Source organism: Sinohyriopsis cumingii, chromosome 2 (assembly GCF_028554795.1).
Source record: "Sinohyriopsis cumingii isolate HCF-2022 chromosome 2, ASM2855479v2, whole genome shotgun sequence".
Taxonomy (NCBI): domain Eukaryota; kingdom Metazoa; phylum Mollusca; class Bivalvia; order Unionida; family Unionidae; genus Sinohyriopsis; species Sinohyriopsis cumingii.
The window spans coordinates 111,736,387-111,808,475 of NC_142962.1; the positions used below are offsets into that span (position 1 = coordinate 111,736,387).

The 72,089-nt window shown below is 36.0% G+C and overlaps 1 protein-coding gene across 6 annotated transcripts; it reads right to left on the reverse strand.

Moving 5' to 3' along the window:
• Positions 1 to 14,062: 14,062 nt before the first annotated feature.
• LOC149805615 (uncharacterized) lies at positions 14,063 to 58,254 on the reverse strand. Of its 6 annotated transcripts, none has more exons than XM_089950249.1 (6): positions 57,906 to 58,254; positions 55,946 to 56,106; positions 27,667 to 27,749; positions 24,129 to 25,097; positions 23,709 to 23,741; positions 14,063 to 17,061 (listed from the first exon to the last, which is right to left on the reverse strand). In XM_089950249.1, the coding sequence occupies exons 4-6, from the start codon at positions 24,286 to 24,288 to the stop codon at positions 14,999 to 15,001; spliced, it is 2,256 nt and encodes a 751-aa protein (XP_089806375.1). In that variant the 5' UTR covers positions 24,289 to 25,097; positions 27,667 to 27,749; positions 55,946 to 56,106; positions 57,906 to 58,254; the 3' UTR covers positions 14,063 to 14,998. The 6 variants fall into 6 exon arrangements, with proteins under 6 accessions (XP_089806375.1, XP_089806377.1, XP_089806374.1 ...); XM_089950251.1 differs by having other exon boundaries at positions 24,129 to 25,279; XM_089950248.1 differs by lacking the exon at positions 55,946 to 56,106.
• Between the last annotated feature and the right edge of the window lie 13,835 nt (positions 58,255 to 72,089).

Below are 72,089 nucleotides of genomic sequence, written 5' to 3' on the forward strand. Positions count from 1 at the left end.
ATACTGAAGCAATCTTGACTTCAGAGACAACGTTCTATTTTCTGATGGAAATATTCAACTTTGCTTGTTTGTAACTTGGTAATAATTTCAATGGTTTTCCAATGAATGACAAATTTATAAGAACTACTTCACTGACAGGAAAATTAAAATATGAAAAGGTACAAATACCAAAACTCTGAAGCTGAACACCAATTTAAACTTACTTGCCCTGAAAGCAAATTACTCAAATAACCAAAATGAAATAGAAGAACACATTGTAAACATAAATGGAAAATCTGCCATATTTGTTGGCCTATAAGTCACTGTGAAGTCTAAGTCAAATTTGCACTTTTTGTACAGTTTCTATCTTGTATCATATATAAGCAGATGTTGAGTATAAGACTAGGGCAATTGTCTTTTTCAATTATGTTCGGTCGACATAGCGTCATGAATTTTCCATAAATTTGCAGATCAGCACCATGAAATGTAACTAAAAGTATCAAATTTGTTTCACACAAAATATGTAAAACAAATTATCTACTTCTGGCTACAAATGACCTGAACATTTAATGAGTTAGCAATATTGTGTGAAATGCACTTTATCAACTTTTGTTTTCAAGAATATTAATGGTATATATTTTTCATGCTATTTTTGTACATTACTGCCCTGTTTATCTGACATTTGCAAAAGAGAAAACAGTAATAAACTAAACAGTAAATGTATACAAAAATACATACAATAATCCTTCAGTTTCAAATTGAAATATTTACAATATTTATATCCATTTAAACTCCATATGGCTCAAATCCCGAAAATGACAATTGAATCATATTGTGTAATTTTCTTTGTATGCACAATGATTTCTCCTTTCCCAGCAGATAAGAATATGTTCAAGTACACTTCCTGTAGTTAGGTGGTATGTGATTTTCAACTTTGCTCATGCTAGTTGTTAGCCTGAATGACACATCTGTCAGCTAGTACAAAATGTTTCACTGGTTCAGAAACGTGCACAAGTAAACACCTGGTATTGCATGGTACTGTGTACATAATATCCTATGGGTAGTCTCTTATACAGATTTGACATGGTCTGCAGGACATTAACCTCAAACAGGTTTAAACTTGAACGACTACATTATACCTTAGTGTATTTAATTAGCATGTAAATTACAGTGCAAAGTTTTTTTTTTTATGTGACTATGAATATCATAATTAAAACTAGAAAGAATTGTTGACACAGTGGTATCAATTGATAATGGAATGTAGCATTGTCTTTGTACACGAGTATGATCATTATTGTCAACTAATTTAACAATACAGATTTCAATTGTCCACAAGCCTCTCTCTCTCTCTCTCATATCAGGGAATATTGTATTTGATCATGTGGTGCAATAAAAAAAATGCGATTGAATACCGGTCTCTGACATTTTCTAATGCACATATTTGTTATCAAATTAGAACAACATCTAGTACTAGTACATACTGTTTTAGCGCAATGTCGGCTGATATTTTTTTAGTACGCGATCTCTTCCCAAAATGATAATTATTTGACACATTATTTTCAATTATTTTGGTGAAATACACACACACATACACACACACACACACACACACACACACACACACACACATATATATATATATATATATATATATATATATATATATATATATATATATATATATATATATATATATTTACGTAACAAAAAATTACACGATGACCGATACCATGATTTAAATTACATAATCCGTATAAACGTTGATTTTAAGTATAAGAATAAGACGACACTTAAAATTGCAAAAGTACCAACTTATACGCCAGCAAATATGTATCACCCGTTTCAATTTTGCTGGCAAATGTTTTGATCTTTTTCCTTTAATATAGCTTTACATTTTGATTTTTTAACAGACTTTAATCTGGTTTTAATTGAATAACACTGCCTTCCCTGGGTACCATGTATGTTTAAATGGAACAACTCTGAGCAATGTAAAGAAACCAATACTAAAAATAGGAAACATTAACATTAGGGTCTTGAGTGCACACTGAAAAATGTATTATTTTAACATAATATTAATTTGTTTTAACAGCAACAGCTACCAGTGAATATCATATAATGTAGAATGAAATGTAAAATTTGCAACTTCAGTATCACATCCATAAGTATATTAGGTGTAGCCAGTACAAAAAAAGTAAACAAGTTTTTTGTATACATCTCTAGCAACATATCAGATCAAAAATGGAATAATGTGCCATTAAATATGATTCAGATATATTGGAACAATATTTTTAACATAGGATTGACTCAGTTTATTATTGTGAGATATATTTATCACAAGTGTTTGTTAAACAAGCTTGAAAGTAGAGATGTTAGCATTAACACTAATTTCTTTATTTTCGTGTGAAAGCTTGTAGTTTGTAGTAAATATATGATGGTGTTATAATATTCTGAAATATAATTATTTTGATACAACAAAAGTTCAAGCAATATTGTATGATACATTTAAATAGCATGTTATAATCATGTAATTTCAACTTATAGAATTTACTAAGTGGATATCCTTAATAAATGAGCCCGTCTTCCATTACATAATATCACGGGTTCTTGCAACTAGTTGTTTGTGGTAACCATCAAGAATGGAATTCACAACCTTAGTGGTTTTTCTGATCACATCTGTTTCATTTTTAAAGCATTGCATTTCAATTTATTTCAAGTGCTAAACTCCAGTGGCAAGAAGTTTATAATATAATCTTCACAAAATTAGTTTGTTATGTAAATTTAATTCGCAATGCTTATTTTTTTTTAAATGTTGTATTTCATTACATGCTATTGTAATGTAAAATTGTATGTTGGACTTGACCTTGTTCAACTTTGAGTTAATCTTCTGCTTGACCTGAACCGACATTTTTTAAAATTTTATTTTGTAAACAAATCATACATAGCGAAAATATTCTCTGTGTGTATAGGCTTAATATCAGAATCATTGTTAACATAAGAATTAAATACGTTTGTTTGGGTCTGTGTCTAGGTTTTGAAATTCCCTTACTTTAGATTAAGTCACATAGTCCAGGTTCTGCTTTCTAATCATATCTTATATTTTAATTTGTAAGCATTAGGATCATTCTAGACGGTTATTGTCAATTAGGTATTAGGTTTTGTTTTAAAAAATGCTAATAGTGACCTGAGGTCAATTAGAGTACTATGTAACCTTGTGATTGAAAGAATTGTTCAGTCATGCTTTAAGATCTAGCTCTTTCAAATTAACTTTTAAGTTGTGTTCAGTAATTTCTTTCGGGCTGGAATCTTTTTCTTCAAATTATTAAATTCAATTGATTATTTTCTCTGGAAAAACAAAAGTGCTCTGACAAAAATCTTGTATAGAGACTGTCACTGGAATATATAATGAACTCAAACCTGAAATTATACTACTGTGACTCAACAAAAGACTGTTGGAACGTAAACACTCTAAAAGCTACTACAGACAGAGCAACACCCTTAGTTTTCGATTTAACTTTCTCAGGCTTTTAAATTATTAGGATTTGTTTCTGTAATTGTAGGATTATTTGGGATTTTATTCATAATGCCACAAGATCCTTTTAATTATATTTTCGCATTGCATTCTAGGGAAATCAATTATTTGTTGAATTTTACAAAGCTTATTGCTTTTCACTCTTCCCTGTTACTTATCTTAAGAGCACAAAGCTCTTTCTTCTTCTTCTCTGAACCATCATCTTGAAGGTCTTCAATATCATCTGTAAGAATAAATCTTCAAATAGATTTTATATTAAATACAATGTAAGAAATATATATTTGCCAACTGTTTTCATTATCAAAAATGCTATAACGAAGTAAACAAACCTGGTATGTTTCTTATATCTTGCTATGATCTGACCTTTAAAATTGGGACCTATCAAATATGTGAAAATGGTAACCTATAATGTATATTTGCATATAGTTTCATCGTCAATTTTCCTGAAGCTATGAAAACTACATATCGGAGGCATAAAACACATCAGAAAATGTTTCGCTGTGCATGACCCTCTTTCTTGCTATGATACATATCTGGGTTAAATGTAAGCAAGAGGATATATGAATGGATAAAACAAAACTGCAGAATAACCTGACTAACTTTGGATAGCAATATGACAACATTATCCTTCCAGCTGTTTTTAATAATAATGATAAATATTAGATTGCAATGGGAAGTAAGAAATACCAATATATAAATTGAGATTATTAAACCGAAGTGATTATATTTAAACCAATTAACTTGAATGCCATTTATTCAAGCTGAATGTTATTTATTCCTGAACTGTGTGCTTTGCATCATTTCATTATGTTCATCATTATGCCCAATGTTGATATCTTTCAAGGGGTCAGATTGATCAGTATTTGGTTGCATCAACAACCTCCCCCATTCACACTTTTACTATGCAACAGAAGTTAGAAGCATTATACGAAGCTGCTACTAGGGTACCAGTCAGTCATACCATGTAGGGCATCACCTCTGAAACATACTGGTGGAAGGTCCCTGTACTGCCTGAACAATGACTAATCTAAAGCATAACATATCGGCAGTCAACAACAAGGACAAGTTTTCAAGAATCTCTCTCATCCAGTCCAAACTGATAAATCTGCTAAGATTTGACTATAGCTGTGTTAATCATACTATATGTCCAGAAGTTAAAATGCGTAATGGTAAGTTTAGTATGACCAAAGCAATTAGACAAGAGAACATGTATGCATCAGATATTATTTAGGAAATGTGTGTGTGATTTGAATTCGCAGTGTAGCTTTAAAATAATTTCAGTTATATCGCAGTGATTTCGGCAGTGAGAAAGTTTATAGTGATGTCTAGCAATAGGCGTCATGCTACAAACATGTAGCATCTTGTCCCACCCAGTCAAATGTGGGGCCCGATTTTGGATCATTTATGTGGGCCCTTCTGGATGTATGCACGCGACCCCTTACGGACAATTTATTTTAAAAAAAAATTAAAACTATTTTTATATGATCTTGAACTTAAATATTGTATGGTATTGAACTTAAAATCGGTCCCATCGGACTAAGACCGACTATGCAATCACATTTTCCTGACACCTGGCCAACCACTAACCATGTAACGCTGAGTGCTTGCACCATTTTTATAAGTCTTTCGCATGACTCGGCAGGGGTTCGAACCCACAATTTCCATCATCCAAGACAGACACTCTAACTACTAGGCCGCCGTCACGGTTTGTTCAGGAAGTAAGACAATTAACAGCCATAATCCCACTATACTTATCAGGGGCGAAAGCTTACGCGGTTAGACTAGGGTAACAGTTTTATGCTTCTCAGTTAGCAACCTTAATACTATAGTAGTCCATCATTCAAGCATTCATTTCTAACTTTGGAAACAGTAATGCAGCCAGTGCTTTAAATTAAATTCTTTACTGACCACTTAACGGGGCCATCAATGGGACAACTACTTAATTCACAAACATCATTTAAGATTCAAATAAAGCTAATCATAAAAACACATTAAATACTGCATATGCAATACAAACTATGCACTATTCATTTGATTCTGTAGAAGGCATTGATAAAGAATCTCAGATGAGTTACAATCATCCTACTGTTTTCACAAGGTATGCCCTCCTTACGCAAAGGGCAGGGTTCTCAACAGATTTCCAAACTAAAGAGTCATTTAACAATCAATTCCAAATTCCCAATGGAATTTTATTATATGTCTTCTCAAAGGTTGTAATTTAAAGCGTTCCTAACACTATGCTAAATAAATTTCCATATTGCAGTATATTAATGTGATTTATACACAAGAAAAAATGGTTTCAAAACAGCAGATACAATAACAGTTTTGATCATACCCCATTTTGATGATTCACTGTTTTGACTCAAAGTCATAAACTCCTAGTTCTCATGAGAATTAATCGCTAAATGACAAATAGTTACTTACCATACAAATCTGTTACCTGTTTTTAATCAGTAATGTTCTCATCAAAGACCTTAGAAATTATTTCGAAGAGGCAAACCATCCTCTGCCTAAAACAGTCAGCTAGTAAACATGTGTTGGCAATGTGACAGTATGTAGACACATACATCATTAACACTGTTCAGAATAATGTAATTAAATCTCTAGTTCCATGAAGAGCTGTTGAAAACGATTGTCTTAGGTGGCTCTTTGTTACTGTAAATATCTTTATAATACATTTCATAGCTGTATCAGTGTATTTTATATTTGTTTTAGGGGCTCCGTGTGACCAGTGTATAAAGCACTCACCTTTCCTGATCACTGCCATCCCATATCTGTCTGCGTGGGTTTGAATCTCAGGCTCTGCTAACGTGGGTACTTGAGATAGCTTGCCAACAGCTTTTGATGGGTCTATGGTTATTCCTAAGGTTTTCCAGGGTACTTCCCCCACCAGTTATACATGCCGCCATATATAGCCTATCTTGTCTTGAAACATGGCATTAAATCCTCCAAAAAACATCATTTATTATGTATGAAAGTACTAGGATCTTCAATCTGATGATAAAGGCAATTTTACTTTAAAAAAAAACTTCCAATAATCCTTTAACGTAATCTTGATATTTAACTTAAGCTGACCTATATACCTTAGTTCTTTTGAAGATAATCATGATAATGGCAAGAATGATAATACATTGAAATCAAAATCTTCTGTAACATTTTCTTCTGTCTATGATTATCTGCATTTCTCGAGGAATGAGTTATGATGTATGGATATGCACATTTCATATATTGTTTTTAAAATGGGTCACAAACTAAATCTGATTTTCTATTTCTTGACTAACAAGAAGCAATTTTATTATAATACCATCATGATTTTCCCCAAATTGTATTATTTTTTCTTTTGAGACAAAGTCTCTCCCCAATCAAATTTACAATAAAGATAAGAAAACCTTTAGGAATTTCAAAGTGAGGTTTTTTTTGTCTCATTTTTCTGGCAAATGTGATTTTTTTTATGTACTACTGTTGTTGCTTTAAAACGCTGTTTTCTACTGGAGCATTTATTACAACGGTGGCACTGGGAGTAGTAGACTTGTGCGAAGGTGCGATGTTTGAGAAATTATAATCCGAGTAGTTTGGGAGCTAAATGTTTATGCATGACGTCATCAAGATTTGTATGTGGGAATTATATATTTATGGTCAAATATCACCTAGCTCCGTGTATTGATAATACGTGTATATGTTTATAGTACAGGACGGTGACGTCTTTTGATGTCCAATCTAAGCCAAATATTAATAATGGACAAATAACAGCAGGGAGACAGCACATGCAATAGTCCATAACTGTGTATCTCTGTAACAATACATCAATGAAACAAATCTTACAACATACTTATTTGCCCAAGAAAGCTGTTATCATCAATGTACGTTGATGGAAGCAATATGGAGGTCATTAATTATAGTTGCAGTTTTACACCTGTTTCATAGCAATGGCGATTCTGCTTACTACCGTATATATTAATGGGCTATTCCTAAGTCGAATAAAGTTCATCAGGACTTAGTGTGGAAGTATAGAAATATATATAGCACTATGCAGCGTATTCCAAATTTGAGAATTAATTTTCTGCAGGAATATACGTGTTGATGTGGAATTACACCGACACATCACGTGTTGACATGGCCCTCCCTTTGAATAACAACATTAAGTTTCACTAAATCAAACTTAAACTATAGTCTAAATATACTTATCCGTTTGTTTGTAACCCCACTCCAAGTTTAAAAAGCAAAAGGCACAAATGAGGTCAGAGATGGTCAGAACTTAATCACTTCATGTATTCATCTATAATTTCAGACATGACTATGCCAATGGTGGCCCTAACATAGTTATCATCTGAGCATTTCACTTCAAAATACGTTTTTAGTTTAAAAGATGACCATGCTTGTCAGTCATTTCTGGTTCCTGGACAAGTCCATTTTCAGTGAAGTGGTATATGCAGGACTACACATTTATGTACATAGAAGGAAAATAATATGTTGTCTGCTTCCGATATTTACAATGTCAAATCAAGCACACACACAAAAATGACAAATAAAAATCTGCCTTTCGCGTGGATTTAACAAGCGGTGTAATTTTTATATTCATGAATGGAAAAAGATACAAGACTAAACTCTCAACATTATGGTAATTTACGGAATTATGCGGCAGTTACCGAATATGACGAACTACATCACAATGCTGTCTGAGGAAAAGAAACTCACACATAGTGCATGCAATATGCTGCCGTAATAGTATGGGAAGACCGTTAAGCTTGAAAGGTGCGGAGGATGCTAGTGTTATTGTCACTCGGGTCACAGTCAGGTTAGAAATTCAATGAGTGACATGACGAAGTTCAGTGCACTCTTTATCACATTACAGATTTGCTACTGACGGAGTACAATCAAACGGGTAGCTCTATCTATACATATGACGACATAGTCGCATTTGGCTTTCAAGCAACGGATGTGCTCAAAAGATAAAGTAAAGACGGAAGTGATAGGATAGTCGGAAGAGTAATGATTGGAAGGGCATGACTGAGTAAAAGAGTGTCAGTGTATGTTTACGTCCCTTAATAATCAGACCAATCCAGCTACAAAAGCAGCAATGAGATAAGGACCTCCATCCGGCATAGTCCTGAGAATCACTAGGTCTTACTTATAGCTGAGTAGTTCATTAGAAAGTTAATTCTGAACACTCCTACTTGTGAGATACCAAGTCAGGATTCAGACTACAGTAACCAAGTTTGTTTAACAACGAGTCTGTTCATGTACAGAGCCTTATTTTCTGTTGTGGTATATTTTGTTTCATCAAGAGTGAGAACTGTATTGGTTTGAAAGGGACCAACCATTTACTTTTCAAGGGTATCATGTACTGACACAGGAGTATTCCATTTTTCTTTCCTTGCCGTTCTGACTTTGTTAAAAATATATTTTTCTTGTTCGGTCATTTTTGGAATAAAAAGAAACAAGAAAAAACCCAATATTCTTCTTGTACTACAAAGTTCTTTTTGTTCTACTTCTCTCTCGACAATCAAGTTGAAAATGAAATGGTGAGAGAGAGGGAGAGGGAGAGAGAGAGAGCCGGTTCTTCGTTTATCAACTCTTATGACATCAATGCGAACTGTTTTGACATGGGCATATAATAATCAAGACCTCCACACAAGGGCGTTGCTTACAATTTCACTGTCAGTCATACTATTTTTTGTATCTAATGTGTATGACTCATAGTTAAATATAAGCAAGGATATGATGACCTGCGCATCATTAGTTGAACCACAGGGGCTCGTATCGTTGCTTAAATGTGACCTGTCATACACGTACTATATCATAACTAGTTATTATATAGTACATGCATGACAGGTCAATTTTAAGCAACGATACGAGCCCCTTTTGGTGGAACCGGATACGAGCAAGTTGTCACAGATGAAAACTAATGAAATAACGAACAGCCCTTTTGGACGAATATAATTTTAAAAAAATCAATTTGTTTCTTACCAGTTTGATCTAGTACGTATTATCGTCTTAAGAGAGTTATATGCAATAAGTCTAGAAGTAATAAAATCCATGTACACACCAAATCACGCGCCACAAATACCGCACTATATCAGCAACACCGGGCTTAAAATAATGCAATTTCTGCGGCCGTCACCAGATTGCCATTTTTCAAAATCACTAATAATACTAGTAATCATTTCGTGAGTCGTATTTATAGGTATACGAAATTTACAGTGACACTGCACAAAAGCAATGTTCGTATTGAATGACAAATAATAAGAAGTCACGCGCCTTCTGATTGGCTAAGCGTTTGCACACCAGTATACAGCCCAAGCAAGGTCGCAAATAGCATATACTATACACACGGAGTGTAAGTATCTGTCAGACATTACCGACGTTGTCAGGACTTTCACAATATCACGTAATTCATCTCTTAAGATCGGTCTCAACCATATGCCGACGAAACATTTCGAGGACTGGTGTGTTAAGTCCTCACAATGTAGTCCAGTCCTCAAGAGGTTGGTGCGAATTCAAACTCAGGTCCTCGCATGTATACCAAAACACGCACGCACACATAGACACACACATAGACACACACACACACACACACACACACACACACACACACACACACACACACACACACATATATATATATATATATATATATATATATATATATATATATATATATATATATATATATATATATATATATATATATATATATATATATATATATATATATATATATATATATATATATATATTAATATATAATTATAGTGTTATCGAGTGAAAAGGGTGCTTTGCTCTTTTGATTATATATATATATATATATATATATATATATATATATATATATATATATATAGTCATATATATATATATATATATATATATATATATATATATATATATAGTCATATATATATATATATAATCAAAAGAGCAAAGCACCCTTTTCACTCGATAACACTATAATTATGCAAAATGATGAGATACACAATAGTCCAGTCCATGCTTTATCTGAATGTCAGCTCCTAACTCTAGATCATGTCAACCGACTTTACGACTTCCAAATTTTTTCGATTCCATAATTCCACCATTTCTTTATTTTTCTTTTGCATCAAGGCATCTTGTGCACAATAGGTTCATTTAGTATTATGTTGTTTAGTTCGATAATTTATTCTTTAAATCAAGAGCCTATGGTATAGTTTAATACACATTCTATTGCACATCATATTCTTAAAAAAAAAATCAAATGAAACAGTAATCATTTCAAATGAAAAACTATTTGGGAAAACTTTCCAGAGAGATAAGCTTATAAAATAGATCTCCACTTCAAGAGTCCAATATAATTAGATAAGGAATTTAAAAACTCTTTAATCAAAGAAGTAATGAAGCTAACGAAGGCAAACTATACGTAACATTACATGATAGTAAAGGTAAAAAAGTCCACATATTTGGGTTTCGTCAAATCTAATTATGTTAATGCAACCGCCGCATTATTAATATCAGCGTATGTAGATGTCGCTATATCAAGCTTGGTGGAGGAGCCACAGAAGTCAAATCCATTGAAAAATAAATACTAGTTTTGATAAATACTGCAAGCTATGTGTAAGAGTCCGTCACGCATCATCAACAGCAGTGCTTAATATTATTTTAATATCACAGTAATATCTTTTAATGGCTGATGATACTGTATTTTATAGAAGATGTCGCGTTTCATTAAAATTTGAGAAACGACTAAACACAAAACATGAAGTTGACAGTTAGCAAAGCCATACAGCTTTCTTTCTAATCAAAAAATTTATTTTGAAAAAACAAATTATAACTGCTCATTCATACAGAAACATACATTTAAAAATGCTATCTCATTAATTATAATGATATTTTAACTTTCTATTTAGCATAATTCTGGTTCAATAAGCTTTTTCTGTTCCCGTTCAGACTTTCTCTTACATATTACAGTCTGATTATCAGTTTATGGCATGCAAAAGTCTTTACAACTTCAGCAATTACATTAGATTTCACACGTGATCTAAATGATTATTGTAAATTGCTATGACATGATACTAAAAAACTTATCTAAATCTCCATATCGTTTTTGTACAATTAATTTCATCACCGCTAACTGTCTATCGCCCTTGCCACATTACTGAAACTTCTAGAAGTAGTTAATGACATTGTCTCTACTTTACGTAGGGGAAAATATGACAGTCGTCAAGCTCCTTGATTTGTCTTGAGTATTTGCCACAACTGACCGTGATATATTACTTCACCGTCTTCAGCATGTATTTGACATTCATGATACAGCCTTTCTGTGATTCAAATCATACTTAGTCATAAGGACACAAATTGTGTTTGCAAATGGAATACCCTCCTGCCCAGTATATTTATGTCGGGGTGCTCCACAGGGGTCTGTTCTTGGACCTGTCGTAGTCATTATATACATTCAGCCACTCTGAAGTGTCATAGATCATCATACAGTGTCTCACCAATTGTACGCTGATGACACCCAAACATACATATCTAGCCACCCAACTGAAGTTGCTGCTACCATCAAAGGTGTAGAGAGGTGCATTTCTGATTTGAAATCACGGATGACATGTAACAAGCTGCAGATGAATGATGATAAAGCTAAGGCCATTCTGATCACAACACAAAAACTTTCTCATTCACATCCTTTACTTCAAACAATAAATATAAGCAACAGCTACAATAAATTCACACGATCAGTGCGAAACCTAGGTGTTACTCTGGACAGTACTCTCACATTGCACCACCATGTCATGAACATATGCAAGACTGTATATTTTTAGCTGAGACGTATCAGCCCCATTCGCAAATATCTTTCAGTTGATGCCACTAAAACACTAGTGTGTTCGTTAGTTTTTTCAAGACTAGACTATTGTAACTCAATTCTGTCTGGTTCTTCTCAATATATATTCCAGTAGCTTTAGAAAGTTCAAAACACAGCTGCTCGGATCACACTTAGAGTACCAGGATCAGAGCACACCTACCTTCTGTTCTGTACCCTACACTGGCTATCCATTCGATCCAGAACCAAACACAAAATGTGATCTCTTTGCTATGTTTCACTGACGGGCTCCGATCTCGGGCCATATGTACACACCAGCAAGATACCTACGCTCCTCTTCTGACAATCGTATACTCATTATTCCCACTATGAAGACGAATTTATATGGACAAACTTTCATTTGTATACCATTGCCCAGCAACATGGAATGAATTGCCCACTGAGCTTAGATACAAAGGCACAATTATCCCATTCAAGAGTGCTATCAAAACTCCCTTATTTCGACTGCAAGAACAAACTTAAAGACCTAATATGGTTTCCTACCTTAAATATTTTCAGCAAATTTGTTATCTTTTCTAATTTCATGGTGTCTGTTTTTTGTACTCATATCATTAGATATGTTTGTATGTTTTAGGTGTTGTCTAATGTTGTAAAGCGGTTTGAGCTTCCAAAGAGTAGGCGCTAAGCAAAGTCCTCATTATTATTCTTCTTCATTTTTTTCTTCTTCTTCTTCTTCTTCTTCTTCTTCTTCTTCTTATTATTATTATTATTATTATTATTATTATTACTATTATTGATATTATTAATATTATTATTATTATTATTATTATTATTATTATTATTATTATTATTATTATTATTATTATTATTATTATTATTATCTCGATCGCAAGTGCCAGGTACTGATCTCTAATTCACATATTAAAATTAGAAAAAGTAGTCCAAGTTTCCCTTTGTAAGACGTTGTTATACTTTTATAATATCATCTCAAAGACATCAGATTGTATATGTTATACAATAAACACGTGCTTAGGATATGCTCTTTTATTGAGGTTCTTTTTAGGTGGCACTCACATTTTGTTCATTCGCTCCACGATATGCAACTTTAATTGTTTTGAAATAGCCCACGATAAAAACGATTGGTAAATCGAATTATGCACTTTGGGTGTAGTTTGAAAAGCACTTGTCTATGTTTGCATTTTATGCGAATTGGTGCATACCATTATGAACATTCGTTGAGAAAAGACCAATGTTTCAATGTTCCTGTCATGTATCGACTATTTATAAATATATTTTGTAATAGTGTATAGGGAATGTAAATGTTCCTAGATTTAACCTTCAAAGCGACCCATTTTTCGCCATTTGATGGACTCAGTAACCTTGTATAATATTGACTGCAATTGGAAGTGTTGCGAACCTGTTATAGATCGAAAACTCGGTGTTGTCTTTTGTAATTTGCAAGCTGAATATTGTTTGCATTTTATTTTTCAAAGTTTTATTTTTACAAGGGATTAGGGGGCGAGATCGTTCTGATACTGTCCAAATCCAAGTCATATATCCAACTATATACAACGGTGAAAATCATCTGCCCTGACAATGTTTACTTTAGGACAGTTTTGCACTATTTTCTGCGCAAATATGAACGCATGCCAGACACTATATATGCAGATAGATTCACTGACTCAAATCGACTCTGTTCTTTTAAGCAATTGACAAAAAAAACTGAGGGTGTTAATTCAAATGTTAGGAAAGTAAAACATAACATTTTTTCAGAGTTATAGAAAATCTAATTTAATATGAATAGTATGTTTGTGTGTGTGCATGTTTGTCTGTGTGCATGTGTGTGTGTACAGATCTAAGTCCGGAGATATTGCAATATCACCTCATGTAGCTGACTTTGCATTTGCATAGGATTCTGATCATGCATCTGATATTAATTTTCTACGGTTCTTAGTTTTCACAAATTTCATTTTACAGCTACAACACATTAAGCATTGCATTCCCGTACGGTCATTCACTTAAAAATTCCAGATTTCTTATGTATTTCAATTTGTGATAACCTACAGACGTGGGATAGTTTTTACATCTTGATTCTCACATTTCCGTATTTTCGTTAGAGCGGATATGTATTTACAAATGCCACTCATAGTTAACATCTGTCTGTCCAAGAATTGGAATGTGTTCTGTCTTCAGTAACTCACGTGCAATGTGCAGCTGCGTTTTTCCTTGTTTGTTGTGTAACATTAACATCCCTTCCATTTACTCGTATCAAAATACTCAAAATGGCTTTTTTTGAGTTTGCAACAAAGTGCATCGCTCTATTGCCATCCTTATCTTTTAGTTTACTAATTTAATGTGAATAGTATGTTTGTGTGTGTATGTGTGTCTGTGTTTATGTGTGTGTGTGTGGATATCTAAGTCTGGAATAATTGCAATATCATGTCTTATGTAGCTGACTTTGCATTTGCATGGGATCCTGATCATGCATCTGATATTGTTTTTTGACTGTTCTTAGTTTTCACAAATTTCATTTCACAGCTAAAACACTATAAGCGTTGCATTCCCGAACGGTTATTCACTTATAAATCGCAGAGTTCTTATGTATTTCAATTTGTGTTACCCTACAGACGCGAGATAGCTTTTAAATTCTGATTCTCACATTTCCGTATTTTCGTTACAGCGGATACGTATTTAAAATGCTATTCATAGCTAACATCTGCCAGTCCAAGAATCTGAATGTGTTCTGTCTTTTGTAACTCACATGCAATATGCAGCGGCGTCTTTCCTTGTTTGTTTGTAACATTAACATCAGTTCCATTTACTCGGATCAAAATGTTCAAAATTTCCTTGTTTGAGTTTACAGCAAAGTGCAGCGCTGTATTGCCGTCCTTATCTTTTATTTCTATGACAGCTCCTGATTTTATAAGAATTCTTACGGCGCTGATATTATCTCCTTGTACAGCTGAGTGCAAAGGGGTTTGACCACAAGAGTCCCGTCGGTTTATTTCTTCTTTTCGTTGTTCTACTGCCCATTTAAGAAATCTTTCATTATCACAGATAACACATAATTGCAGCAATGACTGTTTTTTCTCGTTTATATGTGCCTTAATTTTGATATTCTGAAATAACTTAACAACTTCTTTATGTATTTCAGATCTTCGGTCTGTACTGCTTTCGGACAAGATCATTCCCTGAACCTCTATCACACTACGTATTGCCTCCTCTCTCTGTTGACTATCCGACCATTGAATGATCCTCCTGACGTTCTTAAAAACACTCTCTATCAAAGTGATGTGTGTTAAAAAACCTTCATCTGTGAAAGCCTTAGCACTTTTTATTGCAAACGAGTTTTGTTTTAGAACCAGAAGTTGTCTATCAATTTTACTACCTTCCTTTCTAGAGTACTTTTTCCACTTTTTACTTTCCAAAATAAATTCTGTCAAATTTTCTGCACTATTCGGTGTATCGTTCTCCACGACAAACACTATCAAAGACTTTTCTAGATTTTTGTCCAATTTTGAAAAGATTTCCCAATTGTAGTTTTCGTCACATTTGTTTCTAAACATGTTGATGAAGGCACTTTTAAAATCGTCATTGTTGAACAGAGGTTGTTTACAGATAATGTCCACATTGCCATGCGTAATTTCAGAGACAAATCTGTCTACGATGTGTCCCAATTTATTGTGCTTTTGCAACCGCGATAGATTCTTATCACTTTCCGTAAATTGTCGTAATAAAGTCAAGTCACACAGTGGCAAAGCTAGTCTGAAAAGGCTGTCACTATTTACAGCTGATGAGTTAAATTCTTTCAAAATTATTAACTTTACAGCTGCTATGACACAGCTGAACTTAATTCGATATTGGTTGTTTGTAATGTGCTGAATAAAAGCTTTTGGTACATTCTTAACTGCACGTTGCATTCCTTGAACACAGTTGGCATGATCTTTATTGTAATGTGCCATCAAGAGCCACTTTGATATTTCCATGACAGGTTCTTTCAACTGCATCTGAAATTGGTTGGAAATATCAAACATGCTATGGCCAAGAGAGCTACAACAGAAAAGAACATGGAATCCAAGAACATTCTCTTGTTTTAATTGTTCAAGATCTTGGACAATCTCTTTAATGGGAGTCTGAAAAAAGGAGATCACAGAGCCTTCAACCCTCTGTTCCTTATTCATGATGTAAAATTTGACGTAATAGAAAAAATATTTTGTTGGAACCAATTTAACGCAATGTCTGCTGGTTTCTTCCGCTAATTCATACCCCAAGCACTTGCAGTGTGAATTCAGGATTTTAATTTTCTCATCATCTGTGCATTTATATGCTCTGGAAATATTCAAAACGTGGGGGCCATCAACCATATTTTCTTTCTTCAATTTCCTTTGATATTTCTTGTACGACTCGTTGGAATAGGAGAATATAACCATCCAATATTTCCTTTTGATGCATGTTTGCACGTCGGCCAAATGTTTTAAAATATAATCATTCTGATCCAAAATATCATCAACAACGATTAGTATATTTTTCTCGTTATAACATGCCAGAAGATGATCTTCGCTTGTGACGAGAATTACATTCCAGTCTGTGTGTTTTTTCCTAAAGATATTCATCACACCATATAAAACAGATGTTTTACCCGAACACTTGTCCCCTCGTACTCCAGCACAGCGAGCAAATTCTAGAGTTTCTAACACTTTTTCCATGACAAAAGTGCTAACTATACGTTTTCCTTTCTTGATCATCTTGGTTTCTGTAGACTCTGAAAACGTAATCAAGTTTCAGAACCATATTGTTCGTAAATGTCTCACTCATAGGTAGGTATATATGTATATAGATGTAGATATAGATAGGTTTGAGTATATATATATATATATATATATATATATATATATATATATATATATATATATATATATATATATATATATATATATATATATATATATATCATAAATGCCTGGATATTTATTCTAAAATTGGCAAATGAAACATTTACAATAGCTCTTAGTTGGTTCATTCGTCGAAAGTTGAACACGTTATAGTGAAAGATTTTCGACCTAAATGTACGAAAATAAAATATGAGAAAGTAAATCGATTCGAACGTGACTTTCACCTACGGCCTTTACGAATCTCTCGTCAACTGTGATCACAGTCAATATTGTATTATTGATTTCTAAGAGGGACACACGTGACATATAATCTTATAATATATCAACCGGTCTAAATCAGGCATGCATCTTTATGTTTAGGTGAGAATATGAACTATGGATAAAATACATTATTATAATTTATAAATTTCCCCAGTGGGGAATACATTATTATATCCAACTTTACAATAAAGCGTTTATTTCTGAAGACCAAATTTGAAATATTTCTGAAAAAGAAGTTTAATAGATGTGTGGAGGTGATATCCAGTTAAGGCTATCGATCTAATTTCGATATTCATTCAGTCGTGATTTAACGTTGTTGCCTATTCAGCTTGTTAATTATCTAATATATTAATGTGCAAAATGAAGCTTCGCTTAAGCAACACATACCTCTATATTATATTACAAATACATAGTGGCAAGTCAACATATGTAATTATGAATTATTTATCAGGAGCACATTATTGCTTTTCAGTTGTAAAACTGTAAAAGAATGCAGTGCTTAAGTTAAGATCGCGAGACCTGTCTTTAGAAAACAAAACGTAAAACGCAACAATAACCATTTATATGGATTTTAGAACGATATGCATATATTTTAGTAAGCTGATTCGCTGTAGTAATCATGAAAAATGAAAAACTATGCAGCGTATACTTTTTCTCAAATCCTACGACCCTTGTAACAAAAATGTAATGCAAACTCTGTGTTACGAAGAGGCGAAACAGTATATTTGACGCAATGGCAATATCCGTTCATACAAAGAACAGCATTCATACTCCACCACCACCACCCTTATATTAACAGCCCACACTCCACTCACACACAAACACAAAAGCACACTTTTTCCAGAAAATCTTTTGCTGCAACCTTTGCATGATGCAGTTTATGCTAAAATTAAATTAACATGTGCACTGTACTATTTAATTATTCGGTATTACGTTCCAGTTAAGTGAAGTCATGTCTTCGAGCTTGTCCGTCCATCGGGCTCTTTGTTTAATTCTTTCGTAAGCAACATTGATGCATTACGTATCCAATTATCTACCTATCAGATATAACACATTCAAACTTGCTGATTATGTTTTGATTTACCATTATTATTATTGTAGTTGTTATTATTATTATTATTATTATTATTATTATTGTTGTTGTTGTTGTTGTTGTTCTTGTTATCGCTACGTTACTAAACAGTCTTCTGGACAGACGGTTAGGTGACAAATAATAGGCCTATGCAACAACATATGCTAAGTAAAGGCGTTTTTGTGCTAAGATGAACTAGCACATCCTATTCTGGTGGTGGAATGCGATAATAATATATCCGTTTCTCAAAACCTATCAACTTAAATAGCACCAGAAGACAGAGAGAACCTTAACAGTTGAGAATCCTTCTGGACGTATTGGATTATACTGTTTTAATTCCTAAGATTCGATGGCCAATGTAAACTATGACACTGAAGACACTGTGTTAGTATAAGAACGAATAACGTCATTACTGTATAGTATCCCTTGTCATAATGGAGCATAACTATTCAAATTGGTTATTATTTTGAAACGTTTCAAAAAGTGGTTCAAAGTCTATAATTACTAATGTAGAAATGATGAGAGATATCTTTTGAGAGGTATTTTTGATATTTTTTCAGCAGAAAGGGAGAGTTCACCTCCACCTTTGAACTTCTAATGATCTATTTTAAACAATGAACTGTATACCCAAACAATCATGACGGCTGTGGCAAATCAACTCCATTGACGTTATGTATGTTTATTCCCAAAATTGAATCATCCATCAAATATTACGGGAGAACCGCCCCTCCCACCCCGCCCCACCTCTGCAAACTTCACGGGGTAAATGGTGTAAATCAAAAGTAGATGTCGGTATAGTGTGTTATGATTTGTTTTTATAAAATAACTGTCATGTCACTGAGCCGTTGCAAATGAATTGTCTTTTATAACAAACTAGTAATCGGTAATAAGTATACATAGAAACATATAATAATATTGCTCCCGCACGTCGCTGACTTTTATCACTGACGTTTCACTGTTTCATGTAGAACATTTTTGTTCATAACCTGTGTGATACTCAACCAAAGATCATCGATATAATTGAGATATCGTGGTGATGGATCGTGTAAATTGATTGTAATCAATACAGGTGGGGTTTCCTGAGCAGGTGTTAACATGTTTTTAAACTGAGATATGTTCATTTCACCGGAACAACAAGTATGGTTAATATTTCGCAGCATGTATTGATCCTGCTAAAGGTAACCAAACTCTTACAATTATTGTATTCACTGATCACGTTTGGGATCTGAGGGCATCGGTGCATAACGGTGGTGATATTGCCGCGGACCTAGGGAAATTACTACGAACTTCATGGGCTAAGCAAGCTGGTGAAAACTATCTTCTAAAATATCATTATCGTGGCCCTTGAACCAAACTTGATGTCAGACTTGACGAGGAAAACCGAAAAAAAGTTGGCAACCATGAATGAGATTGATCAAGCGTGCTATGTTCATGACGTTGCTTATAAAAATAACGATCTGCAGCAGTGTCTCGCCAAAGTGAAGTTCATTCACATGCAGAGGTCAATATAAAATAAAAAAATTATGGAGTCAATGGCTTACTGGTTGATACAAACGGCAATAAGATTTACACTAGCGGTTGAGTGACCAACTATATGTCCGATACTTAATAATGGAACCTATGTATTATAGTTCAAGAGGATACTAGAAAGGCACATCGGCGATTAGCAAACTCGCCGATACAGCAGGTGTCAAGCGTGATGTTGCCGTTGACTTGTTAGCCTGACAGCCAATATGACAAACATCACCTAGAACAATTCATTATGGATCGTTTGATTTCAGCACTCCCAACGACGTTCATCAGGCAGATATTTTGCTTTTGCACATAGACACTGTTTTGACTGGTAACGCATGAAATCTACCGAGTCACACATGCAAATATGCGCTGAGTTTGGCCGTCGTTGCAAGAAGAACTTAAGAAAACAACTGAAGTTGCAGCCGCGTTTGAACGAATGTTATCAACGTGGCGGTCTCTTTTAGTCATGATTACTACAGGCTGAACCCGGAAAGGAATTGTTTGGTGAAGTATCATTGCTGAAGCAAAAACACTATGCTAGAATCAAACGTGAACACACTGCAATATATCGTGATCAAGCTTCATTCAACGATTTAATCGAACACTTCCTGTTTCGACTTCAGTATGCACAGGAACTGCGGATGAAGAAATGTCCCAGTCCTGTCACTCGAACTCGTGAATGGCTTGAATGACTACCAAGCCTAATATCCACGTTAAACAACGAAGTCATGCGTGGAATTTATACGAAATCCATTGATGCAACGAAACAGATACAGTCTTAGCGGCGACTTCCAGCTAGTCACTTATATAAACCTGTGTTGGGTAGCAAAGTATCTGGCAGGTACTTATATGAAAATGGTAAACTTGAAGGCGGCAGAAGAAAAGCGACCGATCCTGTCTTGAATGTAACCACACATAAAATATCTAGCTGCTACGGATAAGCTTGCAATATGTAGACTAGATTCGTTGGCTTCTCATCGTGTATTTGTCTGTGAACCATTACAGGAAATTGCTGAAAACAAACAATTACATCCATCATGGTTACTTTGTTAATTTAGCAGCACCGGGAACTATTGCGTCGACGTCAATTACACTCACATTTGTGCGTGCATGACAACGATCATTATCAGTTCGGTCAGCGGTAAACAGTCGTGGGTCATTAGGAAAATATTGTAATAACATTATTGTGGTATACTAAGCGCATCCATTATTGTAATGTTGTCTCAGAGTCATGCATCATGATACATTTATGATCAAGATCAATTTTTTTATTTAACGTGTCATGGCCTGTAGACCTGTGAATTGGCACAACAAAGCCATTAGTGAGGATCAGTTGGAGCCTGATGTTGCTTAAAAGTGTCAACTCCCTTGTAACTTTTGATACTGCTAAATATAATACATTTCACCATTCAGTGTAGTCGTACGAATCCACATATTGGTATCTGAGATAGTTACTTCCAGCGATGAATGAACTGCTATTGCGTAACGTAAATTCCAGCATGATGATGATTGCGTATGGTCTTGTAATGACCCGATGGTTGCTTCAACGGCATATATAGGAATATGAACGTTGTCAAATCGATGTTTAAATAAACTTTTCAACTACTTCGGTAATTTGTATATGGTTCTATGATCTACCAACAAATCGCAGCTCCTTAATTGATGATTTTTGGAGAATTATTGCCGGCTTGCCTTCCACCAATCATAATATCTCGCATATCAATATCATCGAGGTTTTATTTGGACAATATTCAGGGATTACATCGCCACCTTGTTTTGTTTAAAGACAACACGTTTACCCGAGAGTGGAAAGACCATTTCCGGTTGCATTTTCTTCATCAATGAGAGGTATTTCGAATGGTGCATTTTGAACGAAAATGCGCATCCATGTAATTTCGTGCTAGCAGCTGAGTTTTATCTCAAAAAGTTTAATCTTATGTTTTCAATCTTTGGTTTGTTACATGCTATGGAATTTTCAAAACATAAAAGGTACCAAGTTTTTCCTGAACTATCAGCGGTCTATGGATCTAACAACATTACAAACACGATATCCTGTTGAAGCAGCCACTATGGGGCTATCCTGAGGAAATGTATGACTTTCTTGACAAAATTGGGCAGTTGGATATGTGTCAGTTGTGGTTGTAACGATATCGTCTACATCATCGATACAAGGAAGATGTGGTCAATAGCGTCCAATACTTATTATATTTATTGCTGTAATTGTGGTTGAGTAGCAGCTATTTTAGAATAAAGTTCTCGTAGAATCATATTGGTCTTTTTTAGATCATTCTCCTATTTCTTCCAGTTGCTGTAGCAGTTTTTTTTGCAGAGATGGAAGAAGAACGTTAATTGACTCTTTGAATTATTCTGCTGTAAATTCTGTAAATTACACTTTTGCCTCCTGATGGTGTTTGTAGTTGCTGTTTAACAGAATCCAGACGAGGAGATATTTCTTAATTGCCTCTAGTCGTTGTCGAAATAATTTAGCTGTGCGAGATTCTATGTAACTCGTTACGGTATTGGCATGTTAGCGAAAAGAAACAGTGGTTTCTTTAATGTGCAGAACTGTGATGGCCTTGCTATATCAAATGTGTCATATCAATATTCGACTATATTTATAATTGGAGGCATACATTATTCTGGTTTTCTAATAACAAATACTCGGAAATGTTTCTATAACGCATCATATAATCATTTTCTGTTCGAATTTGATCAGTTGTGAAAAGGTTGGTCCGTATATCTCATTATTTCCGAAATCTACTAAATAAGCAATCAAGAAATAAAACGGCGCTGGAGAATTTAGTGTTTTTTTTCCGAAGAACCTTATTGACTAGACAAGAATTTGTTCTTTCGAAACAAATGGGTGTTACAAAATGTTACCGTGCCTGAATTAAATCGAATTTAGAAAAAATAAGCACAAAAATAAACAGTTTATGTAGACCAGATGAAAATATTAATACACTACACGACTTAAATATAATTCGGAAGCACATAAATGGCGCAGTGGTCAATGAGCTAGGGATCCGTGATTGCTGATTTATTTTTTTGTTGCTTTCAGTAAAATATCCTTCGTCCAGAAATGTTCCCGTGTATGAATACGAAAATTAGAATCTAATTGTTAAATATGGGATTTTGACTGGGACTGACTTTACACAAAGTTGTTTATTTTATAGTATTATTGATAATACAGCAACTGCAATGTAATGTTATCACAATGACATATGTATTGTGCATTATAAATGCACTTAGTATAGAAGACAAACCAAATACCAAACCGTAAAGGTACTACTACACTGCATTGTTTCTTCAAGTGTTGCTATAATATAATTATATTAACCAGAAAGCTCCTCATTGCCCAACTGCAAAATACCACAACTTAATAGATAGTTCTCGATTTTCGTCAATACCTACATTTTAAGGGAACATTCATTAAATTTAGCTTGAATCATCGCAATCGCTTACCATGTATTACCAATGACAGGGAACATGTTACAATGTAGACATTGGGATTTTGAATATATATATATATATATATATATATATATATATATATATATATATATATATATATATATATATATATATATATATATATATATATATATATATATATATATATATATGGATGGCATGATATAATTTATTGAAACAGTGCCAACTTGTACATACCAAGGCGTATTCGGAACAAATTCGGTATGCAATCTGAAAATAAATATAATTATTTGTTCCTCAGTAAACATAATGAAAAACTCTATAGAATAATTAAATCATACAAGGGTTTTATACCATTTAGCTGTTAAACAGTTAAGTTAAATGTTTCCGCTCAGTAGCGATAAGGATAATATTAAAATCAATGCAAATATGTAAACCTTAATATGAAAAAGCAATCGAAATCGATTCGTTATATGTAGTAGATACAAGGTATTAAAATAATGAATCTATATCGTAATACATGTTTGCCCTGAGTATAAGACTAAAATGTGAGGGATTGGATTGAAAGAAAACGTAAATGCATCCGTACATGCAAACAAACATGCACGCACAAATGCATACAGAAATTAAAAAATATGAAAAGTCGTTGAATATTACCTTGATCCCGTATGTCATTAGTTGGTATCTGCTGGTTGAAGTTTTCTACCTTAACTATGGACATGTTTCCAATGGTAACATGTGATGGGGACTGACTCTGACATGCCGTCTCAATGGTTAGATAATCAACTGCAACTAGAATTTTATTATGTGCAGACATATCTTGCAAAATTAAATATACATCTTGATTATTGCGGGTAGTTAATAAGAATAATTTTTCTGTTTATCACTATTTGTTTTTATGTATTTAATTATTTATTTACACTAATAATTCAAATGATTTTCTTTATTTCTATAGTATGACATGGTTTCAGCAGACATCAATAAAAGCATTAGGTTTATTTTGATGAGCCTAATAATGTGAATGCAAAAGAGTATTATTTAATTAAAGGTATTGACTAAACAAAATAAACTTGCCTTGTTCTAGCTCTAAGCCAGAATAAGTGACTTCAGATCGATTATTGCTTCTGCTAGATTCCGACACGTCCAGATGGTGCAGGGAATTCTCAGCACTTTCCGCTTGCTTAGTAACCTGTATGGATGCCTTTAATGAAGTATGTTCGACTTGAGTTACCTCTGTTACTTGAAGACCTGCATGATAAGGGATTTCAGATTGATGGCTACTTTTACCAGACTCTGTTAGAGTCAATTCCGGTTGCACAACTTCATCAAGACGTTCGTCGTGGGCAGCAGTACATTTGTATTCTCTAGAGGTATTGATTTTACTGCTGTTCACGTCATTAACCTCATGACACAATGTGCGTATTTTTTCTTTGACAAAAGAACCAATCTTCTTTTCCTGGGGTATCCATCTTCGTCTAGGTTGATTCTGTACTGAGGATGGGTCTCCTTTTGCAGACCATACTAACTGTTGTGGATTCTTCAAGTCCTCAAAGAATTTAATTTTGGATTGGATTGAAGACGGAATGCGATTTGCCATTGGTTAACAGATGCAGTTTTCAACTGTTACTGAAACATCATAAAGGTAATACATCTTAATGTTAAATTTTCATTTGATGTATTCGGTTTGATCTTTAGCCCTTAATACAACAATGTGAGTCCATTAATATCAATCATCGTAAACTCAGGAAGTTGATCCGCTTCACTCATGAATCACCATTGGGTGCCTTTGTGAAGATTTCCTTCTCTTTCTTCATATGTTCACAAAAAGAAAAATACATCAACAAAGGAATGTAACCATGGTCAAACTGTACATGAAATGAATCGCTGATTCAAACAAGCTTGAAAGAGACACTTCGATTAGCTCATTCAAAAAGAGTGAAAGGTCATGTCGGGTAAAAATGGCAAGTATAATGTGCTTGCGCTTGAAGACATTGGTTAAGCACGTCTATGAATATTCATCAAGAAAGATGAAAGATCAGCAGAGGCAGCAACGGGTGATACAGGATTTTATTGTATAGTCTTTTGTGTTTTGTCTAGTCGCCGCTGTCTTATCGCGTTATATATTGACATATATGCATACATACAGTTGTATTTTACACACACAAAAAAAAAAAAAAACATCCAGGAGTCAGTCAACAGTTAAACGAAATTATGAATCTACCCTTTTAAAACAGTCAAGTTTGCCTCCTTCAGTGTCATCATAGCGAAATTTCCTATCATCATTATATTCAATATATAGCAAGAGGGAGTTTGCTTAAGTAACCTAACAAGTACCTTCAATGAGTATAATGAAAACATGCATTTTGTAAAACAGATGTACGTAACCAATAAGGTCGGAGTAAATTTTTTAATACGTTTGGGTTTAATGCTAATAATACTCATTGCTTTATTCTTGTACTCACGATACCTCATTGCTGCTGTATCGCATATCATTTTCTAAAACATATACTGTTGATTAGTGATGCAGATGCCACAGTTTAAAAATTGCCACAAGTAATTTGTTTAATTGATTGCCATTCGATATCGTCATTACTGCTAGAATATTCGGTCTTGTCCTAGGAAGATTCATTAGTGTAACTCTTCTCACTCGTTTCAGATAATATGTAAGTTACTTACCGTAAGAATCTACATTTTCTTCTTCACAATATCACACATATTTTATTTTCTGCTCAAATATGTACACAGTTGATTTTCAAGTTACTACTTAGGTTAATGCATTTACCAGTATCCCCGGATGTGTCTAAAAAGGCGTAAAACTTTTATGAAGCCTCTTTCAGAAATATGTATAATGCCTTAAAATAAAACAAAGATTTAAGATTTTAAGGTATTTTGTACCTGCTAGTCATCTGGTAGATTAACGCAATTATTGAAGATGTCCATAAATCACTCAAGATTATGATTTTCAATCTCTGTCTGTCTGTCTGTCTGTCCATCTAATGAATTCATGTCCCATCGAAGGTCTAGAATAATAGGAGGGGGGCGAATTTCATTTCACTCTCTACCACATTCGTTGACAACTACGCAATTTCTCCGCCATGGATATATATATATATTCTTGTACTCACGATACCTCATTGCTGCTGTATCGCATATCATTTTCTAAAACATATACTGTTGATTAGTGATGCAGATGCCACAGTTTAAAAATTGCCACAAGTAATTTGTTTAATTGATTGCCATTCGATATCGTCATTACTGCTAGAATATTCGGTCTTGTCCTAGGAAGATTCATTAGTGTAACTCTTCTCACTCGTTTCAGATAATATGTAAGTTACTTACCGTAAGAATCTACATTTTCTTCTTCACAATATCACACATATTTTATTTTCTGCTCAAATATGTACACAGTTGATTTTCAAGTTACTACTTAGGTTAATGCATTTACCAGTATCCCCGGATGTGTCTAAAAAGGCGTAAAACTTTTATGAAGCCTCTTTCAGAAATATGTATAATGCCTTAAAATAAAACAAAGATTTAAGATTTTAAGGTATTTTGTACCTGCTAGTCATCTGGTAGATTAACGCAATTATTGAAGATGTCCATAAATCACTCAAGATTATGATTTTCAATCTCTGTCTGTCTGTCTGTCTGTCCATCTAATGAATTCATGTCCCATCGAAGGTCTAGAATAATAGGAGGGGGGCGAATTTCATTTCACTCTCTACCACATTCGTTGACAACTACGCAATTTCTCCGCCATGGATATATATATATATATATATATATATATATATATATATATATATATATATATATATATATATATATATATATATATATATATATATATATATATATATACATATATATATATACATATATATATATATATATATACATATATATATATATATATATATATATATATATATATATATATATATATATATATATATATACATATATATATATATATATATATATATATATATATATATATATATATATATATATATGATCTTTTCACGCGAGGCTAATATTTTCATTGCATTTTAATAACCTTCCACAGAATAGGCATATTTGAGATAGTGTTGATAGTGTTGATTATTTGGGTTATTACAAGCTCGCTAATCGCGAAAATGTCACACGTGTTAACTTTAAAGTACAAATTAGAGTAATGAAAATAAAACCTAACCTAGTATGATTCTCCATTAGAGATCTGTTCAGAACCCATTATGAACGGCTTATATATCCGACTATCAGTCATAAAATACGTACCTGGAAAAGATAAAGTTCAAATAATGTGAGTACATATGATATACTAAAATTGATTAATAATAGTATGTACATACATTGCTAGCCAGGTATACCAGGACTTGAACTTTTTTCTACAACTGCAACCTTTAATAAATTATAGTTATGCATTTATGTCATGGTCAATAGACATTTGAACGATCCACTACAATCAGACACAAAACTTATTAATCAGATACAAGTCGTGCCGAATATGACTGGTGAGCTTGTTCAGCTCGATCTGCCCTGTGTGTGTGTGTAAATAACATATATATATATATATATATATATATATATATATATATATATATATATATATATATATATATATATATATATATATATATACATGCATAGAGAGAGAAAAAATATTTGAACTATTACAGGTCAATATAACTCTATATTACTTATCTATGTTTCAATAAAGACGATGTGTTTACCATTTCAGCGCGTTAACATGCTACGGTTACACGACACTAGGCGGTACAATTGTATAATTCCAAGCAGTATTGGTTGAAGGTCAAAACAGCCGTTTTTAACTTTCCTTATGGTGTCCTGCTTACAGGTTGAATTGTTGATGTGTGCTTAAACCCGCTTTTGATCTCATGTTTTTCTATACACTTCGGACAGATTAACCAAGGCAAGAGACTGGCAAGCTTTGTCAAATACCCACATTTTGCTTTCCAGAAAATCCCTCCAGGATCAAGGAATACAAGTATTAATCGAGTCTATAGTCTTGAAATAAATAAACGAAAAGTTCAACCAAAAAAATCGCTAGTAAGGAAAGTGCAAATATAAAAAAGACCTCTTCATAATGCAAATTCAATCAAAATAATCCTAGACATATACATAAGTCCTAATAGTTAAAGCTTTGAAAACGTTTTAGTGAAAATCCAAATCAAATGCAACGATACAGATGTTGATGTGACTGTTGTAGCCTGTATCGTTGTGTTGTACCAATAGTCGTTTTTTGAATGACAGTAATATAATTCCAGATTTGAATTTACTATAAGTCCCAGAGAATATCTCTTTCAGATAATACTATTTTATGAGTATTCTTTATTTCGAGGGAAAATTAACTTGAAATAAATAATGTGATAAATAAATTCTATCCCGAATGAATTTCTTGACACAACCATAATACAATTATTTCGGCTAGATCTTAAAATGCAATAATGGATAATTTTTGGGTCACTAAATCATATATTCCACTAAATCAGCCCAGGTCACAAAAGCCATTGGGAAGAATATATTACCTAAGGAAAAATAACCTTCTAGAAACTTCTTGATTTGTACAAAATATAATGGAAATTATAATTAGGATAATATTAATAAATTTGCAATACAGATGTTGAATATGTCAGGTTGGCCATGTACATTTATAGTGAAAGTCCAAAAACCTAGACCAAGACCCAAATCAATATGTTTTATTCCATCAATAATGATTCTGATATCAAACCCATACACATCAAAGATAGATTTGCTATGCAGTAGTTATTTATAACGTTTTTAATTAAAATCAGGTTTCAGATCAAGCAGAAAATAAACTTGATTTTGGACAGGGATATGTCCAACGTACACTGTTTTATTATGAATATCATATATTGGGATTTAAAAACCAACAAACAATACAAATTAAATATACATCACAGAATGTACATGCACCATTATAGCAACAAATGATACTTATACAGACGCATGTAGGTTACATCGTGGGGCAAAGGTAATTAAGTTCAGGCTGCAATGTTTAGGAGTTATAGATGTAAAGAGAAATGTAATGTTAACATTTTAGAAACAATCCAACACATAGTGTGTAAGTGACTAAAACCCAGTGATTTATTCTTGAACAATGCATTCTGTACTACTATCCAAGACGCTCTATGTAGTGTGTTAAACATTTATGTAGACCATCCAGTGAAACGAGTAATAGCACTAACACGGATTGTACATGGAAACACAGAAGTATATTATCGATAAATGGATGTTAGGATTTAAAAGAAAGTGAAGGAAACTCACACGAAATAAGATAAAGACAGGAGTGTTTGCAAATACACTAAACAAACATACAACATAAAGGCTTGTTTTTATTGTTTCATTAGTTTGGAAACAGACATAGACAGGCATATAAACATTGACATACACAGCACAAGACACAAAGCGTTCCAATAATTTTAAGTAGTATTTCTTCTTTAAAGAGATATGGATGGCCATGATAAGTGGCGTCAGATTTTGTCCTGAATCGCTAATCTGTTTTGATATCTAGCAAAACTACACCTCTTGGGTCACACTCAACAATGATGGTACATCTATTCCGCTTATTCGCTGCATCTACAGATAACAAAACTGAGCCAAAAGTCATGCCTATTTGGTTCTTTCTCCTAATCCTCTTCACCGTTTCACGTATCTAGCCTCTGTCTCTCTTCAACAGCATTACCTCTTGGACCCAATCCAGTAGTAATTGACGTATGTTAATTCCCTCTACCTTCTCAATCTCACCTTCACCGTCTTCTATTTTTCACACCCTGATTTATATTAGCCACCTCCCCATAATAACCTCCATCCTTAGTGTATGTAAGGATATCATCTCCCTCTCCTAGTATCGGCGGTTGTGATAGATCTCTATATATTTCACCTGGACCAGGATGTGCTGCACTCTACCGTTACATAGCTGCGGTAAGGTTATAACTTTTGCAGTGCTAGGTAGCCACTGTTCTTTTTGGATTAGTGGCAAAGACGTGAACGAAAACACCAGTATTTATAACACACAACGCAAGGGAAGAGAAATCGCGTGGTCGTAAACGAAACTATTCTTGTAAGTGTTCACATAGGTTTAACATGATACAAATAGTTTGGTAAAGTTACACATATTATATGCCCACATCCGCGCTTGAATTTAAAGAGTTTTATCATTTAGTGTTCAATGTCGTACAATGTAGATACAGATGATCCCGAAATGGGCCATGTGTTATTATTCTAGATCGTCGAGATGTTAACGATGATGTTCTGGACGTCGGTTACACTAAACAAAACGGACGCGTCTTTTAACATAGAAACTGTAATTATCCGTTTCCATCTGCCAGTTCTCCACCTCTTCTCCACGTTCGTTCTTCTTTATCCATTTGTTCTCTTCCTTTTTTATATATCTTTCGTTGATTGCTTCACAATATCTTGAGCCACGTTTAGACCAATGGCGGTTCACTTTTCGATTTGCCACTAAAGGATGGAGTGCCTTACCTGTTCATATACACTATGGAATCGGTTATTCTAGCAACATGGTGCAGCAAAACTGATTGAGGGACTGAATATTGTTTTAAGGTTGCATGCGCCTATAAAGCATATGCGACTATTTAATACCCTAATAAAAAGGCGATTAGTTATTCGGGGGGGGGGGGGGCGGTGTGGTGCCTCTCCCCCTCAACGCTTTATAGATCATTGAGCATTATGTTGAATAGGGTGGGAGGTAAGACAATTTCTTGTGGGATGCCATTCTCTAGTGCATAAGTGTCTGAGTATTGGTCCCCTATTATTGTCCAAATTTGATATTCATTTAGTTAACTGGATATCCACCGATGCATGTGGTCATTGATACCTAATCGTTCAATTTCGTAATTAAGCCATTGGTGCACACTAGATACAAGGGTTTTTCGTGGTAAAAAATCGCTACGAAGTTGATATCGCGTTTTCTCTTAGCGTTAAATGATTCTAGACTAAATAATTGGTCTTGGGTGGATCTTTTATTGCGAAAGCCGCTTTGATTTCTTGGGAATTAAGATATTGCTCTCTAGATGATGCTTGAACCTGTTATTAATCATTGTTTCCATCACTTTGCATATGTTGTCTGTGAAGGATATTCGCCTGCATGTTGTTATTTCTGTTTGGGTATTTGCCGTTTTAAGAATAGGAATTACGATATTTTTTTTTTTTTATCGGGGATTGTTTCGGTTTTACATCATGTGTTGATAAGGTCGACAATTGCGACTTCCATATTTTCCGCTATCATCTGGTAAATTCCATATCCCGAATTGTCTTCTCCGGGTGAAGTAGATTTCTTTTCCATTCTTGAATGCTAAGGTCAATATTTATATGGCTATTTTTCATTTCCAAATCACAAACAGTGATATTTGTTTTCCACTATGTATTGGTCGTTATGGAATGGGTTTGTATGGTTATGTTAATGCAGCAGCAGAGAGACTGGGCCCACCAACTTTTTCGTCCAACAGGACCATCTATCAAAAACTCTTCTGATAGAAGTTCTTATTTCACAAAATAAACCCTTCTAGCCAGAAACTATGATGACTAAATCCTCTTTTCTGGCTAACGGGGTTATTTCGACAGCGATAACTCGCTATAAAAAAGTTTCTTCACGGGTGAGCGTCGACGACGACGTTGGTGGCGTAGTCTCTCTGCTGATAATCATTTTAGGATTTTTAGTTAAAAAATGTATCTAACCCAACTCGGTATCGTGTCCGAGGATCATGGAAATTTATCGCCACAAACCCGTGTGGTTTTCGTTGAGCATGACTAAAGAAATTTTTAAATTTATTGAGGTCCATGTCACCACTGCACCAAGTCTGATGAATATTTCTCAGCGTGTGTGCGTCAACTCCGTTAAACACTGCAAGAACGTTACAATTATCTCTGATCACTTTTGGAATTTGTGTATACCGTTGAGTCACATAAATGACATCAGTGTTTTTATGACGCCCACGGGAAAATATTCTCTCAGGGTTTGTTTGTTTATCCAGCATGACATCATCGTACACTACTAGATTATTAATTGATCCATCGATGTCATCAATGCCGGGTGCATCATTTATGTCAGTTATGAATTCAACTACGTTTTCGTCGGTCTCAGAAATGCTTGCATTTCCAATGATTGTTTTTGCACTTTCGTTAAAATCTTTTAGCACTTGATAACACCGCTGATCGTCCACAGACGGGGCTATCAAATATAATTTATCCCACTTCATCCACTTTATTATCAAATTAAACAACAGCTGTGTTTTACCCGACCCAGATGGGCCTATGATAATCATTCGAACAAAATTTGGTAGCACTGAGTTATGCTTGATTGGCTCTCGTCGCTTTGTCGCGGAAAAAATTAGTGATTTCCATTAGATATATCATAAAATAATATGGATTTATATTGTGTGAAATGCCAAGCACGTACCCCAACTACGGATACGACAACAATTACAACAAAAAATAATCGACAAGCGCTCACGGGCAAGTGTGAACGATGTGGCACAAAACAATTTAGATTTTTTTAAAAAAAGCGGAGGTGATATCGCAGCCAAGTTAACAGCGCTGCCAGGAGCTCCGTGGGCTAAATATCCAGGAGAAAAACATCTTCCAGGATATAATTACTGTGGTCCAGGAACCCGACTTGATATCAGACTTGATGCTCAGGATCAACCAAAACCCGGTGAATATCCGATAAACGCTATCGATGCAGCGTGCCATGCTCATGATGTAGCTTACCGAAGCAAGGATTTGCAACAGCGCCATCTCGCGGACGTGAAATTAATTCACGCGTTAAATGCCATCCCTGATAAATCTTTCAAAGAAAGGTTAGCATCCTGGTTGATAAAAACTGCAATGAAGGGTAAATTAGCGTTAGGTACTGGTATATAATGGAGTCGATTTATTATTCCCCAAGCGGATACTGGAGAGGTAACGCGGCAATTGATAAACTTGCCAGCGCGGCATCAGTAACACGCGCGGTTGCCAAAAATTGGTTATCCCGACAGGCAATATGGCAAATTTATCTACCGCGCCCCAAACAAATTCACTTCGCGCATTTCGATGTTAGTGTGCCAAATGAGGTTCATCAAGCTGATATATTATTTCTGCCACATGATACTATCCGAAGACGCACATACAAGTACGCGTTAACCATAGTTGATGTTGCCAGTAGATACAAAGATGCGGAACCGTTAACAACTAAAACAGCATCTGAGGTTGCTTCTGCGTTTGAAAGAATTTATCGGCGAGGACCTCTGCGATGGCCACATCTGCTACAAGTTGATCCTGGCAAAGAATTTCAAGGTGCGGTATCATCGTTGATGAAACAACATAACGTCACCATACGACGAGACACACTGAAATTCACCGTGATCAGGCAATTGTTGAGCGATTCAATAGAACACTTGCTGAGCGGTTATTTGGATATCAATACGCGAAGGAATTCATTCAGGATACGAGATCGCGCGAATGGGTTGCAAGATTACCAAGCGTGATAGCTGCGCTAAATAATGAAATAACTCGAACAACCAACATGAAACCTTCCATCGCGATCACAAAAAAATATATACAAATACAACGAAATAATATTTCAACACAGCCAGTGTTGGGTAATGTCACAGTTAGATATTTATACGAACCAGGCGAACTTGAAGGTGGTAAACGAAGTGCGACTGATCCCATCTGGAGTGTTTCCACACATAGCATATCCACCGTGACAAGATCCACTGGCAGACCAGCAATCTACAGGTTGGAATCAACTGCTCCTCAACGCGGATTCACTCGTGAGCAACTTCAGGTAATTCCCGAGGACACACAATTGCTGCCAAAATCACTGAAGTGACTTAACTAGCGCTGGCACCCCGACGTCGATTACACTCAAGACAGGTCAACTTGACATTATCACGTGTATGACCGCGACTGTTATCTTTTCTATCTACGGTAAATTGTCTTGAACTTTTATTCGAATACTGCCATAGCATTATACAATTACAGCTCGCACAGTGATTATTCTGCTGTTGTTTCAGCGCAACAACGAAGTCAACATCAAGATCAAAATCGCGATTATTTTTTTTGCCACTCTGTTTGTAACCGGCGAGTTTTTTTCTTATTACATCACCATCGGTGATGCTGTTGTTTTCATTGTTTGATTTATAATCCGAAGGATTTTCCAAGACAATTCTTCGCAGTTGAGATATTCTTCTGGCTCTGGACACAGCTAAGTAGACTAAGTTTGACCATTCGATTCGATCATCAACGATCCAGACAGTTGTATCAGAGATAGTCAGTCCTTGAGAACAATGAATGGTCATTGCGTATCCTAGCGTCCACGGGGATTTATTCGTCGCTAGTGCATCCTCAACAACATCGATGTCAACTAACACAATATCATTCAATACTAAATTATGTTTCTCTGTCTTTCCTGGAATATCAACATCTATATTTTGTAACCGCGTATCAGTTGGTCTATAACATAACGGCGTTGGCAGCATTGGAAACTTTATTTTTTGTAACCGAAATAGCTGTTGTTGAAGTGTGTCTCTGACTATCTTTCTACTCGCCACTATCAAATCGTTTGGTTTCCACACGCGTAAAAAGTCACTCATCGAAGTTTCAGGAATCATCTCGCGCATGATTTCACATTGAATTTTATTCGGTTGTAGCCTGATTAGTGTTTTAAATTCTTTCAGCGATGCATCAAGTGCTCGGTAATCATCAGACACTTCTTCGTGATAATCAACAAAATTCCTCAGCCAATCATGCGGAGATGCGCCGACAAACGGAGGTGGTTGACCGTGATCGCCGCACATAACGACTGCGGTATTTTTCGTTAGCAGCCAATCAAGAAATGTTTTTAACGTTTCCAGCGGCACCGTACATATCTCATCCCAAATTATTATATCATTGATATATTTTGTACCCATTCGATCTGGCGTCCACGTACCGCCGCTGTATTTGAAAAAGCTGTGATAAGTACAAGAATTGACTCCTCGCTGTTTCATCTCTCTGGCAAGTCTGTGTGTAGGTGTTAGCACAATCATATCTGAATTCCGAAATAATTCAATCGCTCGAGTTGTTTTACCAGACCGGCCGGGCCCGTTCAAATAAACAGTTTTATGTCTGGTGATTGGATCATCCACAGACGGTGCGGAAGATATTTCTGGCATCGTTGATTTATAATAATCGTCCTCGATTGCAACATCAGCGGATTCACAATACTCGTGTAACATCTCGGCTTTTATTCTCCACGAACCCCATCCATCTCCGCCGCAGAATTTCATTATATCAGTCAGTGATTCTGAATATTTATTGTTGATGTAAAATGAATCCGTGGCAACTCTGACTGCGGTGTCAGGAAATCGATTTACCATCGATAACAAATTTATAGAAACATAAGCCAGCATTGAAGATCTCAAATGTGTGTATTGAGGCGATTCTCCGTCGATATAACTTACAATTGTGCCCAACTTTTTCCCTGTTACAAAATATGTCTCTGGCAACCGCGTCGGCGATTATAAAATCCAATTCAGCTTCATCGATAATCAACCGCGAGTGATGCATTTTATGATCAAATGCTGCACGCTGAGTAAATTTACCGATTATTCTTCGTCCAAGATCTTTCGCTGTACTTTCACTGTTTTTGAGTCTAATCTTGAGAATTTCAGGAGCTCCTTCGCGGATAGCACCAATAGGAGTTTCTGGACGTGCTTGTGTCCATTCTTCGATAACTTCTTCGAGAGTTACACGCTCCGGTGTTGGCAACCAAACTGATGTCTGCGGTCGATAACATATGATTGCTTCACTGACAGTCAACGATACCAGTATGCCGCTGTCAAGCATATATCGCAATAACACTATTGGTACCCAGCGCTTTTCGATGAAGTGTCTGCCAAACCAAACATAACAGCACGGATGAAGTCCCGCAGCAAATTCAAACGAAGTCACACGAGCAAATCCTGTCAGGTCAGCGTCGGGTAAACTGCCGTTTACGGCGACTCGTGTCATCGAGTTCGTGGGGTGTCCAAACCGCGCAAAGTATTCGCGGCACTCGCCGTTCCCGAGAAAGCTTCCTGGATAGCAGGCAATCATATCCACGGAAATCATATCCCGGTAGTCATATCGGGTGTTCCACAACCCGCCATGACCATACTCGACACAACTTAATTGTATATCCGAAAGAAACTGACTTCAGGTTGGTCTCCACGAATTTCTTTCTCTGTCGGCTTGAGCGGCAACACTTGGAACTGTAAAACAATTAACCAATAACTGCTCATCGCTAGCATCTCTCATATACGTTTTTGCGAGTTTTTTCATTTGTTGGTGCAACGATTCTGTTCTGTATAATTCTCCGTTGGGTCTCACAAATTGATCATACTCGGAATCTTCGGAGCTCCTAAATAACCACACCGACACAGGGTCGGTTTTACTCAGCGCGTAAATAACCTCGTATATGTTTCCACGATAAAACTTGACAACACGGTCTCGTGGAAATATTGTAACCGCATCAGTCCACGCGTGCGAATTATGATCAATAATTTCAATCGGTGTTCCTGACTTTTTATAATGCTTCGAACTGTATAATATTTCCCGGGTTAGTGTTTTTACTGTTATTGAGTATTTTAATTTACTTGATAGCGCAGCAACATCATTTATTGTTGCCCCGGTATTCTTAACCGAATCGCCCCAGGCTGTTATTTTTTCACGTCGCAGGTCGGTTAAACCGTTTCCTCGTTTTGTGTTTTTAAAATGTTCCATTACTCGCTCGGCTACACAATTCAACACCGTCGAAGTTTTCATCGGAGCGAGTTTATCAATTTTTGTTTTTTTTACCGGGTATATTCCATAAATGACTGCGGTTACAGGATACGCTCGAGCGTAATATGGTATATCAATCCCGGTCAGCATTCCTGGTTTACAATTGCTGCTTAACAGAGCGGTCTTTCCGTTAGCAAGAACAGGGTCGAGTTTGTCACGGATAATCCACGTATCGTCTTCAACGTTGACAATAAATTTTATTCTGAAAAAATATTTCTTTTCACGCTGATTAATATAATCAATAATTGTTTTTGCTCGGGCATCAGTCATTGTAGCATCGATGATGTCGTTTACTTCGTCAGCGTCGCGGATAATGTTAAATGTCGACCATACATGAGATGCGCCGTCGTCGCGGAATTCTTTTTTACCCTCGCTGATAATATCGAACAGATCAGTTAGATGCCGTCGTCGTGGATCCGCGTTTAGCCTGTCAAGATCGAATCTCCCGCCGCCAACTGCGGTTAGCCTAGAAAACTCCTCCATTGTTATATTTAAGACAAATATTTAAATAAGAAAATATTATACATACAATGAACACCTGCAGATGGTTAAAAATTGGATCTGTAACAGTCTGTGGTAAGCCCTGTAGGAAGGAATTCTGCGGTGAACATATACAGAGCATCAAACGAGGAAGCACAGGACCTATTCGTTGCCTGCGATGTGGCATTGGTGTCAGGGGTAAAACACAATTATGTGCGGGGTGCGGGGGGAAACGATACCGGGAACTCAAGCGATATTACAATAAAAAAAATAACGGAGACGCGCTAAAATCGGAGAGTGATTATATAACTAGGTTTTCAGACAAATTATAAATTAGACAAATATATTATTATATAAATGAGCCAAGAATTTGTCTCACATCCAACCATTAAAAATTACGAAGCATCTCGCGAGGGAATAGTCAGACACTGTAGATTGAAAAAACCAGTTGGTGCTGTTACTAATTCTGGTTATCTCCAATTTTCTGTTGGGAGAAAGAGGTATCTTAATCACAAGTTTGTGTTTGAGGTATTTAACGGTGAGATCAAAAGAGGTCTTGTAATTGATCACATTGATAATAATAAACTTAATAACTCTCTTCAGAATTTGCAAGCCATTACTCAGAGCGAGAATTCTGCACGAGGTGGCACTGGCAAATTTGCAAAAATCCCAAGAGCTGTAAGATCTCTCAACAAAAATACTAACAAAGAAAATATATTTCGCTCAATGAGCTTAGCTGCGAAGTATTTTGGTATTGAACCGCGTTCGGTTCAACGTGTCGCAGAAAATGTTATCAAATCAACTTTTTCAAATAGGTTTGATAGCTGGATTATATTTTTTTATGTAGATAGCTCTGCAGTGACTGCGTGAAAATCCGAAAGATTTTTCAAGTCAATGATACAATTATTTCCCCCTTGACGCTGTCAAGGATGTTACCTTGACAGCGCGTTAACACTTCCGCATTCACAGGTAACGAGCAGACGATTTTCTGCACAAGGAAGTAAATAACTTCCCTTGTTTCCCCTTGACAAGTCAAGGTGACAACGCAAGAATGATTTTATCTTCCGGATTTTATCAGGTAAACGTGTATTTATCTTTTTTTTTTCACAGACAATATTGCTATTTTATTACACTTGTTCTCGTTTATGGTTCATCTGTGGTTTCCACACGATAATATTTAAGAATATACGTTTTAAACAAATCACGCTGAGCTATTTCTGGACTTTCAAGTATCAGTTGGTTTATATACAATATCGTCCTAATACCATATTGAGGTTTCGAAACCCAACGAAGTTGCACACGTACTCTGTTATCGCCCCGTTTCGGGGTAACCTTTTACCCGGAAACAGGGTTGATTTCAGGGGGTAGTGTGCAACTTGTTGGATGTAGAATTATAACCCCGCATTGTGTTTGTAGCGTCTTAGGATAAGTTATGTGTTTGTGCCGTCTTAGGATAAGTTATATGTTTGTACCGTCCTAAGATAAGTTATATATACAATTGTAAAATACAACTGCTGTAAATATGCTTCTACTGCTGTAAATAGCTTCTACTTTAAATACTATATGTTTGTGCCGTCCCTAGGATAAGTTAGAATTAAGTTATGTGTTATGTGTTATCCCCATATGAGCCTTGCTAGCATATCAGATGGTAAGCTAGGAGGTTCACAAATGGGGAATGTCTCGTCGTTTCGCAAATACACCCTCTGGGCCTTCTAGACTGTTATTTGGCAGTTTAGGGGCTCAATCGGGGGTAAGTGTTTCCGCCCCCTCCTGAGTTTGGTAGGATGTCATAAGACACCCTATAGACTCAGCGAGATGTGATTTTTTTTATTTTAAAGATTTAAAAATATATATAAATATGAATCAAGAAAATATCAATAATGTGATTGATGCTATTCAAAAATTAGAAAAACAAGGATTTAAAATATTACTAAATGTTGAAACTATTCTGTCTGATTTTGAATCATTATACGAAGCTAAATGTGCAGGGCGTTATATTCTTCCTGCTCAATATCGATTCATAAAGATGATTCAACATAATTTGTATAAATCGCTAGCCATCGTAGCGGAGGAACAAATAAATGAATTTGTTCCACTGTCTCGTGCAATCGAAAAGATCAGGCTGGCACTGGCAGCCGAGTATGAAACTAAAAAAATAATCAACAATCGGGTCCGGAAATTAAAGCATTGTATGTCCGTTGACGAGGTCAAGGATGAAAATCCAGAGAATTTATCAAGCAATGATAGCTTTGTCACCGATGACGAAGTCATTCACGAAGTCAGCGGGAAGTAAAAATACCTCACCTTGATTGCATTTTACTTGGAATTGAAATCGAAAGTAAAAAAAAAGTAATATTTTTTTTTTACTGTGTAAATTATGCAACTGTCCAATTTCGCTGATTTTCATAGCAAAATACCAGCGAAAATTGTCAGTGAGAAAATTAATATTATAGTAAAATTCTGCAACTGTCCGATTTTGTTAACTTTTACTAGCAAATACCCCATCAAATCCACGACGCTGGTCTGTTTTGTTAAATTTTGCTAGCAAATACCCTATGAAAATCGGGAAAATGGTCAGTGGTAAAAAAATATATATAAAGTAAGGAATTTTCACTGAAGTATCTTATCAAGATGATCCCGTGAAATGCACGAGTGAGCAACATTGAGGATTTGGTCTGCATCACAAGTAATCATCGTGATATTGTTTTCGCGGAGTTGCTTCAGCTGAAAATCTGTCAGTAAAAAGTCATCATTGTCGTGTTTATCGATGATTATTTTAACAACACCCGGGGAATGATTTCCGGTAAATATTTTTCGGATGAATTCTTCAAGCGCGCGCTTGTCAACGATGGAACATTTCATGTGTTAATACATTTGCTATGTTATTCGCGTTCATTTAATATAATTTATTGTGACAGTGCTGTCGCTGATGGTGATGCCGTTGGAAACGTTAGCGTTTCCCACAGTGCTATCATCGTCATCGTCGTCGTTGTCAGCGAAATCACTGTCAGTGGAAACACTTTGTGTTTCATCATCTTCATCACTGACAACAAAATCACTGTCAGAGACATCTTCATCACTGACAACAAAATCACTGTCAGAGACATCCTCGTCATCATCATACTGTTGGTAATTCGAAGATTTTTTGGACATTATTATGATATGATATTATTAATTGAAAAATACTTTGCATTTTTACGATGGAAATCGTTTCACGATGAAAATCCTTTAGGATGAAAGTCTTAAGACGAAAATCACTTAGGATGGAAATCGTTTCACGATGAAAGTCCTTAGGACTTTACCAGCAGATTAATACTAACAGTCTCCCCACGCAGGTCCAACAGTCGCTGTTGTTGGTCAGTGACTTTAAAATTTATTCTTGTCAGTGTCGGGTTATGACACCGAAGAAACACCGGATTGATTGGCTCTTGCACAATCAAAAATCCAGGCGGTTGTGTAGGAGTAAACGAATACAGTATAAACCCTTGCTGGGCTTGATTTGATATTGTTGTGTCTATGTTGTAACTGCCATCGATGACATCACATACAAGATTGACCGCGACGACATCAGTGATTGCTACGATGCCCGGAGAAATATGCCGGCCATCGCTCGCTGTGGAATTATCATGTGCCAAGATAACGGGTTCTGGTAGTGTTCGCGCGTGCTGTGCAAGTATGTCATCGAAGTATTCATCGACGATATCAGTGACGAATTTTCGCAAGATGACCGGGGAAACATATCCTGGTAATTTAAAATTCGGCAGTTCAGCTTCGGTCAGCGAGTACTTATCCAAAAATTGTTGTTTAATGATGCAGCTACTGTCGGTTACTACCTGAATCATTCGTTGGTTAATATATTCCATATCCGAAGCAATCTGATTTAATATTTCGATTTGCTTAATAATTTCTCCACGTGAACCTGTTACATCAGAAAGATGTTCTTGGAAGCGTTGCCGTAGATGCGCTAGTTGCGCACGGTGCTCTATATTAATAGTTTTAAAAAACTCACTAATTTCGTTTAGATAAACACGAAATCCTAATCCTCCCACTCCCGTTGAATATGTTGCACGAGTAAAAGTCAACACAATATCGTCGCCGTCACTAAGAGGCGGGATCCACCTATCCACCGTTGCACCTTTTATATCATCCAGACGCGGCCTATAACCGGGGGTAATTCCGTGATATGACTTCGCGTCAGTGATATAATCGGATTTTTCGGGTGCAACGGGTGGTGTCGGTGGTGCCGGTGGTGGATTTCGAGGCCATCCTAATACTGTTCTGATTGAACTGTTATAAATGTCTACGGCGTAACCCGGTGTTGAGATTTCGATGATCGTGGACAGCGTTGGCTCGTGTGCAGTGATTGATATTTTTGCTTCTTTTCCGGTGATACCTTTTATTTGACCCTGTATTTCTTTGTTGATTTCCTCTACCTGATAACTCCCAGTGGGTAACGCAATGACGTTCCAATCTGGGGTTCCATCAGCGTTATTCTGATACGAAAAAACAAATGAGTTATTCGGCAACTGTCCGTGAAATGATGTCGACCTGATATTGGGCCAACTGTGATATACTCGTAATTGTGCCAACGCGATTTCGGTAACTGGAATTGCAGTTGGAAAATTAATGCTGAACTCTGGTTGCGTCGAGGATATTGATATCATTGTGGTCCTTGTCGGAGTTGTATTTGCTGCTATGTCGAGCAGCGCTCGATGCTGAAGTGTCTCCATCGCTATTGTTATTGTTGGTTTTCAAATGAAAACCGTTTGCGGTTTCAGTATTCACGTTCGTAATCGTTGTAAATGCCAGACATCAGCCTGAATTCAGAATCTGATATGTTGTTGTCGTCTACGCTGGATGATATCAACGAGGACAATTTCGAGTATCCGCTGTTGGCCGCGTTGGCTAGTTGCTGATACTCGTGTAATTTTGTTATCGCACATGAGGATATTTTTTTTGCGATGATGTTGGCGACTCCCGCAATTGTCGTTGAGGCCGAAATCGCGATGGGGAACGCGATAGCAGCAGTTACTGCTGTCAGCGCAGACAATAGCACACCAGCGGATGCAACTACCGCGGATACCGAATACACTATTGTGTCTAGCACAGTTACACGCCGTTTGTATTTTTTTATTTTTGTTGCGCATCTGTCAATGGTGTTTTTCAACGTTCATTGCCATTCGCGTACCTGATCATACCGGTATTGTTGAGCATCTGGAAATGTTTCGGATTTCAACGTTGTCGTTGACATTATTCAATTACGCGGTAACCAATTGAGGTGTTTCTGCGACGAATTCCAAACACCACCAGTAAGATGTTGCGGTTAATTTCTTGTCTGCGGCTTCAAGTATAAATATTTCTTCGGTTCCGCTGTTTAGTATTATAGTTACAACCCCGGAATACTTATCGGTGGAATGTCTCCAGGGAAACGTTGTGAAGATTTCAAATTTAGCGGCTGAAAACACAGACAACCTGTACACGCCAGTGACCGTTGCTGTGTATTTGATAGTATTATTTTGTCGGGACCATGTTGCGAATCCCGATGATACCGTGAATACGATGTTGGTGATATGCCCGGGAGTAACTGTAACGGGGACTTTAATCAAACTGATTTTGTTAACGATCTCAGGAATTCCCGATACGATATCCTGCTGTGTTTGTTTGATCGTGCTGATGTCGTTCTGTACATCGGTGAGTTTCACATCGACGACTGGAGGAGTTCCAAAGAACTTATCCACGGTATCACTAGTTTTTTGAAAGTTTCTTTGGAGTCTTTTAAACCCGTTCACGTGAACATCATACTCTGACCGCAGCGTATTTAGTTTACCGTTGACGATGTCCACATATTGTTTGTTTGACGCATCCTGGTCGGATTCGGGATTCGCTAACGCGGTTATTTTGTTACCGCTCATGCGGAGTTCGCCGGTCATTACGTCGCCGGATTTTATTACTCTGTCGCTGACTAGGCCAACAACGAGTTTGTACTGCGCGTCGACGTATTGTTTATCTGCGGCATCTTCGGGGCCTATTGGATCCGCTAACACAGTTATTTTGTTGTTGTTCATGCTGAGTTCGCCTGTCATTGTATCACCGGTCTTTGCTACACGCGTCATTGCGACTTTTCGTGCATCATCTCGCAGCATCGCAATTGATATCGACGAATCTCTGATTCTGCCGCTGTCAGTGAATACAACAATGTTGTCCGTGACAGCTTCAGTAACCTTGCGAATTATGTCATTCCACTTAATGTTACTGGTTCTTAGCTTACCGTGCCTGTCCTGAAAAATAATAACCTCATCTGGGTCTATCCCGGTCAGATTTAAAAGATCATCAATTTCATCTTTGGTCGCATAATTCGATAAATCGATATCTTTTTTTTCTTCCTTGGTTCTGCTTGATCTTCCGTAAATATCAACCATTATCTGTTATGGGGTTGTTTAAATTTGGAGATGATTTTTCAACGTGTATTCGTGCACGACTTTATGAGGAGGAATCGCTGGATGTTTTGTTATCGCGTCAAGAACATTCAAAACCTCTTGACCACATATCGGAGGATCGGTTAGTGTTTGTGTTGGCAACGTTGACTGCCAAACTGGAATTAAAAATCCTCCGGATTTTAATCCTTGAACGTACCTGAGAAATTCAACTGGCGGTGCTAGCCCGTACGAATCGAAATAGATAATTCCACGCGGATCGATCGCGTAAGCAACCCAATCAGTCCCAGGGCCTTCTTTGTTGTCAAGATTAATAATTCCTGTTTCTGGATTATTCGGTCGTGCTGGTAATTCATCTTGCATAAATACACCTTTGAAGGATTTTATACGTAATTGTTTAGCAGCATCGAGTAGATCAAAATTGGACGCTGGAAGCGTCAACGCTGGAAGTGTTTTCAAAACCTTTTTGGGTACCATGACTCCGGAGTTCCCGGTAGTCTTAGACCCGCTCCGTATTGTTCCACTGGAAGTTTTAAACGATTGGGCTGAGGCATAGTTGTCTTTCGGGGGCGTCTTGTTGTTTTTTGTGTTCTTGTTTGTCTTTTATTTAGACTTTCCTTGTGTAAAATTCCCTTTCCGGTTACTTTCTTTAGTGCCATTGCAGCAGCGGTTCCAACTGCTCCTAACGCGGCTGCCTTTGCCGCGGCGGCTGCTGCTGGTGCTAATGCGGCGGCAATTATTGGGAGAAATGGAAGTATTCCACCCGTCTTTTTGACCATATCTTTGACCGCGGCCGGAGAGAGATCAATTCGAACTCCAGTCGTGCCCTGCTTCGCGCTGTTGAAATGTTTTAGCTGAGTTTTGGTCAGCGACAGCTTGTTTGGACCGCCCGCTAGCTGATCGTGCTTTAACGTTATTGATGTCTCACATGTGCTCGCGTTTTTCGATTGTAGTTTCTTCACCTGACCAGGAGTCAGTGACACATTAACGTAACTGTATGACATTTTATTTAATATGATGTTGATCTAATTGTTTACAAGTTGCTGCTAGCAATGTTACATATTTTCCACTGGAGCATCGATGACTCTCATTCGTCCACCAACACCCTCAAGCAACATTGCTTTATCGGAGAGTATGACAGCGATCGCTCTAAAACCACCAGCGGGAAACTCACCAACGTTAGCCTTGAAGTGTATATCAACGACCGATTGTTTGGTTAGATCAAGATGTTCCAGCGAAAAGTAATAAATCGGATACAACGTTGTGAAATCCAACTGTGATATCTGCAAGCCGGTATCAATATTTTGATCACGTCCCATAAATGTCATCAGACGATGATACGCACGCACAACTTGATTATTTTCAAAATTTATCGTTATATCCTCGGATGGTTCTTGATGCCCGTTTATTCGCAGCGAAACTTCAGAGACAGCAAGTTTGTCAAATATCATATGCGATTGTGTTTGACTACTTACTCTTGCGCTATCCTGAAGTGCTACGAAAATATGTCGTGGTGCTGACACCCCCTGCTGTGATGCTATGTGCCACGTGAATTGCCCAGCACCGGCACCCTGAATGGAATCTGTAGATGTTGTCAACCATGATATCAATGATTTACCACCTGTGTCCATGAACGAGAGTAACCGTTGCTCTTCAGTGATTGATGGGGACATTACTGGCATCCACAACGCAAGCTTGGATAATATTACTTTACCGGCAGCAACACCAGCAGTATCCTCTCGCCAGATAGCGTCGTTGTCGTCACCCTTTCTAACAAGTACAACTGTATGCTTGGCTCCAAAAATAACCTTTCTGACATTTCTGCAGAACCCAAAGATGTGAGACAGCGGAATTGCACATGAAAATCTTCTGTGATCACCTGATAGCATTAATTTACGCGTAGCAAAACCAAGATTGTGATTTGGACTAGGTCTTAATATTTGAAACGCAGCAGCTGGTCTAGGTCTAAGTTCAACTGGCTGTGGGTCCGAAGCAGTGTCTTGTGCTGTTTGTACCGGAATAGCAGATCTGTGTTCAGGATGATTAGAATTATCCTTGGTGAACATCATAGTCGGACCAGCCGATTTAGTGTAATCATCTGAGTATCGTGCTAATCCCACGATTGTTGTGGCAACGTCAACGTTATCCTGAATCGTTTCAATTTCCCTTCCATCGATGCTGTATGAGGCACTTCTGAATAGCGCCATGATGCCGTTGTTGACAAGACCAACTCGTATATAATTATTATCGTATGGTGTATTAGCGACAACATCTGTTACAACTTCACCCGTGACTTCAAGGAATGCTTCAGCGGGTAAGAAATATCTACTTGTATCATGTACTTGTAATTCAATTCGTCCCCGCTGATTGGGTGATCTTGCTTCATAAGAATAATACTGATAATCACGCACGGACTCATCTTTGAGTATTGGTGCATCCATGTCGAACGCTGGATCTGATACTCGTTTGAACATTTTATATAAATTATCGACGTCTAAAACGAAGACCACTTCCTGATATCAGGCTCGTATTTATTTGTTCGGGTATTTGGTTTACTAGCGCCGCAAGTTTTTGATTCGCGGATTGATTTATTACTTTACTGACATCCGCGGGCATAAGTTCAGTGCTCGGCAATTTTACTGGCGGTGGTTTAACCGCCTTTGGTTTACGTGCTAACCGTAACAGTCTGTCCTTGATTGACGTGAATGCTTTTCCGGCAAGATTACCAACAGCTCCAAGAGCTTTATCCTTGACAACATCAATCGCTTTCATCGACAGTTGTTTCGCAATCGGTAACGCCTTAGGGGCTATCCTTGAAAACAAACCCGTAACAACATCACCGAGACCATCTCCGTAGGTTGCTCTGTAGACCGGTAATCGTGAATTTACTACTCTGACTGGGCTGGGTCGAGTATCGTGTACTATCATGTTATTCAATTGCTGTTTCTCTAACTAATCGCTGTAGTAACCATCTGCGAGTTCATCAATGAGTCCCCGATAGATGCCGATATCCATGATACCACGCTGAAATAGTCGTTGACAGATATCAGCAGCTTCATTAATTATTTCCGGAGAGTTATTCCCGGCACGTTTTCCTCCGATGAGGACTTCCAACCGAGATACGTCGTTGATAACGCTTTCAGGACAGGAAATGTGACCAACCCCTAAACCTTTTCCTGATGTTTTTTTAGTTGGTGGTGTTTTTGATGTTGGTGAAGGGGGGGGGGGTGTTTTTGATGTTGGTGAAGTTTTAGGAGGTGGTTTTAATGTTGGTAAAGTTTTCAAGGGAGGATCAATAAGACCCAATTCCACGAGAATATCTTCCTCCACCTTGCTCCTCTCTTCAACAGTTTTCTTAAGATAATTCTCCATACTCACATTAAAATTATACCATCTAGGATCGTCTTGTCTAGCCAGAGGAACATCATAATATCCACGAAATATACCCTTATACCATTCTTCACGACTCATTTTCTTTACATACTCAGGTTTTAAAAATTTTTCTCTCGCAGTAAAAAGCGAATAAGCCATTGGACCTAACACATTTTCTGGCATTTTTCTTAAACCCTCAACAGCATCCGGCATAAATTTATTAACCAAATCAACTTTAGGCTTAGCAGCTGCTTCTGGAGCGGCTGCAATAGCTTCCTCCTCCTCTCCTTCGGGGGGGGGGGGAGTATTGCCGCCGCGGGCGGAGGTCTTGCCGCAGCAGCGATACCAGCTGGAAGCGCTCGTAAAATTTCCTTTGTTTCCGTTAACACTGGAAGAACAGCTCGCCTGGTAGTCAACACAGCCTTTTCAGTAGCTGTTGTAACGGGTTTAAATAATTCTTCTGCACCCTCCACAAATTCAACTCGTGATGACTGCCGTGCTTGTAATTTTTCTCTGACACTATCTCGCACAGGAAGAAATTTTTTTATTGCTTCTAGTCGCTCTCGAGCTAGTCTAGCGGAATGTGCTTCTCCGATGTTGGCCATTATTGTTAACCCGAATTTTTAATTCACAATGGAAATCCTAAAATGATTAGCAGCAGAGAGACTACGCCACCAACGTCGTCGTCGACGTCACCCCGGTGAAGAAACTATTATTTATAGCGCTGGTTATCGCTGTCGAAATAACCCCTTCCGGCCAGAAAAGAGGATTTAGTCATCATAGTTTCTGGCTAGAAGGGTTTATTTTGTGAAATAAGAACTTCTATCAGAAGAGTTTTTGATAGATGGCCTGTTGGACGAAAACGTTGGTGGGCCCAGTCTCTCTGCTGCTAATGCTCATTCCCGCAAAATGTTTGTTAAGTTTGCATTCGCTTTGTTTGTTTTTGTTCCTGTAATTTTTGGCATGGATTTTAATGTCTTTCCTTTACTTGCCTTAATTTTGCTTCACACCTGTTTAGCATTGCATTTGAAATCCAGGTTTTAGCAGTAAGTTCGCCATGAATTGTCTTCGCAGTGCGAATAATGATCTCGACTAACGAACTTTGCTGTTTTTTTTAATTGGATTTGTATATGAGAAAATCCAAGGGTTTCCCTGTATGTTTAAATCTGTTTGGGGCCCTTTTATTTTCCCTCACGTATTTTCTGCAATCGTCGTTCCAGCAAGGGATTGGCGGTTTTTCATTTGGAATATTTCCGCTTCCTGTCATAGATATATTCCTGGTTACGGTCGTTGTTAGACTATCTAGTATGTTTAAGCTATAAAAAAATTGTGTTGCTGTCCCTGAGATATTCTATGTTTGCACTAGTCAGTATGGATCTAGATGTGTCCCAATTGGCTTTATCAAACTTCCATCTTCGGAGTTTGGTGAAATTGGAGATTTGGGTGGTTAGATTGATATCAATGCGTATAGAGAAGTGGCCACTCCCAATGTACTATTATGATCTACTTCTTGATGTATTATTGTAGCTAGATTGGGGGTATGAATGGTTAGATCCATGGCCGACAGTGAGCCAGTTCCTGGATATATTCAGTAACATCATCCTTTATTGAGTATCGCTAGGTTAGAGTTGTACACCCATTCGTCATTTTCCCTCTTTTGTTTTGGCGAATTCCTCACGATATTTTGCTGTGGACTTTACAATTTCGGCATAATATGCACTCGTTGCCACTATTACTAGACAGTTGGGCGTAAATTTGTGCAGATATTGAATGATTCCCTCCATGGTCATACATATTGTAAACCTCGAGCACCGATTGTCCTGTGTGGATACGGAATGGTGCTCAATTGTGTCATGGTTGCTATTACTTATTTGTCAAATTGTTGAATTGAGCAACGAATCACTGACGTAAATGGTTAGTCACCTTCATTTTATACCATTGACGCTATTGTGAAAATAACATATATAATATCCTGAGATTTTCAGGATATGTCTGGTAGCATTTGGTACTTTTGATTCTTGCAAGAAGATAATGTCTGGTTTTCTAGTTTCTTTATTTAGTTTCTGTATTAAATCAAGGCTAAATTGTTAAGGTATGTTTGTCATTTTCATTCATCTTTTAACGCATAATTAACTTGATATTTTTGCTGTTTGGTAAGGTTATATTCAATCAAAGTTAGATACATTTCCAGGAGATCACTAAATAATTAAAACATTTGATCATTTTGGTGTCTCGTTTTGGTCTATTTGGTTTTGGATTACTATTTATTGAAGTTCTTCCTTTTCTTTTACACACAGCTGCTTCCTTAATCACTAGAGGTATTCATCTTTTATCTGCCTACAGGGGGAAATAGAATGTCTTTTTCATCTACATCTAGGAAATCTGCATCTGTAATTTGCTGCTCTATGGTCCAGTTGTTTGACTGTTGTGGATTCATGCTTGTTTAGATATCTTTGCGTTTCAATTAGGTGAGTTGTTCTTCTGTGGGATGAGAAGATTTTAGATGGCATAATTGTCTTAATAACTTTTGAGTAGGGTGCTGCTTTGGAGAGTTTACACAGTTTGGTGCTACCATCTCACTTCCATAAGTGGCTTGATTATTGTTAATATTCACTATTACAGCGTATGTTTAATTATGTTAAGTGGGAGTCTGGGTTTCCATGTATCTAATCAGTTGGTACTAAAAGGTCTTTGAGATCAGTGTTGCTGCCCACTTTGGGTTAGGTAAAGATCTTCATTGATGTTGTCTGTCATAAATGGTTGGTATAAATGAATGAAATGAATGAAAGGCTATCAACTTTTAACTTTTTCTTATATAACTGGCCATTTTCAGTAGGTGTTGATAAGGTAACCCTGATATTGGCGGTTACTAAATTATGCATTAGTGTACGAGACATAGGTATGGTCTCACAGAGGTCATGCGGTTCTTGTGAAATTGTGAGCCTCGAGAATATTACCGTAGAGTCGGCCAAAACTTGCTGTAGATAATCGCAGAGTTTATTGGAGAATTGACGGGAGGGGGGAAGGGGTCATTTTCATGCCATATTCACAGTTGTGCTGGTTTAGCTAACTGATTGCCTGATAGTGTTCTTTTCAACTTTGTTTCTGGTCAATTGTGACATTTTCTGAAAAGGCGCCACAAATTGGAATTTGTTTTTCAGGTCAGGTCAACAGGGATGGTGATTGCAATTGTTAAACTACTTAAGTTAAATCAGTACTAAGTAATCAAAGAATATCTAATATAATTTGGATATTCTTTGTTTATCGTAGTAAACGAAGTAATATAGTAATGACTATTAATTTAAATATAAGCTATAATCACTGGCAGAAATTCTCGCAGTGGGTGACACGGTCTTGCTAACTTGCAAGGATTCCGCCAAGGTATATGTCAGTATGGTTCCTGACACCTGTTGTGAATTCTAGTTCACCATATATATGATCTTAATATTTATTATATTTTAGGTCTTTTAATACTATGAATTATCTTCTAATTGATTCCCGTAAAATTAGAGTTTTTTGCAGTTGTAATTGGAATGACTGCTAGGTGGGCTGCTGGGCAGGCTGGAATTACAACAGTTGGGCGGGCTGCTAAGCTTCCTCTGCATGTCGAACTGCATGGCGGGCTGTTTTGGCTCTCCCTTGTGTGGTTGTGTGTGGTTGTTAATGGCTATATTGTCCCTTAGTTAACGCTTCATCCGACACTACAACTTTATACTTGTGTGTGGACACGTCCACTTCTTACGAGTGTCGTGTCCCGAATGGAACGGAATGTGGAAAGAGATGGTAAAACTGACGAACGCACATCTTCATATGTAAGAAGCACGGACGGAAAGGAAAACATCATCCGATTTGGTACACTGACGTGCAAGGAAACATTAGAAATGTAAAGGCTAACATGGGAAATGGGATTGAACATGTGCCAAATAATGTTTTGGGACAAAGTTTAAAAATCAAGTCAAAACCATTTCTCGTAAATCAATTTTTAAAACACTCCACTAACTGACACGTCGGTTATAAAGATGTAGTTATCTTGCTAGCCATTTAGTCTTAATTTACAAATGCTCAAGCATTAATCATGAACATATCTTTAAGGTTGGCGACATCATGGAGTCGAACTAGACCTACATTGCTATAGCACAGCGTAAATTTACCATTATTGCATCAATGTTAACATTCTCATGACAATATATAGTTATAATAATGTTCACGTAACCATATTCATATTGTATCAATCGTTTCTGGAGTACACACGGTCATAAATAGTCCTTCGTTGATCTCTGGGAAATATAACACTGCGCTAATGCAGAAAATATACTCTATTTTCCATAAATTATTGAATCCGATCCTTGCTATTTCGCACTGTTGAAACGAGTTGATACACCATGGCTTTTCATGACGTTTATAATATCATCTTTCAGACGAGACAGTCTTTCAGAATCAAATCAAATAATTTCACGTTGGGGTCTTTAAGGGCGTAGATGGTTATCCAATAGGTTGGTTACCTGGCCAAGGAATTTCGTCCGTGTTGATGACATAGGTTTGAATATCTATTGGATTCAATGAGGGAGTTCAACTTTGGCAGACACCACTGAATTATACAAAGCTGTGTGCGAACCGTGAGTCAGAAAGAAATGAAGTTCGCAGGTATTCATTATTTTCATATGCAATGATACGTCATTAGTGCTAACATGACATTTTCCGTCAACATTTGTGAGAAGTAACGGGACGTTTTGTATTTTGTTCTCAGAGAGCTCTGATGCATTTAGCATCGTTTCTAAAGACCAGATAAAGAATTGTCACTCAAGTTTGCCTACGCCGTATTCTAAATTGTCCTTTCTGATTAGAGAGTATGAACACCTTCCATATACTATTTCAACTGTTCTTATTTATTCATCATCAAAGTAGTTCGTGTTATTTCGGACTAGGATGATAGATTTGACAACTATGACAATACGTAGGCTAGTTGGTTGATTATTTTAGGCAACAGATCCGCAAAACAGGAGAATATGTAATGCTCTTTTTCCACCTTCCTGCCATCAGGACTTTAATTGTGTTTTGTTTGTTTGTGATCTGTGACTGTGGATGTCGTTCTGGATTGTAAACATACTCCGTAGCATATCTTCGGAAGCTAAAGGTATTCTCCACATCAAGTATAACCCAAATTTTCTTGAGAAATTTGTCAGATGTTGCATGGCGGAAATGACCTTCGTCGCTGCCTTGATCTGAAGCAAAAACAAAGCCCCATAAAACATGCATTATTTTATAATCATCGTACAAAGGACTTGACTAGTGTTGGTATATGTTCGTCCTGTGGTGTCAAATTGTGAGCAGTAAGATCTCAGTCCTTTTGGTGTCAAATGGTGACCTAAATCTCAAGAATGATTTCCTCTAAGCGAAAGGTCTTCTTGAAGTTTGTCAGAAAGTTCAGTAATCTTATATTTCGCCTGAATCTTGACATTCTCAAGAAAATATGGTTTTAGCTGTGGAAATAACGTGCTTTATCGCAGGGTCTTAACGAATTAAGTCTGATGGCAGGATGGAAAAGATGCACCTAATTGTTTTATCCTCTTCCATCCATATTAATTATCATGTCATGGCCTTATTTGGATTTTTGTCCTTGAACTTTTGATGGCGTGTTCGGAGTCTCTCAGAGTAAGCTCAGATTTTTTTTCTAAAGTTCTCTGCTAAAACAGTTTAAGACCATGTAAGCAGTGCCCGTACCAGTATGATATTTCTGTTATTGATAAATCGGCTCCTTGGATTGATGATTGTTCTTCTTGTTTTAAGTTTGACATCTGAGTAAGATTAAGATTATTGGTAACTCTGGTAGCTGGCGTCCGTACATTCATTTTGTATAACACTAAAGGTAATGCTTGTCCCACCAGGTCATCTAAGATAAGAGGTGCGATGTATTTCCCTCTTATGGTCTTTACTGTCTCAACACTTCTTCTAAAATATGTCTAGTAAATTGATATTAATAAGGACGCAGCTTTTCTTTACGATGCACATATCAGCATAAGAAGAATTCCTCACTAAACGAGCTAACAGGCATTTTCTTTTCCAATTTGCGGTGAATATGACTATGTCGTCCTAACCATTGTTTCTGTATCTTCGTTAAGTACACCATTCCATTCAAAAAGTTCAAATTGTATTCACACACGGTATCAATGAATTACTTTGGTGCTTTCTAGATCAACTGTTTTGGCATTGCTAATTTCAATTTGGTGAGCATTGACAAAACATTACAATTTTAAGCTAAAATAGGAGGGGTGGCCTTTTTCCTTGTTTGGAAGAAGTTGTCGTTTAACTGTGTCGATGATGATGGTGTGAAGTTTGCTACATCTATGTCACAGGAGACAGAAAATGAACTGAGCCTTTTGTAGCACTGTTGATGTTTCATCCCGGAATTCTTCGAGTTGTTTGTAGGGACGTCGTACGAGATGATGTACGGGAAACATTTGACGATCAGACATTTTCAATGGATGAAATATTCCTAATTAATTTTTGATAAATCCAGTAAACTGTGACATAAACATATTCTGTTGTACGTTTGCCTTAGGAAATATGACTATGCTGGCTGCAGTGCACAATTCAATTAAAAATATCGAAATATAAATGTACCTGCTAGGCAAAGATACTGAATAATGAACTACATTGTGTCAACATTTTCCATGTGTTTATTCACTCTTGAACTTATTTGCAGTCTTATTCTAGAGTACATGATATTAAATTTTAATATTTCTAACTCTTTTAATTTGTTTGGTCAGTTGGCTCCAGAAAGTTGTAGACTATTGCTGATTTTGGGTCTACTTGCATTCATTCAGAACACATTTGCGTTAGCTTTATGTAGATATATTAGGTCACATATCGTCTTTATAAGTATTTTCTCGAACATTATCACTTATGTATTAAATTACTTTTTAAACTGCAAATGAAAAAATCCTTCCGCGGTTCGAAAAGCAGACATTTCTCACTGTAATCTCTATGGTCGGACACAATGCAAAAAAAACAAACAAAAAAACAAAGCGACCCAATTTAGTAACTGACAGTAGGAATCAATTAAATAAACTTTACTATTATATTGGTATTTGGTAATATCTTTTGTACTGCTCATATCAGATAACCCGAGTTAGTGATTGAAAATTCAGTACACATCCTCAGAGCGATTGTTCTTAATGTTTGCGGGAAGAACCTAATTCATCAAATCTCATTCCAGGTAACTAGCAAATAGTGAGTGTTTTTTAGCATAGTCCATTCATCACAATAGTTGATAGGGGTGGTATGGTAGTGCACTATCGATTGTTCTTTTTCTGTTAGATTTTTTCTAGTATTACTTTAGTTTTCTTGTACCATATTATTTACTAACAAAATCAGGCAAAATACAAATCTTTGCATGTGGTTTAGATGCTAGCAATATTTGACTATTTGAATAAATGTGTCTTTCACTAGCATTATTCTCACATTGTTAATCAAATAACAGATATATTTGTACCTTATTGCGACATATACTTCCTGGTGCAATCATTTCACCCTTGTGAAAATGTATGTGTTTACCATACCTTTTGTTTGTGACATACACTAACACACAACATACATGCAATGAAGATTTGTTAGTACTTTACCTGTTCATCGAAAGGATCTCCGAAAGATAAATAGTTTTTAATGTAAAAGCGCAGATATAAATAGGCACTTCAACCTGAAAGCTGGTAAAAACATCAAACCATTTGATTATGTATAGTGCAATCTTTGCAAAGCAAACCTATATTACGCTCTATTGATCATATTATTCGTTTTGGAATAGCAACATTTTTTAATGTGCAATAGGTAGTCACTGCATTAAAAATTTTCATAGGGACAATGCTCTCTAGAACGAACAAAAGGTAACTCAATATGCAACTTATTTGATCGTAATGCAGATGGTTAGTAAGGACATATGCACAATGAAAGAAAAAGAGAAATACCGGGTAAACATGCCTTTACAATTCATGATTTTGAAAACAAAACATGGATGGTATCTTTAGAAAATAATCTTTTTCAAAACGTAAAATGATACATTTATCAGATAACAGAAAAACATAGCTGCTAACAGTTACGGAAAGATGATACAATGAGTTAAATTCTTCATTAGAGTGAATCATTTAATCAAATGCATCATGATACACATTAAGATTGAACATGCTTTTTAAAATATAGCAAATACAACGCTAATCACATATATTTGGATTATACGGAGTACATTCTTTCTGAAAATGTGTATAAACTACCCATTGAACGTCTCTGTTCAATACGGTACAGGTATCATAGTTAAGAGCAACAAACGAACAGCCACGATGTTACCTTTCAGAGTGACGTCTGCCACGACTGGCTACATCTACATCAGTTCCACGTATTGTTTTAGTACATAGCTTTATTAGCAAATATCTCTGCTTTGTAGACTTGTGTCATTGTCAACTGGTAACTATTACAAGGGTGTATTATGTCCAGCATTTGCTGGAGTCCTGATAAAAATACAATAATTCTAGTGTATTTTAAAATTTGTGAAAACAGTCAAGCGAATATGCAGTATTTAATAGAAAGCAAGGAATAACAGAACACCAGTAAATAAACAAATAAAAGAAAAAATAAATTAGATAGATAGATAGATAGATAGATAGATAGATAGATAGATAGATAAATAGATAGATAGATATATAGATAAATATATATATAGATAAATAGATAGATATAGATAGATAGATAGATAGATAGATAGATAGATAGATATATAGATAGATAGATAGACAGACAGATAGATAGATAGATATATAGATATATATAGATAGATAAATATGTATATATATATATTTAGATAGAGCGATACCAGCTAGATAGATAGATAGACAGACACACGTATAGATAGATATATATATAAACTGATTGACAGTCACACATACAAATATACAGACATATAAATATATATATATATATATATATATATATATATATATAGATAGATAGATAGATATATAGATAGATATAGATATAACGATAGAGAGATAGAAAGATAAATGTATAGATAGATATAGATAGATAGATACATATATATATAGATACATAGATATATATATATATATATATATATATATATCGATATATACATAGATGGATAGACAGATAGATAGATATATAGATAGATAGATATATGGATGGATAGATAAATAGATAGATATATATATATATATATATATATATATATATATATATATATATATATATATATATATATATATATATATATATATATATAGATAGATAGATGGATAGATAGAGATAAATACATAGATAAATAGTTAGATGGATAGATGGGCAGATATATAGATAGATACACATATATATAGATAGACACACATATAGATAGATAGATACATATATAGATAGATCGACACACGCATATATATATATAAAGATAGATAGAGAGACATATATATAAAAAGAGGGATCGATTGATATATAAAGATAGACAAACAGACAGATAGATGGATAGATAGATGAATATATATATATATATATATAGATAGATAGATAGATAGATAGATAGATAGATAGATGGATGGATGGATAGATAGATAGATAGATAGATAGATAGATAGATAGATAGATATATAGATAGATAGATAGACAGATAAATATATAGATAGATAGATGGATATATATATAGACAGATATATGGATATATATATACATATATATATATATATATATATATATATATATATATATATATATATATATATATATATATATAGATAGATAGATAGATAGATAGATATATAGATATATGAATAAATACATAAATATATAGATAATCCGATAGACACACAGTTATATATATATAGATAGATTGATGGTTATATAAATAGACAAACATATATATAGATAGATAGATATACCTATATAGATAGATAAATAGATGGATAGATGTTTAGATAGATAGACATATAGATAGATCGATATATATATATATATATATAGATAGATAGATAGATAGATAGATAGATAGATAGATATATAGATAGATAGATAGATAGATAAACAGAGAGAGAGAGATAGATAGATAGATAGATAGATATATAGATAGAAAGATAGATAGTTAGATGGATATATAGATAGTTAGATAGATAGATATATAGATATGTAGATAGATAGATATCTTGATAGATAGGTATATAGAGAGATATATAATTAGATATATAGATAGACACATAGACAGACACACATATAGATAGATATATAAAAAGATAGAGGGATAGATCCTTACTTCTGTATGGCTGCCTTGTTTCATGAGGTCCACTCAACACAAAATAAGTTCTGCATTACAGAATATCCAGAAAAGTGCATGTATATTGCAACACTGTGAACTGTTCTCCATTGGATATCTGGTTTATAATACGCCGTTTTTTTATGTTCAATGTGTTGTCCAGCATGTTTAAATGAATCATGTAAGCGTCAAACTTGAAATACGACTAAGGAATAAAGGGAATTTCAATCGTGTTCCTGAATGAATAGACGTAATATTAGACTAGTACATACGCAGTTAATATATTCAGTGACTCTCTTTGTCACCTTTATTCCAGGTATAACTTTATGGTGACTAAGCAAGAATTTGTACAAATATATAATAGCCGCCATTGAAAATAAGATAACATGCGACATAAGGTAAACAAGAAAGCCTTGATTTAAAGGAAGCGGATTACAAGTGTGGATCTCAACAACTATTTATGTAATATGCACTTAAGAAATTAGTTCATTGTGCGTTACATTGGAGTGGTATGTAAAATTATGTGACTAATTCGTTGTACAGCGAGCTCTTTTCACCTAGCAGTTCTAAACATTTTCCACCAGTTATCTGTACGTAATCGGATATTTTCATCACGTGACATACATGATTAATATACTTGTTAACTGTATGCAACATGTTATTCTCATCAATTTATATTGGTGGACTGGTTATATTCTGGAAATAACTTTTTAACACATGGCTTATATTTTGATGTGCTTACAATATGGCAGAGCATATTAGAGTATGACATCGAAGGTCTGATATTTCTAAATTCCGCATTGTAATTCTTAACCAGTGGCAGTACAATGTATAATACCTTGAACTAGTTAACTGTTGATGTGTCATTCCCAATATATCAATCTAGAAAAGATTAGTTAATACAGGATTTCAGGGCCAACAGAACATACTGATATGTATTAGTTTTATATACGGTAAATATTTTTGATATAATTTATCCGTATACATGTTCATATGATGTTATTACTTCCATAGGGGTTTCACGGTTGCAACGGAGTTACTGATCGTAGTGCCTAAAATTAACTCCCTTAGCTCTAATACGCATGCCCACAAAAAAATTCCAGTTTCGGATAGTTCACCGTTCTACACTTGGTTAGCGAAACATAAAGTCAACTACAGAATTTTAGCTGTGCTTCATACAGATCATTATGGTTAAACCAATGAATCGATGATATATGTCAAACATCTTTTGTTCATACTAGGATAATAAGTATAGATATTAAATCATATTGAGTGTCCATATTTGCATTGTATCAGATAATTAAATAATATTTACATTCCATACTTAAATGATATCAAACAATTAAATTAAATACACTGTCCATACCTGATGATATTATTATCCATACTTTCAGATAAATTTGTGGAAACATTTCACTTTGTTCTCCGATTTTAAACATTTATTGCACATTTTTGGCTATATAACTTTAACGAAAACAATCTCAACCATTTGCATTCTTCATATCTTGATATATCCTTCTTTTTCAGTTACTTTCGCAAGGCTAATAGTTCGTTTATAACACGAGTTAAGAAAGTTATAATAAGTTCGATCAGTAAATCATAAAACGAATTCGATACATCAGCTGATTTGCAATTCGGAATATTTTAAGTGTGATGTGTATGTGATGTGATTTGGATTTTTAACGTAGCTTTAACAATTTTTCAGTCATATCGCTACGATGTCTGCAATGTGGCAGTTTATAGTGATGTCTAGCACTGGGGCATCATGCCGCAGACATGTAGCATGATGTCCCACCCAGTCACATTATCCTGACACCGGGCCGACCAGTCCTTACACTAACCTCTTAATGCTGAGCGCCAAGAGAGGCAGCTGTTAGTACCGTTTTTGTAAGTCTTTGGTATGACTCGGCCGGGGATCGAACCCACGACCTCCCGCATCCGAGGCGGACGCTCTAACAACTAGGCCACCGGAATATTTTAAACCAGAAATTATTTTTTTTAAATGGAACACAGTATTTTAATTTATTCAGAGGAACTTAGCAAAGCAATAATTACATTAGCTATCATAACGATAAAGGAGTGTAATTAATGCATACGGAATTTATATTCATATTTGGGTGTAAATATCATACAATATTCAGATTAAATATCATGCCAATGGCGTGTTTTTTTGCTTCATTTTCTTTGTGACTTTTGAAATATCAAGTATCGGACGATACATGCAAGATCTTTCAGCACGATTTTTCTTGGCTTATGCTGACACGTAATTACTCTTAAATTTGCTGGGCTCTTTAGACAACATTTCTGATTGCCACCAACAAATTCATCTAGAACAGCCTTCTTAAAACTAGTTTAATCCTGTTTAACTTTCCTTGTATCAACTATGCAAGTTTTAAAGATCCAATTATTTCACAGATTCCGTCCTATTACGTTGGTTTGCCTTTTAAATCAATATTGATCCACGTGACCGGATGTGAAATTGCGAACAGTATGATTTTAAAAAAGAGACTGCTTGTAAGAACATGCTCTACAATTCAATAATAAATGCAAAATTAGAAATATTCATATTTATTGTCTTTGTCTATCAGTCACTCTTTCTGTCTTAACATCATTTAATAGTCGTTTTTAATCAGACGTATGTATATGTAATATACGTATACGAACACACATTCATTCAAGGATATACATACCCATGCATCAGATGAAATAAGACAGGCATACAGACAGACAGGCAGATAGGTGAGAGCCACACATTTCATATACATGCATAGTGTGTCTAACATCGATATTTCTCCAAATTGTATAGTCTAAAATTTCCAACCGTTCAAGGAAATAAAATTATAATAATCATCAAGAAGACTCGTGTGTGCGCGTGTCTGTTCAAGCGTGGGTGACACTTCTGCATTTTGAAGAAAACTCTAGTTATTTCATGAAAAATATAATGAACATTATTAGAAAAGCAACAGTCTAAAATAAAAAATAACTTTAAGAAGTTATAATTTTGTTATCGTTGTCATTCAACCTCCATTAACTGCTGCGATTGAAGATGTATAAAATAAATATATTTTCATTATTCTTCAAGCGAGATAAATTGCAAGAACTTTTTACGCAGCGATACACTTTCGCACAATCAAATAATACAAAATAGAGAATAAGGTAGTAATGAAAAGATAATGAAGTTCTAAAATGGGCAGAGACTATTTATTTGAAAGCTGGGAGAAGAACAAGTTAGTTAGAAAGAAAAAAAGATGTACAAAAATTTGATCAATTATTGATATAATTTCTTTTTAAGATAGTGAGATATTAATCTTCCTTGCGTAATGTGACCGTTCTGTCACATGTTCTTGATCTTCATCTGCCATCTTAATTGATTGAACTATCCGGAAGTGAGTTGCACCGAGATGCCTCTGGTGTTTTCAAGGGGAGATACTAATAGTGAAACCCCCTATAGGTATAGTATTGATGTTTATGTGTGTCACAACGATGACAAAAGATGGACGTACTTACTGCATTCATGTATTATGTCTTTGAATATAGTTACGTTTTCGTTTACACCAACAGTGAAAAAGGACATTGACTCAGGGATACGAAAGCTAAGCAAAAGAAGGTTTTAGATTCACCATGTGAAGTGTAGGTGCTATTATAATGGCAAGAATGGATGGCGAATTCAAATAAAATGAACTGTTGGGTAACATGTATCAAGCAACAAAGTTAAAATAATCGTTTGTTACTCTAAAGTAGTCCACATAATTCTGGTTGGCTTGACATTAACCATACGACTGACAAACGACAAAACGAAAGAGCACCACGGTAAGAAAATTTTGAGTTTTGCTAGAGGCGGTCTTAGAAATTACGGTTACCCGAAAAACGACCAACGGAGAAAAAATCCATACCAATTGCAAAGTCAAGGGATTGCCACTGACTTGTTTAGCGAGTCAAGTGACCATCTTTGACGTGCTCAAATACGATGGATGAGAACGCGACGCAGTGCGCCTACCCCCCGATGCACGAGAAAACAATGCCCTGCGCTTACAACCCGATGGATGAGAAAGCGATGTCGTTTATTCATATCGCCTATTTACTGGTCTGTATGGTTAACTTGACAGAAGAACATGATTGAAATGCATCCGTCAGAGATGAATAATCATGGCTTGTGAATTTGCCTGTCTAATGTGGCGTTGAAAGTCGAGCTCCGGTGAAAAAGGGAAGACTTCCATGAAACATACTTCATTACATATCCAAAAGCACTGCTAGAAATCATTCAACACAGCCATTATCTAGTGAGGGTTTCGCGTCCATTTAGGAAGTCGAGTGAAATCAAATACATTGAGATCTCATTCTAGCCCAACCCTGCGACATCATATGTACAGTATCACAACCTGGCCGCTTCTTTCCTACTGCTACAATGATGGAAAGCGATGCCGTGAGCCTACCGCATGATGGATGAGAAAGCTATGACGTGTGCCTACCACCCGATGAATGCGAAATCGATGCCCTGCGCTTACAACCCGATGGATGAGAAAGCGATGCCGTTTATTCCTATCGCCTATTTACTGGTCTGTATGGTTAACTTGACAGAAGAACATGACTGAAATGCATCCGCCAGAGATGAATACTCATGGCTTGTGAATTTGCCTGTCTAATGTGGCGTTGAAAGTCGATTCAAAACATTTCAAGGGAAATTACCTAAAATATAGACAGATCTTCAATCAAACCAGGAGCCACAGCTGGATTTGTTTATTTGAAAATAGCAGATAAGCAATGTTTTTCAGTTTTAGCGTGTCATTTCACGAATGGGAACAGAAATATTCGGCCTAATTGGATCATGATCGATGGTCTCCGTGCTGACCATTTCCCCGTTTGATGGGATCCAAATACTCTCAGCTTCATGGACAATTTAACAAGACACAAGTGAACCATTAGGTCCTCTTACGATACATACGTTTTAGAATGTGGTACCTGCTTTCTGTAACAGCTTGATTGTTATGAGAATTTTTAAATTTTCACACATTGATCACATACCCACAAATTAGAAACATTTCGATGCCAATACTTCCGCTTATAGAGTTAAAATGGTACAAAGCATTTCAAAGGATAAACACCGGTAGGAGGATAACAACACACGTTTGAAATACACAGCGCTTGTGGAAGAAGCTTTGTCACGGCATGTAATATGTGAAGTTGTGACTGATCTGGTTTGCTACGATTTTGTACCCAATACCCAGTGGAAAATGTACATGTATTTCCTCAAAAAAAAAAGACATTCATAGCAATCATTAAATTAGAAAAGCCCATTCCGAATTTCCCTCTAAAGCTGCGGGAAAGGATTCATAATGAGTTCGTCAAGACACAATTGAAAGCAAACCCAGAATCATTTTTCGAATTTCAAACTTTGCCCTTTTACAGAGAAAAATAAGAAGATTAATGATTGAGAGTACTACTTCTACAGAACATATACAAAAGGGTATTGACCACGTCCATGCAACGACCACTACAATATGATTGATTTGCAGTGAACATGTTTTATATCACACCCACACCCACATACACAAACACACACACGCATATTTATATCTATCTATCTATCTATCTATCTATCTATATATATATATATATATATATATATATATATATATATATATATATATATATATATATATATATATATATATATATATATATATATACATACATACATACACGTTGATTAAATTACAGCAATGACACAGTCTTTATCAGTAGTGTTGCAATATATCATATGGAGTGAAGACACTGCATGTACTCAGAAAAAGGATTATTACCTAAAGCTTTTGCAACGAATCTTTCCATTGAATTTTGGACATCATATGTTTTACGTGTTAGTAAATATGATTTGGGGATTTTGTATACCTGCTAATACAATGTGGACTATTTACGATCAGTTTCTGCAAAGACATCATAACTACCGCACCATTAAATGTGAATGATAGACTCATTGTGTTAAAAGCGTTGAGACTTTATTTCCATGAGTCTCTACCTCTCTGTGAAGAAAAGATTCGTCACGATTTGTTGATGTTTGATGCCTGCGAAGATGTGGGTATAGTTTTTTGGTTAGAAAAAAAACACTGGAAATATGTACGTGACTGGAATGTTTTTGGCTTCGATGCTCTGACGAAAGAAGATGCTGGTGATGCCTACAAGTTGTGCAATTGTTCAAAAAAAACAAACATGTGAGTAAACCTCAAAATGAACATGAAATTCATACCAGTATTCGAAACAGTGGTAGACGAACTCGATGCCGAGATGTCAGGTCAGCAGTACAGAGGCCGACATTAAAGAGGCAGTCACACCGGAAGAAGCAATATACATATATATATATATATATATATATATATATATATATATATATATATATATATATATATTGATGCAGAGACTGAAATATATTAATCTGTGACACTCATCATCTGGGCTGCACTTAGATCAGACATGCTCTAAATTTAATATTTATTTGGGTCTCAGGTGACTTTGGAAACAATAAACGTGTCCTGAAAGTATAAAATCTTTTCTCCGGTCCATGTGAATCTCACACTTTTGAACACCTTCAATCTGAATAAATCTTTCTCATCTACCTTTGCATTATAAGTCATTGACGAAGAGTTTGAGCGTCCATGTTTAGAGGTACTTTATCTTCAGCATCACTTTATCATGTTATGTGCTGGAGCGAGTAACTAGGCAAACCCGATTGGTCAAACGTTTGATTAACACAAACTACCATTTGATAGATTGTCCACCACAAATTAGCTTGCTCTGTTACAAAGGCTATCTATCAGTGATCCATTTCAGCGTCTTTTACCTTTTGAAGAAAAAAAAAAGATTTCACTCCCACGAAGTGAACACTACCACTACTCTCCTGCCAAGAAAGATAACGGAAATGACTATATTCTCATTTATTCGATGAATGGGATGTGGTTTTGGTCCTCACAAAATCCAGTCGACCGATGGTAATAAAACTCATTCATAAAGACCCTATAAAATTTAAAGATACAGTGTGCGATTGTTGTTTAAATGTCGTAAAAGAAACGGAACCTTTGTTCAAGCATCATAAAGATCGTTAAGAAAAACAGTGGAACATTTCTTGCCATATAGTATAAAAGAAAATACTCATTAGTAAGTCAGTAAAGATGCTGATTCAACGCGGATTATTTCTACCCATTTGATGGTACGTTGTCTCGTATTTTGCTGCTTCTTCATTGGGATCGATTGCAGGGCCTAGTTTCGGAAGTAACAACCGATGAAAAAATGACGCTTTTTCTAGAAAGATGTCATACGTGTACAGTGGAGCATCCTTTTTGGACGAGAGCTACCTTTACTACCCTAAAAACGATAAATAAAACTGCATCGTTGATACGAGCAACGGATACCTCATTTACTCTGCAATAGTAATCTTACCGTACTGTCACATTTACAATCGCTGGTAGAGCGCACCGACGTGACAGAAACGGAGAGGCAGCCATTTTTTTAAAAATGGGAATCTTAGAACGAACGCTAGTACCTCGGTAACATGATGTACTTGAGAACGTGTTATGCGTAAAAATGTTTCCACATGCGTTATGTTCAAGTGCTTTAATAACTATCCACGGCACTAGCTTTCGTTTTATGGTTCTCAGTGGTTATAATAATGGAAGTCTCTCTTGGTGAGGTTTTCTCAAAAAGACAGGTTCAGAAAGTCGGTACCTTTGTCTGCTTTACATCGGAGTGGGTGTCGACCGCTTTGATTCAATATCATTATCAAATATGATAATAACATAAAGCTCTTATTTGGAAATCAAAGAATCGACCAAACATAGTTTGGAAAAGAATTGCATTGATACAAAATAAATATTTGTAACCAAGATTGTATTCGGCCCAAGCGTGCTATCAATCGTGCCATCGGAGTATCATATGTGCCCATGAAGAAGTGATCCCTTACAAGGAAGTGGCAGAGATTGATCGTCCATTCTCCCCCAAGAAACGTGGTCAGTTAAAATTCAGAAATTTAGTTCACGTTGGAAAAACGAAATGGACAATCGACAAATGTTGTTTACCTAACTGGACTATTGAATTATTTCGCGTCGCTGGACAAGTGTTTGGGCATGAGCCTTGCATCAATGAATTGGAAGACATGGGGTGAAGTATAAAAAAATAACCCTTATTCTTGCCCGATGTACAACGAGCTAACACAACAGAAGACGAGATGTACGACTTCGAAAGCATTAACGATCGAATATACGCAAATAATGTAAACATCGAGTAAAAACGTAACAACGCGTTGAAAAGGATATCCACTAAGTTTGATTCTTGGATTGACTCTTTGGAAGTCATCGAAAAATAAATGAAGCCACCATCATGCTCTTACACAACAAAACCCTCTACTTCTCTGCGTTACTCTCTGCGAAATGTACGAAAGCAACACTTGTGAGTATAATGTGTGTCTTGTCGGTCTTTTCTGCAAATCTTTCTGATGTACTGTGTCATCGGAGCAGCCATCACCAATTTGTGTTTGCACCAACGAGACAAGCAATTTTGGATCATCATACCCAGCAGTTGTACCGGCTTCCTTATTCCACTTCCTAAAATATTCTTATCACATCGGTGGCCTTGGCAGCTACGCAAGTCACCGTAGCAACAAGGATAGTCTTATTTCAGAACATCTGAAAACCCTTTTGACATTGAGTGACTAATCGGAAACACATTGACTGATAGTTGGATGTACTTCCCAACAAAATATTACGCTGTTTCATGCCCAAATTACCTCAGGCCTTCCAATGGTATCAATGGGAAGAAGCTTAAGAATAAATCATTCAATCCACGCAAGTCCCGAACACCCGCTAAGATCAAAACAAAGCCTTAAAGATCAAGTGAAAGAACACTGTGATAGAAATGACCATCTCGGGTACGAATACAAAAGTTTACCACGCCATAATCCTCAACGACTGCGTGATATACCATTAGAGTTCCTATCGGTTATTATTTTAATATTCAACATGTGGTGGAAACTAGAGCCTCTATGTTGGACAAGCTGTTTGCCGAAACCTTGTAGACAAAAGAAAAAAAAAAACTCTCAAGATCGATAACCATCCCATTGCTCTTTGTATGTTGCTCCGTTTTAGGATGACAAAATATGATTCATTAGTTTTTTTTATCAAAGATATTTTAGATGGAAAACGAGGTTTTCAATAGCAATATTTAGAGCAGCGATGAATTCTTCAGGTATAATAAATACCGTGTGTGAATGAGCCAATAATTAATCTGATGTTTGCTTACTCCGATATGATAGAACAGAACGTGATGGGATACAAAGAAGCGCCGTTACTGAGAGTTATTTCTTTCAAAGTGCTGCTCACGAGGAAGGTGGTAAGGAGTATTACGTACACAATTAATTGGTACTGACACTATTTGCCAGTCAGTAATGTATTCATTGACAGTGTCAACATTGATATAAAAGAAGATGTGGGACAAAGTGTTATATTATCGAACGGAAATATCAAGGTCTAGCTTCATGTTAGTAAACGCCAGTATATCGAACTGCAACCCATATATCCTGTGTACCAAGGAGTCATTCGACAAGGAGAACATGATTTCATGCCGTAGTCCACGTCATAAAACCGATAGTGACTCAATCGTTACAAGTTAAAAAAGGAATGGCGCTCTGACAGAAGGAAATGAATTTCTCCAAAATATCATCATCGACAAACTAACTCCCAAAGAAGCTTCGTGCGAGGGATGAGAAAAATATGTTGATTCAAACATGGAAATAATGTTTCGCTAGCCGAGAGTCCCCTATAAAGGTGCTGTACACTTCTATGCAAAGCATTACTTCCGATTTAACGCCATATCAAAAGAGACGTTGTCACGAATCTAGAGCTCATAAAGACGTTGCCAGGAAGACTGAGAAAAGAAGAATTATACGCATTTGATTACTAAAATATTTATGTACGGGGATTCGTGCGAATGCTCCAAGCCAGAGCTGAATTTGTTTGTAATGCCGTCCACATAGATGACGATGCAATACTCTCAGTAGCTACAAGTTCATCCCACCTCGTCTTTGACTACTTCAGCCCATATTGAATTTGAAATCAAAATACAGACCGAAGATTACATCGATCTGAATAACAGCCACTTTTACTTGAAAGTCAAATTTCTGAAAGTCTACAAAACCAATCCAGGCCGGGATGCCAGAGTCGCTCACGTGAACACTTTCATGCATTCTATGTTCAGCAAAGTGGATTTGTACTCGAATATCAAACTCGTCAGCAGTAGCATGGATCCTTAACATAATCGAGAGTACCTACAAAATAATATGACTTACGGTAAAAAAGCCAAGAACACCTATTTGGAGGTTTCCGTGGTATGACGATCCTTATACTTAAGAAATGAAAGGCCGTCATAAGAAAATAAAAGAAGGGCGCAGTTTCTAACTGATGGATCCTTTGCATTTAGACGTGAGTTTGCGCGACAAGTAAAGATTTAATGCAGTGGATGTACGTCTCATACTGAAATGAAGCAATATCGTTTTTATTTGATGGCTAACGCAAACGAATACAAAACTTTGTCTGCATGGTATTACAGATGGGAGACGGCATCATTCACTCTTTGAGCAGAACGACAGCAAAACACTAAATCGACAGTGTAAGTGAAAACCTGTATCAATGTCGCTTGACTCCGATCCAGGATCGGAGATCATCTTTTCCGAGGACATTTATTCAAGCGTTGAATCACCAGCATCGTCAGCAATACAGCCCTCAACGGAGCCTTCTTTTAAAATTCTTTCTAGTTCATCACTTCAGTGTATCCAAGATGGAAGTAAGTCAAGATGGCTCGACCATGTGTACGAGACCATTAAAACTTACCTTTGTCCAGAAGAATTACTTGAGGTCCTACTTGATCTTCTATTAAGTCACGGAACAATTATGTACTATTACCAGAATACATCAATTTTCACAACGATTTTGCAGGAGATTATCATGTGTGGGCTTTTGATTTCACTCCTGAACATGGCAGCGGCGAGAACCATTTCCACCTTATGAGATCCTGCCAATTTCGTGTAGCACTTTAGTTTGCTGAAAATCTAGTCAAGACGTTGAAGGTCATTTTGTATTCAGAATTGTATAAGACTGGAAATCAACAGCTTGAGAAAAGTGAGTCTATGCTATTAGAAGTTATGCATACATACAAATCGCCTTCCGAATACAAAACATCTTTTGAGTTGGAGGACGAGGATGTCTTCGAGCAAGAAAAAAGAAAATAAAAATAAATTACAAAAGGCAGACAGTCATGATGTCGTGATGGCGAGAACAAGAAAAACGTTTAGTTTCCTGTTTTGCAAAACACCTAGCGCAAAGAATTATTGTGTTGACTATTGAACATTGTTATGGATGTCAAAAACGAGTTTAACAGTCAGATTCAACAAGATAATTATATCATGATGAGCCAAGAAGAAAACATGGTATGATATATGGATGATGCTTCGGACCTCTACTCCAAAAGGAAAGTGTTAAATTATCTTGTAAAAAAAATACACGTGACTATTCCCCCCTCCATTTAATTTTTTGGATATACAACGCATCGAAGCTCTATTTCCACATAGTATGGAGACAAAACGTCCAGCCACTTTCTTGACAGAATTTTGTCAAGGAAAAATTCAGGATTGAATTGATGACTCATCATTACATGTGAACAATGGGACAAAGACATCAATACATCCATGGGAACTGCATTACCTTCTGACATAGTTCGTACAATGTTTCATTGAATCATGTGGTTGATGAGATATATGAATTTCTTCGTCTCATACATAAAGACAATCTCACTTATAACATCAACAGCTACGAATGACATCAACCAGGATAGCGGTCTACGTTTTCAATGATAACATTGTGGATTATTTTGATCCGTATGTATCAGCTATGGGATCGTGCGACGACGGTAAAGCGACCTATATCAGTGTAAGTCTAGTCTAATAATACAAAAGTTTCAACCCTGTAAACATGTTAATGTTTAACCAAAATTGACATGTTGATCTGCATTTTGTCTTTGATAAGTATGCAAAGTGAAAACATGTCAGTCTAACAATCCATCATTATTGTGTCTTGATTTGTCATAATGTGACTTTAACACACACACAAACACACACACACATAGTCACACTATTGAATGAAGGAGTAAAGGGATTTTCGGTAGTTTATATGGATTGTTGGATGGTATGGTACACAATACCACTAATGTATGATTGTTGGTGTATGAATACAATCAACACACAATGCGTTTTGGATTGTTTAGGTGGAATTGGATTTTAAGTGGTACGATTGATATTATGATTGTGATATTTGATTTAGTTGCTTCAAGTTTTACCCTTACAAAAGGCATTTTGGATAGTGTGCGTATGTTGTGTTGGATAGTATAGGTGATGTGATTGATAGTTTGTTTTGTTGGATTATATGTAATGTTTTTTTTCCAGCTCTTCAGAGCTTGATCTGATGGTTGTTGTGAAAAGGTTGTACAAGGAATTTTTATATCGGGTTATTGATGATATGTGTGATATGTGAAAGTATTTTTGTTAGATTTCATAGCCTCATCTTAAATTCTAAGCTAACATAATACGTTTTGGATACTGTATGTGTGTAAGTATGTATGTGTGCTAGTATATGTTAACAACTCAACTGTTCACCTTTCTCTATCAGCCTGGGCTACTTTTGTAATCAAATTGAAATGGAAGGGATGTTTTCCTTCACGCACTCGTTTTAGGTATGCAAAGTGAAAACCTGTCAGTCTAACAATCCTGCATTCTCGTGTTTTGATTTGTCATAATATGACTTTAACACTCTCTCTCTCTCTCACACACATATAGTCACACTATTGAATGAAGGAGTAAAGAGATTTTCGGTAGTTTATAGGGATTGTTGGATGGTATAAATGGTGTGATGGATATTATGTTATGTGTGTGATGGAAGGTATGTTTGTGAGTGTTTTTGCTCCTTCTGTGAAAACCTATGCTAACACAAGACCGTTGTGGATAGTGTATAAGGGATGTTGTATGCCATATATATGTTCAGATAGTATGTGTATACTATTTCATCTATTTCATTTACACAATACCACTAATGTATGATTGTTGGTGTATGATTACGATCAACACACAAGGCGTTTTTGATTGTTTAGGTGGTGTTGGATTTTAAGTGGTATGATTAATATTATGATTGTGATATTTTATTTAGTTGTTTGAAGTTCTACCCTTGCACAAGACATTTTGGATAGTGTGCGCATGTTGTGTTGGATCGTATAGGTGACGTGATGGATAGTTTGTTTTGTTGTATTAGATGTAATGTTTTCCCAGTTCTTCCTGCTCTGATGGTTGTTGTGAAGAGACTGTACAAGGAAGTTTTAGATTTTATATCGGGTTATTGATGGTATATCTGATATGTGAAAGTTTTTTTGTTTGATTTCGTAGCCTTCTCTTAAATTATAAGCCAACACAAAACGTTTTAGATGGTGCATGTTTGGGTTGTTGGATGGCATAAATATTGTGATGGATATTATTGTTAATGCATTTCATATCCTTCTCTTAAAATCTATGCTAACATAAAACGTTGTGGATACTGCATGTGTGTATGTATGTATGTATGTTTGCTAGTCTATGCTAACAAGTCAACCTTTACACACTTTAATAATTATCCTTCCCATGTCGATCCTTATTCTGCATCATTAAATCTTTCTGCCACATATTGATCATGCTCCATAAAACTTTCTACCCTATAAACTCATTCCCATTGTTACAGACACGGACAGTCACTTGCTTTCTCATCAGCTCCATCACATCACATCACCACGATTATGCTTCATAAAATGTCTACCCTATAAACTCATTCACATGTTTACACTATGGAGAAGTTTAACGCATGATTTCTAATATTGCCAATAAGTGCCCTTGATCACGCAATATGGAAGGATTAATAATATACCTAGGGATGACCCCAAATGACATTTTCCCCAAAGGTCATTGTCCCTAGGTGGCATCAAGGCAAATCAGAGGTACGCATAGTTAGGTCAACGCAAACAATCCTATTATGTCACTCCTAAATTGAGGTCAGCCACTAGTGACACTTTTACCATTTTTCCCCGAGTGCGGTTGTTTCGAGTAACTCAAGGGTCGCCAAATGCATCTTG

Excerpts from the sequence above, each read along its gene's own strand:
- LOC149805615 (XM_089950253.1), bottom strand. The coding sequence starts at position 24,288 with ATGTCTGCACATAATAAAATTCTAGTTGCAGTTGATTATCTAACCATT. Across the intron at positions 23,742-24,128 it reads TAATGACATACGGGATCAAG|ATTGCATACCGAATTTGTTC; the intron begins GTAATATTCAAC and ends ATTTATTTTCAG. Across the intron at positions 17,062-23,708 it reads TTTGTTCCGAATACGCCTTG|AGTCTACAGAAACCAAGATG; the intron begins GTATGTACAAGT and ends TTACGTTTTCAG.